Source organism: Juglans regia, chromosome 14 (genome assembly GCF_001411555.2).
Source record: "Juglans regia cultivar Chandler chromosome 14, Walnut 2.0, whole genome shotgun sequence".
Classification (NCBI taxonomy): domain Eukaryota; kingdom Viridiplantae; phylum Streptophyta; class Magnoliopsida; order Fagales; family Juglandaceae; genus Juglans; species Juglans regia.
This window is the reverse complement of record NC_049914.1, coordinates 24,062,729-24,123,676: the sequence shown is the minus strand read 5'-3', so window position 1 is coordinate 24,123,676 and position 60,948 is coordinate 24,062,729. Positions and strand designations below refer to the sequence as shown.

The following is a 60,948-nucleotide window of genomic DNA, read 5'->3' as shown; positions in this document are numbered from 1 at the left end:
TGAACAATCTTATTTAATAAATCTATTGTTTTTGAATTTCGATTCTCAATATGTTTTAATGTTTGCTTGTACAACTTTAATATTAAATAACTGCACTTCAATTCTCAATCTTTTTTAATTTGAAATTTCGAACTCTAATATTAAATGAATTAACATTCGAACGTTGACACTAAAAATTTATACATTTTCACATGAGTGGCCACAACGTTTGAATGATAAGGGCACATTAGAACGTGAATATGTATACGTTAGAATGTGAATATGTACACGTTCGAATGTAATACAATTTCTTGGCTGCCTTTAGGGACGATTTCCACAAACCGTCACAGAAAATATTTTTGGTGACGGTTTGAGAACTATCACAAATGTCAAACCATTACAAAAACTCATTTTTATTGTAGTGACAGATGGTCAGATAGATTGAAGCTTCATCTAGTCCAAGGAACATGGAAGGCTTTACCAACATGTCAGGCTCACGCACAAGTCAAAATGTTGCGGGACGTATCTAGTTTTGAAGATCCGTGCTTGACTTGGAAATATATATAGCGGTGAGATGTTTATAATGGAAATTATTAATTATGTCTTGAGAGAATAAATGTGAGAGAAAATAGACGAAGAGATGAGGAGTTCCTTCCCACTCAGATTGACACAAGTATACAAGTTTTTCGAGAGAGAGAGAATCATGCAATTGTGACGTTGGACAAAATTTAGATGAATTCTTCATTAATCTAAGTAGGAAAGTTTAAAGAGATTAATTTTGGCGGCTATTTTTAATAGATAATTGAAACAAGGAAGACTAGAGATTCACCCAAAACATAGATGAAACAATTCTGTTTTCAATTGAAAATTAGCAAAGCTTCATAATAATATCGATTAATAGTAAAATTCGAAATAATTTCTTGAAGCCTACAAACTAGACTTCAATACCTATAAAATTCAAAATTATGAAGATTTTTCTATAAATAGAAAAATCTAAATTATTGTATGAAAAATAAAAACATAAATAAGCAATAATCCTACATAAACTTTGACCAAAATTGAAATCAGAATCACTTTCAAAACTGATGGTAAATATATGATTTGTGAGAAAATAACTAATGTTGCCCTAGTCCAAGGTATATATTAAGCTATTCCTTCTATATTTGTACAGATTCATCTTCTTAAGGTAGTACTTCAACGCATTTAATGTGGAATCTAGACCTATATACCCCATATCAATTTGGGTTTGCATCATTCTCATCGAGTTAGAGAAAATTCGTTTTTGAATTCTAAACTTTCTTACCTCGATCTTTTAGATGTCCAATTAGATCAATATTTTTTTTTCCTGTTTGTTGTATCGTCTTGATAATCATGAAAAAATAAAGATAGTTACCTCATCCACTAGGTTATTTTCATCAAGATAGGTATCGTAAATTGATATAGTGTTCCGCCCTCTTGAAGAAGGTCCATCCTCAAACTCTTTTTCGTTAGAGTAGTAAATCTACTCAAATTTATGCAATAAATCAATGAAACCTGTAGCCTATAATGTATTAGAAAACTCAAACCGATCTACTCTAAAACTAAGGTCCCCATGATGCTCCTCCCTCCCTAGCACGATTGTGATATGGGTTCTCAAAAATAGAATCAGAATTGTGATCTTCCATCTCACGATCACTGCTATTTCACAGCGTTACCTCTGCAACCTATCTCTACAAATCTTCAATTATCACATCCTGAATGTTAAGAACACGGTAAGAAACTTCCTTGTTTGGAACCTGTCCACGATGACGACGACGACGACGACCGGCCAGGGAAACTGATGAGATATCACCTCAGGAAAGATGCTAGAGCTCCAATGCTAACTGACATCAGACATAATTTAGATTAATTCTGACGGCTAGTTTCAACAGATAATTGAAACAAGGAAGACAAGATATTCACCAAAAACATAGAGGAAACAACTCTGTTTTCAATTGAAAATTATCAAAGCTTCAGAATAATATTGATTAATAGTAAAATTTGAAATTATTTTATGAAGCCCACAAACCGGACTTAAATAGCTGTAAAATTTGAAAGTATGAAGATTTTTCCAAAAATGAAAAAATATAATTTATTATATGAAAAATAAACACATAAATAAACAAGAATCCTACCAGAATTACTTCTAAAATTGAGCGTAAATATATGATTTGAGGGAAAATAACTAATATTGTCTTAGTCCAAGGAAGATATTGATTTTTTCCTTCCATATTTGTACACATTCATCTTCTTAAGATAGTACTTTAACGCAATCAACATAAAATCTGGACTTAGATACCCGATATCAATTTGGTTTTGCAGTTGGCTATACATAATTAACCAAAAGTTTAAAAAATAAAAAACATGATGACCACAAAATTAAATAAATGACTAACATTATATATAATGTTAATTAACTTTCAATCACCAAGCCCCAAAGTCATTGGCTAAACTATATAGATAGATATATATATATATATATATATATATATCTATCATGATCCAACGTCTGTAAAAAACCAAAAGAAACCTCCAACCTTTGCATCCATATATACACGAGTATAATCGATTTGCATTGAATCCTTCTGTTTGCACCAGAATAGATGAAAAAAGGAAATAGTTTGAAATTTTAGCGTCCAATTAATGCAAACAAACAAACAAACAATTGTACCTAACATGAACAGATAGCCGTGATGTCAAATCTTAAAGGAATATATATATATATATATATATATATATATATATATAAGACTTGATGGCATGGACTAGTACTGTTCGTACAGATGATATATACTTTTTAATTTCGATCGATCTGATTCTCAAGCTTTGGATATTAACCATTGGCATCACTTAGGTTTGTGTGGTTGTGTATTTGTTTCTTTATTCTTTTGTTCGGATCAAGCCTTTTGGTTTTAGCACAATATATATATATATATATATATATATATAAATTTATATTTCCTCGTATGTTGGTGTTCTAAGAAGACATCTTACACAGATTTTGCATTCACTTACATGATCAAATTCTAGTAAAGGTAGGAATTTATTGAATATTTTGGTCCTGAATTATTTTAGGGCAACTACTTCAATATTAATGGTCTTGATCTAGGCCGAGTATTTAGTTTTACAAAGTGCATGCATGGTGCTTGTTGATTGACATGGGATTCTCTACCTCGAGCATATATAAGCTAGTTATGCTTTTGGGTACTAGACTATTGCCATCTCGGATGCACTACTTCACTCATGTTTTGTCTAGCATTACGACTCTTGTATTGCTCTTTTACAACGGTAATTTTATGGTTAGACTGCTCCCATTTTGCTTGGTTGGAATACAAAATTTGCTTTTGATTTCTTTTCGGCCTCTTGCTCCTAAAATGTTTTAGTTAGCAATGTTGTCTCTTGCCTCTACCATGGGTTTGATGGTAGTTTAAAGATTGACCTATAAGGGATATCCTCGTATTTATGTTTATTCTCAACTCTTCGAAGCATTTCTTGTTTGCTACATCCTTCCATGTCTGTGGACCTTTCTTCTTCTTTATTTATAGCCAAAATCTTAGATTTTCATTGAATATTGATATGAGATGAAAAATTTGTGAATAATAGTAAAATAATTTGTAAATAGTAGTAAAATGGTAAATATGAAATATTTTATGGAGTTTTGGAAAAGGATAGGAAAAAAAAATGAATAGAAATACTATAAAATTAAAATATAATTTTTAATATAATTTTTATTTTAAAATTTGAAAAAGTTAAGTTATTTTTTGTGTTTTATTAGTTAATGATTATATTAAAAAGTTAAAAATTTAAGTATTTAAAATTTGTATTTAAGTAATATTTAGAGTTAATTAAATAAAATGAGATGAATTAATATTAAATCAACATTAAACGGAGCCTTAATATTTGGTAACAAAAGGTGGGGATGTCCAAGACTTTTAAAAGAAATAACTGAAAGATTATTGTTGATGAAGTAATAAAAATTTAAAATAAGGTAAACATGGTGCAAAGTAACTCGTTCTCTGCCCAGGAATATTGGCTTTTTTTTTTTTTAATTTAAATTTTTGGGATTACATCTGTTGTAATAAGATTTTATTGGGGCCCTCATCCCATTTTTAATCTTGAATTTAAATGAATTGGTTATTATATAAAGAAAAATTAATTGTGCTTGCCAGCAGCACATCTCTGTCTTAGGGCAGGTTTGGGGCCAAAACCAAAACACAAAATTCTCATCTCATCATTACACCTTTTTCAAATCCCCATACAAAATATAATAAACAATTCAACTTTTTCAAATCCCAATACACATTTTTCAAATCCCAAAACAATAATAATACCAAAACTTAATATTTTAAACTTCAAAACAAAACACAAAATTCTCATCTCACCCCCCAAACCTACCCTAAGAGCCTTAGGTAGTGTTTTGATGTTTTGCAATTCATGACAATTCTCTCAAATTACCTAATGAAATTTTTTAGGTGGTTCTTGACTTTTTGGTCTTGTAGTGCATTTTCAACTCAGTTTGGTTATATGATTCTATTGAGATTAATTTAGTTTATCTCAACTCTTAAATTATTAAATTGATTTTAACTCAAAATCTTTTTATACGTAAAATTTATAATTTTTTTTAATTTAACACCTCTCTATATGTGAGATTTACAATTTTTTTTAAATTCTTATAAATATATCTAAACTCATTTTAACATTTAATTACATTTAAATTCATCTTAAGTAGACCTTATAAAATTTACTTTATTATATTAACTTATTACTATTTATAAAAAATTTAACTCATCTCAATTTCACTCAACATTTATACGGAGTCAAATGTCAACTTCATTACTCCTCACACGTCACTTCATTATTTTAATATTCAAAAAAGAATATATAATTTATTACAAAATGATTATTACTTTTAAATCATAAAAAAAGAAATAGAAAATTCCTTCCAATTTTTGTTTTTTCATGGGCAATAAATATCCTAATAATAAATAATAAGAGACCCACATTAAATGCTTCTATTTTTTGGTAAATACCAATTGGATTATATTTGCAATTAAAGTGTGAGTTGAAATCTATCTCTATGTGATGTACCACTCGTTTGGTATTGGCAAAAGAAAAGCAGGTATACTGACAATCAATAATGCGCCACTTTTTATTATGTTTGTCTGCTAAATACATCTCCATGTTTATGTACTTTTAACATTAATTCAGAGTGAATGCTTCGAATTAATAAATTTTAATTTAAGAGTGACAAATATAAGAAGTTCTAAGAATCTTAATGAGGGAAAAACATCATGCTTTGAACCTCTACATTAGTTGTCCCTAATTTGCAATGTCATATAAATTTGAAGCATTTTACCATCAAAATATCTAAATATAGACAATAACTGTATGCAATTCTGATTCAAATATTAGAATCTAAATCGACAGATAAATACATACAAATTGCGAACCTCACAATGTTTTTTTTTTTTTTTTGGCAAAGTTAAAATGTACACAACTTATTAAGGTCCAATAATAAGAAAAAATGTGTTGTCTTACCTACCTTTGGTCATCTTAATGGCTAAAGTTAGACTCGTGCTATCATTTGACAAATAGAAATGTTTTAACTATAAAGAAATTACATAAAAATAAACTCACAAACTGACATGACTTGATGTGATAATTTAAATTATAAAGTAAGTTAAACGTATCATATAAAATCACGTCAATTTATAGGTCTATTGTTATAGAATCAATTTATGGTTGTAGTACTTCTCTAAAATTTGAGGCAAAATATATATGAAAGTTATATGTAAGGTGATTGATAAAAGAGATTTTATAAAAGTAAAATCACAAAATGTCCTTAATTCATATAATACGCTAAATCTATTTTATAATAAAAGTAATTTTATAACTTAATATATCATATCAAGTCACATCTGAGCTTACTTTTATAAATTTTGTTGTGGTAAAAGCATTTCACTTGGTAAAAATGCTAATTAAGAGGTAATATTTTTCTCAAACTTATGTGAAGATAAAGCATTATAATCTATAGATTCAAAATAGATTTTTGTCATAACGATATAGATAAGTATGAACAGTAGTAGTAATTAAAAATTGTCTGTCTGACAGGCAAGGTTTTGGAGTTGCTTCTCACATGACATATCTAATGTATTCGACAAAACAGATGAGAATGAGATAGATTTGGCAACTCTACAATCAGGCCTACCTGGACTCCACGTTTAATTAATGCTCTTAATACATACATACATATATATATATATATATATATGTAAGTTTATAAAATGTGATCTGTGGCGCGTCTTAGGCACGCGCAATGTCTTCAGCAAATCATGGAATGGGACCTTGATTAAGGTGGTGGGGGCCTTGAGCTAAGTCCCCCATTCAAGGACGGCACGCGTTTTCTAATATGTTTATCATTTGAGTAATGGAATGTGTAAATATTATACAGTTATTTTAAAAAATTATAAAATATATTATTAAAAAATTAATTTATTTTTATGTAAATTTTATATTTATTTATTTTTTTTAAAATGACTACACGGTATTTACACACTCACGATTGTAAATATCATTTTTCTTATCATTTATGCGTGAGTAATGTTTCATATAATCGTAAAATATATAAATATCGAACAGTTATTTTATAAAAAAAATAAAATTTATTATTAAAAAATTAATTTTTTATATGAATCATTTATTTATACTTCTCAAAAAAAGAAATAATAGTTATAATTGTGAATATGTAAGCGTCGTGTAATTATTTTAAAAAAATAAATAAATATTAGATACACATGAACAAAAATTAATTTTTAATAATAAACCATACTTTTTTTTAAAATGACTGCACGACACTTCTGTACTCTACGACTGTATGTATCATTACTCTTTCAAAAAAATTACCTAACTTTTGTACATTTTCCGATTACAAATATTATTCCTTTTATTTGTTATTTATAATGATAATATTTTTTTAGAAATATAAATAAAATTTAAAGTGTTTAGACAAGGAATTAATATATGAACCAAGATAGACTATTTATAATTATAACTGGGAAGTAAAGATTCTTTAAAAGTAAATTTTAAAATTGATATCTTTTATATATTATATTTCTTTGATAATAAAAATAATTTTATAATTACGTATTATATTGAGTTATGTTTACTGTAAATTTGTTTTATAGGCTAAAATATTTATCTATATAATTAATTATATATTAAGAAAAAGATTAAGAGGTGAGCTGTAATATTAAATTACTTTTTAATATTATTTAGAAAAAATGGATGGTTTTGGTAAGAGGAATGCACGAAAGAGTGGATTGAGAAAAAAATAGATGCGACTTTAGAGGGGCCATAGATTTTTCTTTTCACAAAAACTAAACAAAGAGTCTTTTTATTTCTCTCTACTTCTATAGTTAGTGTTATTATTGGAGAGAGAGAGAGTGAGAGGTTGAGAGGAACCCACCTCAGTTTTTCGCTTTCTAGGAAACCATATAGGAGCTTGAGAGGGATAGATAAAAAAGAGAGGCTCAGAGCCAGAGAGAGAAGGGATCGCGTTGGAGAAGAAGAAGAAGAAGAGAAGATGATGACGATGATGAATATGATGATGATGATGAGAGAGAAAGGTCGGCAACGATAACAAAAGAGCAGAAAACACAGAAGAAAGGTCGTTATTGCATTCTCTCTCTCTCTCTCTCTCTCTCTGAGACTCACTTGCTGCTCAGACCCTGCTTCTTTCTGGCCCCTCACCTCCCAGAAACTGCTCAGTCGTCTCTCTCTCTCTCGATCTCAGAAGCCAAACTTTTTTTCCTCAGAAAAGCCAAAGTGACAGTAAGAGTCGTCTCACCAGCAGAAGAAGCAGCAACAGCAGCAGCAGCAGCTGCAGTAATCTCCTTAGTAGGGAGATTGGTAGAAAGCCACCCAACAAACAAGATCTCCGTCCCTCCCTCTCTCATAACTTATTTCCCAGAGAATTTCAGAGACCCCACTTACATATATAAAGCCTGCAGATATACATCCATAGATTGAGTTCCAAGATCACAAATCTCTCTCCCCATATTAATTTGTGTTCTAAAAATACACTGCTGCTAATAAAGATTGTGTTTTGTTGACAAAGGGCATCAGTTGTGGCTACTACAAGGAGGTTACCTTCGGATTCTGGAGCCTTCGCAGACTGGGCGGCTACGTCCTCTTCAGCCGCTGGCCGCGCCGCCCCGGATGAGCTCTCCCTTGGCTTCAATGCCGGACCTACCGCCGCAGGAACCAGCACCGGACCCACCTCTGGAATGTGGTCCGCTGCGCCCTCCAGGCAAATCAATTACGGCCTCGCTTCCACGGAGATGGGCATGGTGGGCCTGCGCGACCTCTTCGTCGTCGCACCTGCCTCATCTTTCCACCACAACAACCACCACCACCACCACCATCAGCATGACCCCATCATGTCCGATCCTCATTCCATCAACGGCTCCAACCCCGCCACTGCACTTGGAGTGGGCGTCGGCGTGGGCGTCATCCCTCTCCTCACTGCTACTCCTTGCCTCGCGCCATCGAACATCGGTGTCGACGATGAGAACAATATGCTGAGTAATAGGAATAGGGGTGGTGGAGGAATTCAGCTCTGGCAGAATAATCAGCATACTCAGCATGGGCATTATTTCAAGAAACCCGCGATTCTTGATCATGGTGGTTCTGGGAATCTGGTGCAAACAGTTGGTGGTGGTGGTGGTGGTGGTAGTGGTGGCGCTGGGATGGGTGGCTCTACAACGACGTCTTCCACCGGGACGACCACGTGCCAAGACTGCGGGAACCAGGCAAAGAAAGATTGCAGCCACAGAAGGTGCAGGACTTGTTGCAAGAGTCGCGGTTTTGATTGCGCCACTCATGTCAAGAGCACCTGGGTGCCAGCCGCTCGGCGGAGGGAACGCCAGCTCATGGGTGTGTCCGCTTCTGCTGCCGCTGGCTCTTCTGGCGCTACCTCTGGTGCCAAAAAACCTAGACTCATCACCTCGCAAACTACAACCAACTCCCATACTTCCACTTCCAATACAACACCCCCAAGAAGCTATGACACTAGCTCCAGTCACCAAGGTTTTAGCTTTGCTCTATCTCTCTTCCTCACAGACACTAATACGCTTTCTGGTTCATATTTTTTAGTTTAATACTGGTTTAGGGTTGTTGATATGTGAATTGTGAGTAGGGTTTCTGCTGAATTATGAACAGATGTGAGTTTTAAAGAGGCATTGCCTGGGCAAGTACGTGCACCGGCTGTTTTCAAGTGCGTGCGAGTAACGGCGGTGGAAGATGGCGAGGACCAGTATGCGTATCAGGCGGTTGTAAATATTGGTGGCCATGTTTTCAAAGGGTTTCTATATGATCAAGGGGTTGAAAGTAGAGATGGGTATCCTAATATATCTGAATTGCATTTAGGTGGTGGTGGTGATGGAGGGAGAAATGTGGTCTCCTCGTCAGCTCCAATCCTTGACCCTTCTGATGTTTATGCTGCATCCGGTGGAGGATTGCTCGGAGGTTCAAGCTTTGGTAATCCAATAAATTAATACTTTTTGTTTAATTATCGGGTACAAGACATCTGTCGATCGATGGTCTTGGAAGGAAAATGGCATTGTAGGCTAATTCTTCTTCTGTTTACTACTTATTAATATGATTTTGCTACAAATGTTTTATAGTCTTTGAATCTTCTTATTAACCCATTTTACGCTCTCAACTCTACAGATCATGGTTTTTATTTTCTTGTTTATCGCCTGCAGTATGCTTTTGTCATTACAATTACCATGTGATCAGGATCATTATATCCCAATGACGATGTGTTTCTGAAGAATTAATGGAAAGTAAAGACTTAAAAAAAAGGTTCTAACTTCTCATAATAATACTAGGTTCATAGAAATTTGTGATAATGTTATACAACTATATACTTTTTGGTCGTCGATGCCTTTTCAATTATTTTTGTTATTCTTTTTGCTCTTGGGGTTGTGTTTTTCAAAGGTGAAGTCTACAGTGTAATTAAAGGGAAAGGGTTAGTCATCCATGAAAATCGTGGTATCAACCCTACCTTTATATGTTTTCCAATTTTGTCTTGCTTGTATACCTGGTGCATGCATGTTCTTATGCTAGACATTTCCCACTCATAAAGTATATTGTGCGCTTCCTTTTCCTTACTGGTATATATTATACCAATCTTACATACTTTATGGTTGGGACTGAACGTTATATTGCAATAGTTTTCTTTCCTGTTCGGTTAGTTTGGTTCATTGTCGACAAGAAGTAAATGTGAATATCATAATTAATATCGTGCTGCTTTAGACTTTAGCATGGGAAGTTGTTGTAATGTCACCATCATTGGTTGTCAAAGAAAGAGCATTACATCATATGAATGTCGTTTTCAACTACATTAGCGCATGCTTGTTACATTTTTGCAGTGTGTGGACAAACGTGCTACTGTGAGCGTTCATGAATGCTTGATCTGCTTGCTTCTAGTTCTGCTTGTCTGGGATATGTATTCAGCTTTGAATTTCGGTAGCGGTAGGCCTTGGCTTTCATACTAAAATCCAATCCAATCCAACTGAATAGTTAGATTTTTTTATGAGTTGATGCTAAGTTTGTGCTCACTTATTATGTAGTCGCACTATAGTTTCCATTAGTGTGCATGCCTATAAAATTTTTAAAGATTTAGTGTTGTGTTGAATATTTGCTTATTTGCTTGTTTTTGTTCCCCTTAACATGAGTACGAACTATACAGTGTACTGAGTCTTTCTTCAAGTGTTTGTTTTTGCGGTTTTTTCTTTTATTTTACATGTATTCTTAATCATTTAGCTTTTAGAATAATTGTTGTTGGGGATGCATATTTGGTTCTATATTAAACTTTATTCCTTGAGATGCTGCAGGTATATATATGTGACTTAACCTTTTGGCTATGATCTAGCATGCAAATGTTGACTAATCTAGATTTGACAAAGAGGGGTCTGTATTCAGTGCTTGCTTGGATGTTCTTTTCACCTCACATGCTGTCCACATTCAATGTCTGCAAATTAATTATAATTAGTTGAATTTTAACACGGGGATCATATTAACATTCACTTGTATTTCGCTTTTTTACTGTTAGATTAGATATACTGCTTTCTACTTTTCCATCTCTGTTTAGGTGCGGGCCTATTCTTGTGTTCCTTGCTTTATAGGTGCATTTGAGAACAAGTGTTTGTGCGTCCTTTATTTTAACATATCGGATAAACACATGTAAATAATTTTTCCGAGCACCCAAAAGTAATGTATCCTTCGTGGTGAAGGATTCAAAATTCGGCACATTGTTTTTAACCAATAAGAAAGATTGCTTTGCAACAATAAAAGGATTGATGGTGATCATGATATTTTGTAGTAATCTGCAAGCATTTTTTGTCTTTCATTTGCCATTTGTTTATGAAATGTCACTACGGTGATCATTTGAGTGGATCATGGTCCCTTTAAGTTCTTGAACTTGAAGGTCTGAGCTAGAGAGAAATAAATACATAAAGTACTATTGGGGCCTACTATTCATTGCTGCCCGTAAAATTATTTTGCCGCCTCGTTTGCATTTAAAATCTACCTCAACTCATCTCATCTCATCATTACAATTTTCTCAAATTTCCACATAATATATAATAAATAATTCAACTTTTATTCTACTATTCACAAACCATCTCAATCCATCTCAGCTCATCTCTAAATCCAAACGACTTACAACTTGGTTTGGATGGTTTGCATAGTGAGTTGAGATGAGTTGAGATAAGTTGAGATGATTTGTCAATATTAGTGAGATATTTGAGTTGAGATGAGTTAGAAATGGTTTAAGTTAAAAATGTTTTATGGGACTTCGAAAAAGGAGAGAAAAAGTTGAATAAAAATATTATAAAGTTAAAATATTGTTAGAATATAATTTTTTAATACTATTTTTATTTTGAGATTTGAAAATGTTGATTTTTTTGTGTGTATTGTTTGAAAGTTTGGAAAAGTTGTAATGATTGGGTAATAATTAGATAAAAAAGTTAAAGATTTAAAATTGAAAAATATTTGTGTTTGTGGTATTTGGATATTGAGATGGGATGAGATGATGACGTCTCTCTATCCAAACCAGGCCTAGATGAGAAGTAAACGTCGAAGAATCCATTGTGTCTATCTCTCTCCAACTTGAGGCTCAAGTTTAGGCAAGAACTTGAGGGGATCTTTTTCCCATTTGAGTAAATAGATGGAGCTGTGTATTCATTTACTTTGGATCAAGGTCCTCTTAAGTTCTTACCCTAACATGAGGTTCTCGAGTGGGAAAGAAATAGACACATACCATGCATCCCACATCATTTAGCACTGCTTGCATAAATATGTTGGTCAACATTAAATGAGCAATAAATTTTGCTCACTTTATGCTTCTACTTCTCTCCTACTTGTGGTTCTTAAGTTAGGGCAAGAATTTTAGTGGATCTTTATCCATTTACTTTGGTCTCTCATTGGTTGTGTTGTTTTTTTTCTTGATTCCCCCTTTCCAAGCTGTGTAGGTATGCCGACCATTAATAGTTCTTTAATTAAAACTTGGTATTTAGTTCATGCATCTCCATGCAATCATTGGCTTGTTATAACTTCAGTATTAAATTTTTGCGAGGCTGATGAGTTGATTTACTTAACTTTCTCTGCTGAGAGGGAAAGCGAGGTTAAAGTGTTTTGCTTGATTGTTATGCCAAAATATGCCGTCCAATTGTAGAAACAGGTTCATCTAGCTAGAATTTCAATTTCCAATTTCAAGTATTAGTTGCCAATTTGTATTATTAAACATATATATAATGTCATGCTCTGAGGAATCGCCTTCCTTTTTTCCTCTCCTGATGATGCTAAAGTGACAGTATCCTGTCATTGATAATTGTTTGATACTTGATACCTTTCTCTGGGTTCTCATGCTTATTTTGTATTGCATATACAAAGCAAATTAACTGAAAAAAAAAACAGAAAGGCATTCTCTTGCTTAACTATATTAGTTCTGGCCCCCCCATCTTGAGGATTTGAAATGACAAACAGAAGTTGTGCATGGATTGGTATAGCAATCATGGCATATATAGTCGTATATATAGTTAGTTTACTGAAAGTGTATCGTTTCCTTCATTTACTTTAGAAACTTTCTGCTTTCAGTTTAAAATGAAAGATCTTCTGGTGATAGAGATGGTGTTGATGGACTTGAATGATTATTGTATTCCTGTGTGGTATGATGGTATCTTTCGGAGAGGTTATTTGGCATTTCATGTGAACATTGACAGTTTTCCTCTTTTCATATTTTGAAAATATAATGCGTAACTGGGTTATTATTTTTATCTACTTTGCTTTGGTTTCACTGTTTTGACCCCAAATGAATTTTGGGATATGCTGTCTGGTTGCTAGACGATTCTTGTGTGGATGCGCTATACAATTCTTAGTTCATGTTAATTTTCCTGGATGTATATATATTTCTGTCACCAAATCCTGAAAGCGATTTTGTTATTGGATTTATGTTTGGGTGAAAGATGAGCATAGGATGATTGCTCGATATATAGTGTCAGTGAACATGTTTCCATCAAGCCAGTGATGTTGTTTCTGTCGGTAGTGAAGAAAGTCAGTGCATGGAAGAAAGTCGATGCATGATTCTAAAAAATATATATCATGATCAGGAAATTGCTGCAGAATTCGTGGAATGATTATCTGTTGGAATGCAATTTTTTACAGACATACATACATGCATCTATACATATGTATGTGTTATACATATATACATATATATATACAAAGGAAAATGGCGGTATAAATGCGTCCTCTAAGAAAATGTTATATAAAGTAATTGGCTTCCATTGCTGTGAAGTGTTCCAGAGCCGAAAAAGGATTCTGGCCTTTTGTGGTTTCTTTACAATTTTTTCATTGGTGGTGGGGGGGAAGTGGATAGTTCTCATTCAGCCCAAAAATAACATCAATGGCAAACTGGAAGAGAATCTGAAAAGATACTATCAAATTTTTAATATTCCACCAAAGTCTTCATTTCGTGTTTAACTGCGTGGCTCAGTCTGGTTGGTTTGTGGGAATTTAAAAAAAAAAAATGGATGAACTTTTGAAAAAATCGGAAAGTGTGTTTTTGGTTCAAGAGTATTCCCGGATGAATTTACTATGTATAAATTACTATTTATTCTTATATTTCTTATCTACAATTTTTTTTTTATAGAATATAAAATGTGAGATGATAAATAGTGACTGAGGATAAAAATTGAAAAAATTTAATTGTAAGCGATTATGTGCACTAATACGTACCCTCATTGAATATGATTGGTTAGAAAATAAATTTTATTAAAAATAATATTAATTTGATATTCAAATTTGTATGTACATTATAAAACTCAAAAGAAATTTTATCTCGGATCCTATGAGCTGTGCTGTAGTTTTCTATTTTTTTTCTCCCTAAACCCAATTGGCAAATGTGAGAAGAAAAAAAAAAGTTCTATTTAATTTCGATTAGACCGCACCATAATATCCACAACACATAAAAATAATAAAAATTTACAGAAATTTATCATTTTTCAAGTCCATAGGTCCCTATTTTACAAGATGTTTTCTCCCAAGTCAGGCATCTTTGTACTTCCACTAGTCTCCAGCTAGAGAAATGTTGATTGGATTTTGATCGGCCTTTCTTTCAGGAAAGCAAAATGGAGCCAGTAGTACTGATGGTTACAGTACTACTCACCCTAGCTAGCTAGCTAGCTACCTAATCATGTATTAATCTCACATTTCCCATGACAGTTTCTTTCTATAAATGTGCGTGACACATTCCTTTCTTCACACGCACTGGCAAATGGAAAAGCGCTTTTGTACTTCGATCATGGGAGAGCCGGTGTTTCAGAATTCAGATCGATCATTATGTTTCAGATCTTGCTCTCTCTCTCTCTCTGCAACTGTGTTCATCCCTAGCCTTTCTTTCTCTGTGTCTAGTTCCAGCAGCCTATACTGCATAGACAATTATAACCTAATTTAAGCAGTGTGGATATTTCATTTCTATTTATTATTTTATTATTATTAATAATATATCACTATTTAAATACAACCTAAGTCAATTTCTGAGGAAAATGTGCAAGGAAAACTAATGTACTCTTATTTTAGGAACATATATATCAACAGTACTAGAATATTGCCTTAAAAGTGGGATGAAATATTTTATATTCGATTGGCTGCGTACGGAAAGTACTTCTAAGGTTGTTGAGTTTGCTGCCCACAACTTTGTTAAGTGGGCCTTTTATGTAGTTTTGTGGACATATATATATATTTTTATATATAAATATATTATTCTTCGATACTTTCGGCCTTTTGTCCGATTTGGAGAAGAGGGCTGTTTATTGTTTCATCTAGCTCTTATCTAAACCATATGTAACCTATGCTGTTTCCTTGATCTCCTGGAAAATTAAATGAAATGTGATACTAATAATCATGCATGACATGGTCACAACCTCAAAGATGTAAAGCTGGAATCTTGTGTTTCAAGTAGTATAGAAGAAGAAGAAGAAGAAGTACAATACAACTTACTCGTACTTGAGTGTAAACAATTAATACATAATATAGCCATGGTTATGTCAAAATGCCTTGCAAACTCCTTCACTACTTTCAGCCTTTCTGAACAAAGTGATCTAATTCATGCAGCAAAGACGTTTTGCTCAGATTTTGATCAGCCTGATCTGGAATAGCACATGACCAAGATTTACTAGTCTATAAATGAATAATCCCAATAACTTGTCAGCAAGAACCCATGAATAATTGGCAAAAGTGGCCTAGATTTCATGAAAATCTTTCTTTTTGCTGCTAATATGTACGATCTGCAGAAGGGATTATTGTAGAAGAATATATAAGACAAGAAGCAAGGAAAATGAGAACAAATAATATGAAGTTAATTATGGTAAAAATCATGTCATTTTCATTGCTTTAAAATTCTCATGTAAATAATTTACCCAAACTATCATACCTGCGCTGCAATATTAATACAGTATATGCAACTCCATAACAGTGACAGACATTTGAGTTGATCTGTTTATTTCATAACTCCCATGCATCATGTGTCCATGATCCTTTCTTCAACGTAAACTAGCTAGAGACGTTCTTCCTCCTAAAAGAAATGTCTCCAAAATTAGGAGTTCCTCGAGTTATAATTTTCTGCCAAGTAGAAACAGTAGAATCGGTAGAATGAACTGTGTCTAGGGTCGTTTTGTTTTGTTTTTGGGAGATGAGAGTTTCGAACTCCAAACCTCAATTTTAGAGATTGGGAGTTATGTCAATTCAATCATCAATTTTAGAGGTTGAGAGTTATGTCAATCAATCAGGCCACATGCCTTTTGACTTCTAGGGTCTTATATTCTATATAAAACGCTATCTATATAGTTTTCATTCACAGTGCAATTATATTAATTATAAGCACTTAATTAAGATGGCTAAGATGGCTGGAGGAGTACTTGGGAATTAAGCCTAAAACTTGTCTAGTTTTCTTTCCACATGGAAGGATTAACCATTCATCTTTCAACATATCATGAAGGTCGGACTCTCGAGTTGGTTTGCACTGATTAAGAGAGAGTACTCATGACGGGAAATTGCATTAATTAATTGGTCTTAATTCATACTAATTAAGCAAATTAAAAAAAAAAAGTGGAAAATTTGTAAAACTTTAAACTAACTTGAGAATCTGTTGAACATAACTGGAAAGTTGAGAATACTTTTATGTTGAGTACTGAGAGAACGGGGCATGATGAGAGAAAAATGGGTTAATTTAAATTAACCCATTTAAATTTTCAGATGTTGTTGTCATGTTTAATTATCAGTGTGTATTTATATCGAAATCCTATAGTTTTAACATCATATTCCTATGGTTTTGAAGATCATGATAATCATATTCCTATAGTTTGCTATATATATAAATTAGGATGGGGATTTTCATGTATTTGAAAATCCTTGAACATGCAGTTGAGAGTCATGATGTGCAGCATGCAAAGTAGATCGATCGATCGAGTACTCATGTGATTACAATGAAAATAACAATTTGAAGCTGGCACCAACCCTCGATCAAAGAAATTAAGATATATAAAATCTTCTCAAATTAGAGTAACACGAGACATGATGAATTATTAGGTAGACCGATCGAACATCGCACGTCATTAAATTTATATGAATATTAATGGCATCTTTCGATAAGATGAGAGTATCACGTATGAATACTACTTATTATATTATATTAAGGAGTAGATTGATAGTACATATATAAATGTAAAAAAAGAGAAATAAATAGGGAGATATATGATCTGAATAAACGGTATGGTTTGATCTTGCCCTTAAGACCAAGAAATAGGGCAGATAATCGAATCTGATCATGATTCCATGAAAGTGCATGCAGGAATTCCGTCGCACGTGAACGTTACATTAATATATCTTATATGTGGAGGAAGCCACTTAAAAGTACCTTATAACCATGAAGATAAATTTCTTCAAGGAATTAAGATACAAAATGATCCTGTGATTAAGTACGACGTTGAACATTTATTATATTCAAGAATATATTGCATGCATGCATATTGTTCTTTATTATGGACTATGTTCTTTCATGATGCAAACCCAAATTGATACGGGGTACGTATCAATTATTTTCCTCAAAATCATGTATTTACTCTCATTCTTGCAATATTATTAGTGAATATTTAGTTTCAAGTTTTGAATGTGATTTTGATTTTGATTTTGATTTTGACTAAATTTCTTGTAAGATTCTTATTTATTTATGTATTTATTTTTCATACAATAATTTGTTAGATTTTTCCATTCTTTTAAAAAATATCATAATTTTGAATTTTGCAGTTATTTAAGTCCAGCTTATGGGGTTCATAAAATAATTTTAAATTTTACTATTAATCAATAATTTTCAGAGTTTTCTTTGTATTTTTAGATGAATCTCTTGTATTTTCTGTGTTGATCATCATCGGTTGGAACTATATATTTGTCAGAATTATCTCAATTTTGTCTAGCGTCACTTCGTCGGTGTTTTAAAGTGAACTTTGGTACGTGTTTCATATGAACAACTACTTCAAAATTATATCCTAGATTGATAACAAAGATGTCAATGTTTTATCTGTTTTTTTTTTTGCCTTTTCTAATACCACTCTGTAATCCCTGATCTTCTTGCATCACTAATTCGCCTAGATGTGTCTAGTTCTTCGTGAATCAGCATTTTTTTTGTACAAGTAAATGATATTAAACCAAGTAATTAGACGGAGCAAGATATAAAAAATTAACAACAAAATCATGAAAAATAGTCCCATTAAGAAGTCTCTAATCTCTCCCAACGAGTATTTTCTTTATCTTCAAAAGCTACGGTCATTTCTTTCACGCCAAATATACCACATAGAATAAATATAGATAGCAGCTACTGTTTAGGAGCAACCATTTTGCACACATGATGTGATATCATCTAGACCACACATGCATTTTGCAGAGGTAAGAAAAAAAAAAAAAAAAAACAAATGGACCACATGCATCCATGTAATGTGTGCATTGTGTGCACCACTACAGTAAATGCTATATAGAAGGACTCTACCACATATATAAGACATAGAAGAATCATCAATCAATAATTAAGTAGTTGTCCTGAAAATGTCTCCAACAAGTAAGAAGAGTCATTGCCCTCCTAAGCATCACCCAATCCCTACCAGTCCTATTAAAGATCTCATCCGATAAAACATTTGCCGCCCACAATGGAGTAATAAATGATCCACAAGTTCTCCATTTCTTTTACACATGATAAAAGCACCAATCCAACATAAAACGAGTAATGTTAGATATAAATCTCCATAAACAAACTTTGCATAGTCTTTTTATAAATAAATAGATCCCACTAAAATAGAATTTTTTTTTTACAATTTTTCAATTAAAGTGAGGTCTACTTTTATACAAAGGCTTACACAAAACTTATTTATTTGAAACTTTTACAAATCATTTCTCAAAAAGAAAAACACAACCATGAGAGCACTTTCCTCCAACTTCCAACAATATACATTAGAGCATTGGTAGTGGCTTATGCATCTTTATATGCAAAATCACATCTTTTGAAGATTGATTTTGCATATAAAGAAAAACTTTCACATTGAATTATGCATCTTTGAACCAAATAATAATAAAATATTTATTATTTTATTAATATTTTTTTTTCCCTAAATCAATAGACCATCCAATTGCCAACCAAGATCACAAAAAACTGCTTATTTCCATACAAATTCAATTGTGAACCAAAATAAATTTCATACAAATTCAACCTTCTTGCCAAAATAAATTCCACACAGATTCACAACTTAATATAATATAATTCCATACAAATTTAACTGCCAACCAAAATAAATTTCATATAGATTCAAATAAATCCCATGTATCATGTGCTCAAATTCTATGTATCATCAACTTAATATAAATTTCATGTATCAAAATCAACCTAATAGAAATTCCACAAAGTTGATTTTAATACAAAATCCACAAACTCCAAAAGTGATACAAATTAGCAAGTTTTTCCATAATAGCTCCACAACAGTTTCCATGTCGTTGATAGCAACCAACAATTCAAAAAAATGATGAAATTGGTGTGCAACCAACAGTACAACAATACCCAAAATATGTCACCACATAGTCAAAACAATTACAAAATCACCATCATACAAACGTACAACTATGTACGAGATATGACCTTATTCATTTGTTTCTCAATGATTTCCATTTGAAAATTATGGAAATACTCTTGCTGCACAGAATTCATGAAATTAATATCCAATTTCATAATTTCCATATCAGTTTTTCTCTTCTTAGGAGCTACTAATTCAGATCTATCTTCTTCAATCTTAATTTCAAGATCAAGTAGTACTCAGATCTTTCATTCTTATACTTCAATTGTGATTCTCTTCTCTCCATCATACAAGTCCTTATATCATTTTTAATTAGGCTTAAGGCCTTATTAATTACATTATTTTGTCTTTCGTTACATTTCCTTTATTTCTCTCTTGCTTTTTCAACCTTCTTGCTTGGAGGTCTCTCACAACCTACATGCACATTTTTCATGTCTTCCCTTAAACGTATTGAGTTTGGAGTAATACTTGAACGTGACACGTTATCTTTTTTCCTTACGAGGTCCATGTGTGCTTGCCATTTTAGTTAGTACCTCAAAAGATTCCAACAATGATTCATGTTAAAGTTTATTTTTTGGATCTCTCGGTACAATATTTTTGCCTTATCAATCTACAAAATAGTGGAACAATTAGTTGGGCTATGTCATTGCAAATACTTAATAATTAGAACAACAAAACATTTAATTAAGCATTATACCTTGTCTAACTCGTTCGTACCACTTGGATGAATTCCTTGAACTTAAGTTATGCTACCACAAAATTTATTGAAACATTTTTGAATGATTGACCACCGATTGGTCAAAGAGGGGATAGACCATTCTTGACTACTAAGTTTTTTATTGGTAGATTAGTACTCATAAATTCTACTCCACAATTGTGTGGAGGATTGGTCAATCCCCCGTATGGAGTCCATACTAATGTTAAGACAAGCTGAAACAATGAGAGTATGATCTTCCTCTGCAGTAAATGACACACATTGTTGGGATTTTTATTTTCATTTTTCCCGTTGGGGTTGTGTTGCTTGTACATCAACATTTGCACTATCCATAGGGGGTTGTTAATATCACCCTCACCACTTTCCAACAGTGTGGTGAAGAAGGGATCCTCATCAATTAAACAGTTCATCATTCAACAAAATATTAAAGGATAAAATATTACTAAAACAACACATGAGAAAAGTATGTATGCATGAAAAGTGTAAAACAAATGGGAAAAATATTCATGGAAGAGAATAAGATGAAAAAGTGAATATCAATATATTTGCTAAGAATGAACTAACCTAAATGACAATTTATCAACTAAACCAAAAAAAAAAAAAATGAAGTAGTCAATATATCTGGCAAGCATGCTTCCTAAATACAAAATACCAAAATTATGTATAGTGTGGTCTAGTATGTACATTGTACGTAGATCAATCCAAGAAAAACCAAACCCGGTTAAATTAATATCATATAATTAAACATCTAATTCTTGGTTGAAATAAAAATAATTTATTCCTCATTGCATGTTCCCTTAACTATAGACAACAACACTACCTTCTTTCTCTTTTCCCATGACTGCAAGTTCTGTCAAATTCTCCTTCCTTGAGTTTACTACCTTCTTTCTCTCTCACTTTAGCTTGGTCCAATCTACCACCAAACACCATCATGTTTGTAGGTGACAACATCGTAAAATTTATTCAAGGGCACATGCCACATTTTACCCAATTTCTATTCTACTAATTGGCAATACTTACGTAGGTGATTTAGACAGCAAGGGACAACACATTACAACAATTCCATTAAATTGGAGTACCAACAAATCAATTTATAGTTCATTGGAGGATTGTAATTGGGGTAGTGGGGTGACAGTTTGGAGTAGTCAAGTGTAGTTTTTTGTTTTGTTCGTTTTTCTAAAATTTCCTACTAGCTTCATTGAATTTATGATAGCAGGTTACTCATGATGAAAGAAACTTGCAAAAGGTGACCTCATTTTGAATAAATATGGGATCTGAGTTTTCATGCATGATAAAGAAGGCAAAAGTTTTGGGCATGTCGATTGTTATTCCTTGCTTAGATGCTCACAATTCTGTCAAACTTCCTCACCCTCCATGATGTTTTCTCCCATCCTCTTCAAAAACTTCTAAGTTCTTCCCCTTTCTCATCACCCTACAATTAACTTTTTAAATTACCTTATTGCCTACAATGATAATAGAACAAGGGGACTTTTTCGTATACTATTTGTTGCCAAAAACCATTTAATTCAGACAATCCAATCTTTGATTCAAACACTAAACAAACACAAAGCATAAACCTAATTAAATCAGCAAAACCTAACCAAGAGACAGAAAATCGAGTACCGGGCTACGAGAAGAGGCCATCGTTGATTAGCACTGTCCACAGGACAAGGAACCGCAAAACCTGACCAAGAGATGGAAATCTGTTCACAGGCCGTCGTTGTCGATCAAAGAGAGAAGAGATACAAATTTGTTTGTGGAGAGAGAGAGAGAGAATTGTTCCTTGGTGCCTTCATTGTCGAAGAAAGAGAGAGAGCAAAGAGAGAAGAGTGTTCGAGAGAGTTTCATTGGAGACAAAGTTCAAGAAAGAGCCAATGGAACACTGCTTGGAGAGAGAGAAAAAACATTAAAAATAATAATTGGGGAGTGAACAATATTTTTTCAAAATTGAAGAAATACCGTTCATAACTATGTAAAAATTTAAAGATGCATAATCCAATTCAGATGAATTTAAAGAGATATTATATAAATATAAAAATAAATATAAAAATGCATAAACCAATGCCAATATTCTTACAACTCTTTTTTCCTCCTATATTCTTATCCCCAGTTCTTTCTCACTTCCCAAGATCTAGAAAGCAAGTTTAGCTGCCATTTGAAATTAGAGATTAAATGCAAATAGGAAAATGCATGGGCCACCGGGAGGTGTTCTTCAGATATTTTTCTGAATATAATTTTTATTTATTTATTTAGTGAAAAAAAATATTTTTTAATAATATTGTAATAATTTTTAAAAAATATTTAAATGTATAAAAAAATGTATGAAAAAAAAATACGAAAAAGACCAAATGACCTTATCAAAAAAAGAAAAATAATTTGTACAAGTGTTAAATAGATAAGTCTCACACAAGTCTTTATAAAAAAAAAATATACTCCACCTTATAAAAGTATAAAAAAAATTATTTTTTATTAGTGATACTTAATTTTTAACAAAAAATTTGTATGAAACTTATAGTGATTAAATACAAAATAATTTTTATATATAAATAAAAAATAATTTTTATTTATTTATTTAGTGATTAAAACTTGTAGCAGTAGCCCGATCCATCCATGCAAATAAGCTGCTGGGCCAGTGTCAGAAGTCTCTTTTCTTTAAGGATGATGCGCTAGGGGCTGTAGCATGTGTTTACATGTATTGTTTTTTTTAAATTATTTTTTATATAAATTATTTTAATATTTTTTTAATAATTTTAAAAAATATAATTAATTAAAAATATAATTAAAAACACTTTTTTAATCAAAAAGTAAAAAAAAAAAAAAACTATTAAAAAATACTTCCTTTCTTTAAAGACCGAGAATGCCGTAATGTGGAATTTTATATATGTGTGTATATATATATATATATATATATATATATATAAATTAATAATTACTCTTTGGAAGTTGACACGATCCACAAGAAATAAAAAGAAACAAGTTACAATTTCTCCGTCGGTATCAAAGCTCGTATTATGGTATGGAGCAAGATGACTAAAATCAGTAACACTCGGTTATGAAAAAAGCAAGAAGAGACTCAACAGCTATCCTCAAAATTTTCACGTTAAGTTTATAGTTTATAAGAGAAAAACACGGCACACTTTTTTTTTTTTTTTCTTTCTAACGAAAAGAAAACAACAGTAAATCTTTCATAAGTTTGACTTCTATTGGGAAAGTCCTGCATTAGGAAACCCTGATACCAGTAAGTTCAACTTGTGCCACTGCTTCATTAATAGCATCAATGATGTCCATATTACCCCTACTTGCGGCCTCATCCATTGGAGTCTTCTCATAGCTGAACATAACCCAGGATCATGATGATTACGAAATTATAAAAAAAAAGTGTTCATCACTCTGACTCTAACACTAGAAGTTAAGATTTTCTTTTTGTTGATAAGTACAAATATTTGATCCATTAGGCAAGATAACTGATGATCGCACCTGTTTAATACACTCACATTTGCTCCTGCCAATATCAGTTTCTTAACCACCTGAAGAGGCAAACATTTGCAGAAGTCAAGGAACAGCAAAATTGCATTTTATTTGCTTGGCACAGGGAACATGATAATTACCTCAAGATGCCCATTTAGGCAAGCCCAATGAAGAGGTGTATTCTTCTCCTCATTAAAAGCATTAAGATCCTGCTCAGACAAAAGTCCCAAGCATTCATATAGCTGTTCCATGTATAATATAACAATCTTAACCTCCAGCATGTGCAGCATTTCTAAGTAATCAGTCCTTTGTAAGATTTTAAAGAATCGGAAAGTCCTGATTTAACTGAATTTTTAAGCTCCATCATGGCATATATGAACAAAAACAGCAAGGAATGTTTGTGATTGGCAAGTTCATAGATTCCCAGTGGGTTATGAATTCACAAACTTATCCTTCATCCCATTCTTGTGAGGGTGCTAAAACTCAATTGCACAAAGGAAACCATGCAAACGTCGTTTGGTTGCCACAAGTCGTAAAAAGTGAATATAAGTAGACAACAAACACCTAATTTAACAGAAAATTCCCTACATCAATAAATAAGTACATGGATCACAAAAATCACCCTAACTCATCGTAAGGAATATTTATAAACTCCCACTCCCTTCTCTTTTTCGTTTAAAATATTTGGAGTAGCTGTCATGCATGACTAATAGAAATCAAGGTAGTTGCTTTAATAATCAGACTGCAGGCAGATAGCCGGAAGGAAACTTGTATTGATCCTTTATAGCAAAGATGTCAAATGATCTATAGAGGGAAACCATGCAGATGATAAAACTAGCACAACATGACTTAGAGTCGGGGGGATGATGGATCGATCAGATAGTTCATTCAACTGACATTCAGGATGTGGAAGTTATTTAAACGAGCTTGTACGTAACTATCCAACCAAGCAACAGATATTTTCTTTTCTGTATTTTAGGTCAGCAGCAACTCGAGAACCATAGTTAGGAACCTAGGTAATATAAGCAAAGATAAAAAGTTGTTCGCTCAACTGACATTCCGGATGTGGAAGCTATGTAAACAAGCTTGTACCTTACTAGCCATGAAAGCAACGGATGATTTTTTTTTTCTTATTTTAGGCCAAAGCTGCAACTTGAGAACCATAGTTGGGAACCTAGCTAATATAAGCAAAGATACATGATATACTCAATTGTATATTCAAATTTTCCTAGGAAAAAAGTTCTAAAAAAAATCATTTTGAGCTAAACAGTACAAGTGTACAATATGGCAGCCCAAGATTAGCTTGATCACAGAGTATTGAACAAACAACATTGCTGAAAGCTAAACAAAATGAACACATCAAAGACAAAACTTGTAATTTAATATTTATCAAATATCTGTCTCTTGAGGATTCTTTAACTTAGAAATTGATAAACAACAAATAAGTTTAGAAATTGATAAAGAACAAATAAGTTTCTAAGATGGCTTCCTCACCACTCCTCTGCCAATAAGATATTCTATGATGTTAAGATGTCCATTAGCTGCAGCCATATGAAGTGCTGCAATCAAATATCAGCAGGACTTAAGGTCAAACACAGATCAAAACATGATTAGCAGAATAAAACAATGCAATCTAAATTAGTGTGAGATAATAGTATCCTAAAAGTCAAGTTTCACCAATGGCCTTTGAGATTCTAAACAAAAACAACTGCTGACGAGCACATGAAAAAGATTGTTCCAGACACCATCTAAAATATTGAAGAATAATATACACAATATTACCACATGCCAAACAAGTGTACCACAAATCTAGCGCATCTCAAAATTTTCAGTAGATATGAAAATATGGCCTGAAAATCACTTATAACATACTAATCATGTTTAGCATCCACTTAGTTTTCACATATTAGCTAACCCTATACAATTATTAGCTAACCCTAAACAATTATTGTTGGCTTCTAATTACCAAAACATATGACACTATTTCTTCACCAACCTCCAAAACAAGAACAGCCTCCAAAACATGTTATTCCCCAAAAACTCTTGGCAAATGAAAGAACTCACTTCTTTCTAAAGAACCAATTGCAACAGGATACCAAAATCTGATATATGATGCTCACTCTCAATGTCGGTATTGTGAAAAATGAAGATTTTAGGATTGCCAAGAAGTAGAAAAAGAGAAGAATAAAAATCATCAAGCACAAGATTTAAATTATTGGGCTTTAAAAACCTAGATCCACTAGCATAGACAATCATGAAGTAATTTACTAACCAAAAGATGAAGTACAAGAGAGCACTGATAAAATACTCAAATCCAATGCCCCAATACAGGCAAATCTCACTCACACACAATAGGAAAATTTTCTACAAAAGGGAACTTTTTTTTTTTTTGGTAAGTAAACAAACTATATTGCTCAAAGAATAGGCATAGCCCAGTATATACAAGAGACAACCCTAACTAGGAGGGTGCAAGAGAGACAAGGAAATCATGAAGGGCCATGCCATTGAAATCAACAACATTGGACCAAGTACATAACGTGCTATAAAATAAAGCTATAAGTTCCTCTAGCAATCTCTCATTGTCCTCAAATGTTCGTGCATTACGTTCCTACCATAGACACCACATGATACACATTGAGATCATCTTCCAGACTGTTGTAATCTGATGTACACTTCCAATAATTGGCCAGTTGGCCAAAGCTGCCACCATGGTCTCCGGCATAACCCAACCCAACTCTACTCTACCTAGCACCCCATCCCATAAAGCCCGTGCTATCTCACAGTGTAATAAGAGGTGATCTACCGACTCGCCCCCTCCCCTACACATACAACACCAATCTGCCATAATAACTCTCCACTTCCTCAAATTATCAGTTGTGAGAATCTTGCCCAAATGTTGTCCACACAAAGAAGGCTACTTTGGGAGGCATCTTGTGTCTCCATAGCCTTCTCAAAGGGAACCGAATGTTGGGGTCTTGGGTGAGAGCCTTATAAAATGAGCGAACTGAAAAGGCACCTTTCCTGGCGGGTACCCACCACAACCCATCTTCTAATGTCCCAACATAAGAGAGACAAAAATCTAATCTTAGTCTCCTTTTTTCTCTCTTGCGGTTTTGTGGACGAAACTAGGAAAGGGAGACTTTCTTCATTGTCTCCGTCTCTCTGTCTCTCTTTGAAGATGCATCAAATCAGCAAAAAATTGTCATTTCCAAACTTGAAAAGTAGAGCATGTTTACAATATAAATATGCCACATCATATATGAAAGTTGGCTAGGATTAGGAAGAACAATGCAGCAAGGAGTGAAATGCATTAAATGCTTTGACACTAAGGAGAAACATCTTTCTCGTGTTGGACTTGCACAATGTCTTATCACACAAGACTAGGATAAGTGAAGCTATTGTGTGGCTACGGTGCATAGTATCCCATAAATCCTCACTTAAATTCAAGAATCAGTTACCACTTGGGTGATTGCCAGCAGAGAAGAAGGGGAAAAAGGGACATTAGGTTCTTGTCCCAGTCATTCATATGTATGGCTAATAGACACCACCACTCTTCTATTTCCAAATTCCATCAACCCTGTTGTAGGCTGCAGAAGCAACATACTCCACTACTGTCATATCATTGTTGACTTGTGCTTCCAAAGCCAACTGCCCATGACTTGAAAGGTTGATAACCTTACCGCTCAGGAAGGAAACTTTGCTGCACTTCGAGGAATTATAACCACAAAGAGAAATCCTTGTACTCAAGATTGCTTTCTCAGATCTTGTCATGTTTCCTGAACCAAAGCTAAACCCCAAAAAATGTTTAAGAAGTGCCCCCCGGTATTCCAAGTTGGTGATGTCAACCAAACTAAACATTACATGAATCTTATCCAGTAGACTTCATACTAGTACTTTGGCAATCATGAAGACTTAGTTCCTGACCCTAGCGACTTGTAAAGTCTTTAAACTTTCTAGACATGCCTGAAAGAGGAGAGATTCATAACTATCAATAAGGGATTCCAGGGCATTTGATCATTACCTATTTCCTGAAGCAGAGTTTAGTAGTGAAGCTAAAATCTGATAACTGGCCATGTAAAGTTAATTTTCGAGGTAGTAGCACAATGATCAAAGATTGAATCTAAAATCTCAATTGCCAACAATTTACCTCGAAATTCGAGGGGAACTTTAAGCATTGAAACAAGTTCCTCGGCTCACTGAAAGACCATTGAAGTTTAAAACTTCAAAGCATCAAGCCTCGAAACCAGCCCAAGAAAACAATCCTTCAGTGTAACTTAAAAGATGATCAAAATTCGTTCTTGCAAAACTGTATCCCTCCCTAATCCCGATAAATACTTGGTTTCTAAATGAGATTTAGATTGACAGCTCAATCAGCTTAGCTTTAACATCATTTCGTTTTACACAAAATTATTAAAAATAAAATAAGAAAATGGATAATGCTTTCTAAAAGAATATATATAAACGGCACAAATTTAAGACAGTTCCATAGTATAAATAATGAGACAATTAAACGGTCAAATTTTCATATGCAGCAGATACAACCAGAGAGAGGCAAGCTTTATACTAAAGTTGTAACCTGTTCGGCCGAGCGAGTCCCTGGAATCAAGGGGAACACCAACAGACGCTAAACTAACGAGGTCGTCGAGATCATCATATCTAGCAGCCTGTGAAACAGACAAAACGCAAAAAGAAATTGCACGAAGAAGTAGAAAGGAAAGGAAAGGAAAGATAAAAGTGATGGGAAGTGATGTGTACTTCAAGCAAGGCGTCTACATGTTCTGGCGTCGTCTCTGTAGGTGTCTGCTCTGCTGAATTAGCCTCCACTCCCATCTTTCGCTGTTCGTCGCGCGCACACAATTGCCTTAGGCCCAGATATATGGAGCTTTAGATTGTAATTACAATTTGGCCCAAATCAAATACCTAATTCACAAGAAAATTATAAAAAATTGATTTTATGAAAAAGAAATGATTCATCTACAAAGTTTTTTAAAAGAAAAATGTTATAAATTGACGAAATGTTGTGGTATATGAAATTGTAAAACTTTTATTTTACAATAAAATAAATATAATATATCACATCTAATCGTGAATTTTATTTTTATTATGTCTCCTTACCATATGCCTAAATGTTCTCTTACGTGACGAGTGCGCGTAAAATTTTTTTGATAAGTAAAAATATTATATATATCAAAAGGAGAAATCAAGTACACTGAATGTATACAAGAAAATACCTTGTTCAAAATGATCCAACAAGTCCCTAATGATCCAAAAAATCCATAAAAAAATCAACCCAAAATACATTAGACCCGACCTCAATCCTTGTTTCTCGTAGAACTAAAATTCTACCCGAATACCAACCCCAGACGAGTGCGCGTAAAATATATATGAAAATTGTATTTTCCTCATCTTATGTGGTTTCAAGTTGTTTATCTCTTATTGTTTCCTATTCTTATATGTTATCTGTTACATCTAAAGGTTATATGTGGTTTTTAATTACATTATATGATCCTTTGACAAAATAATATGATATTTTAGTTGTAGTTTATCATCCATATTTTTTCATTTTAGAACTTTTACAATTTTATAAAAGAAAAAAAAATCAAAAGATCGGATTGATTGATCTCTTCTATTGTTCAACCACGACTATTTAATTAGTTTTTTTTTTTTTTTAAAGCTACGGACATTGTTAGAAAAACACTTTCAAATAAATTGGAGGATAGCTTTCTTGCACATTATCTCAGTCTAAATTGAGAATGAAAGCTCTTTGGGATTTTTTTGGGGGAGATGTCGAGGAGAGGGAGTGGACCCATTTGATCAAAGTTCTAGGAGAGGAGGGGTTGGTTAATGAGGCATTGGCTGCATTTTATAGGATGAAGCAGTTTCATTGTAAACCAGATGTTTATGCCTATAATACGATTATTTATTCTCTTTGTAGGGTAGGGAAGTTCAAGAAGGCAAGGTTTCTGTTGGAACAGATGGAATTGCCGGGGTTGTGTTCCCAACCAAGTTACTTATGGTTCTTTTGTTAGATATTATAGTGCAGTCAATGAGATTGACAAGGCTGTTGAGATTTTGAGGAAGATGCAAGAAATGAATCATGGAATACCCACTTCCAATTTGTATACCCCAATAATACATGCTCTGTGTGAAGCAGGAAGGGTTCATGAGGCCTGGGATTTTCTTGCTGAGTTGGTTGATGGAGGCTCGATACCTAGAGAGTATACTTACAAACTAGTATGTCAAGCGTTGAGCTTTTTGGAAGAGGCCAACTTGCTTGATGATGAATTTCATAAGAGAATAAAAGACGGTGTAGTTAAGAGATATAGGCGAGTAAGAGCATTCTCAATGGATTAGTCAAAGTTAAAGGACATTTTTTTATGAATATAAGAGAAATTTGACTTTTGGCTATTCCATTCACATAAATCTCCACATTGAAATAATTATTTTTTCATTATATAACAATAAAATAACGATTGGCAATAAGTAGAAATATTCTATTTTCAGAATCTATCAAACTAGTACCTGCATGTGTAACTTACAATTGCAGATTTACAAAAGGAAAACACAACAAATATAACTTTTCAAACTTTAGGCATACACCTTGTCTCTTTTTCATTTAACCTATTTGGGACAATCCTAAAAAAGAAAACACAATTCAGGATGTATTGATGCATAAAAAATTAGACAATCAGTTCCAGCTCACTTCAACACTTTGAGAAACAGACAGAGTGATGGCTGCACAGTACATGCAGGAATTGATTTGTATACAACATAGGTTAACTAAATGCATTGAACTCATTCTCAGTTCCACCTTGTCAATTTAGGAGGAGTCAAGCAATTGTTAAGGGTCGTCTAGCTTATCTTCATGACATGCTCAGTTCCATATCAATAAATGCATTCATTTAGTAGGTTAAATAACATTGACAGAATGGGGTGTTGGAGAAATGTTTGGTAACACCAATGATAGAATTGACAAGTTCTTATTTTCATATATGAATGGTTGGAAGAATCTGTTTTTTTTCTAACCCAGAGGTAGCATACTATGCAATGCAATAGGTAGCAATACAATGCAATGCAATAGCAATCAAACAAGAAAAGTGTAAGATGTGAACCGATTTGCAAATAACTCTTCCGAACATAAAACACCTTAAATATATATGATCCAATATCAACCTCCATAAATATACACACATATACATATACATATGGTATTGTCTGATGCATTTGAATTCTCCCATTCATGTGATCATTTTGTTCTCATAATATATATATACACACACACATACATATAAAAGGCGTTCAAATGACATATCGATCATGTTTTGAACAAATGACATCTGACCTTTTTTCCAAGGCATTCAAATGAGCAGTGCGTATATTGTGTTTTCCACCCCTGATTGGTTCAGTTGAAAAGGTCATCAGATTCTAATCGAGCTTTGGGACCAACTGCATTCTCAATCATAAACAGAAACAGAAACCCCTCAAACTAATGTTCTACCTTTTGTCGTTTGCTTACATGCAACCCCTCAATCATAAACAGAGACAGAAAATGCATCCCCTCAACAGCTAAACCCATCCACAATCAAGATTAGGGTTTGGAGAAGAGGAATGCGTGGGACGACGAGGTGCATTTAAAAGTTAGGGATCATCAAGAGAATCGAATCCTATACGAAGAAAGAGATTACCGGAGCTCTTGGAGAGCAAATCGACGAGAGAAATAGGGGTTTTGGTTGTTTTCGACGAGAGTAGGAGCGCGGTGGGTGCGGTGCTGTTGTTGTCGACTAGACGTGGTGTTATGAACCTATGACGGTATCGTTTGGGTTGATGAAATAAGACGCTGCGTTTTTATGTGTGTTTGAAGCTGGGAAGAATAAAAAGGCTGGGTGTTTATTTTAGTTGAAGCTGTGCGTTTTGGCATTAAGTTGTGCGTCTTGGGTTTGGTCTGTCATTTTAGTACTGTTGCATTCTTTGTCATTTTACCTTATTTCTCTTTTTCTGTTATCGGAGATGCTGTCAGTATTACCGAAACATTTGTTATTTTATTTGGGAGAAATTGGGGAACTCGAATACTTCAAGGCATAGTCATTATCTTCATCTTTCTTATTCTTGATTCTTCTTTTAGTGTTTATATTACTATTATATTCTTTGGATTCATAACAAGTGGGGTGGTGGTGCAGTGGTGGGTCACTCTGGTCGAAGACGAAATACTCGGGTTTTGGCGGGAATGGCATCTGGTTTTTTGAGAGGAAAGAGAGAAATACGTTAATAGAAAGAAAGAGAGAGAGAATTAATTGATATAAAATATATTTGATGTATAAAGAGTTACTTTCAAATTTAGAAATTATTTTGAAAGTGACATTTTATGCTGTAATAGCTAAATATTTAATAGATTTAAATTTTTAGCTAATCATTGAGGATGCTCTAATGAAGGGAAAACCAATCATGACCCGTAGAGGAGAAACTTGTTTGTGGTCAGCCATATGAATATTTTTGTATAATAAGAAGAATTTTGGAGGGCATATATTGGCATTCTGCAGGTGAGAATTACTCTATTATTATTACATCATTGCCTTTTTTTTGTCTAATATTTGTTGTTATGGATTACTACTTTCAATTTTTTCAAACTGCAATTTAATTGTTTACTAGGCTTACTATTGTGTTCACTGATACCTATCATATTTTTGACATTTCGTTCCAAAACAGTGATCATGTCCATTCCCCCAATGCTTTCAAGTTAATAAATTTTCATTAGTTGAGGAATGAAAATGAAAGAGAGCACTCATGTCATTGTTCCCACATATTTTATAATGATTCTTGTTGCATTTGAATTACAAAATGGTTTAATAGCTTTTCTTGAATGCATGTTTATGACAAATTTAGATGGTAGAACTCTATTTTCATTCTACAGTGGAGTCATTCGGTTTTTCTTATACTGGTACATAGAGTCATAGAGTGTGCAAGAGCCGTGCAGTCGCTTTGAAAATAGTGAGATTCACTATTAAAAAATTATTTTTTTTCATGCGAGTTCCGTATTTATTCACTTTTTTCAAAATGATTGTGCGACGCTTGCACACTCCCGACTGTAATTATCAATTCACATTTACCATACCTTGAAACATTTTGATTTCAAGGGAGAAGGATTCAACTCATCTGATCATGAAGTTTAGATCTATTAGCAAGTTGCAGTGAATGAGCTTATTTCTTCTGTACTAAAAGACATCAAGAATACTTACTGGAGTTTAGCTGCAGCTTTGATACTTTTAAAAACTAGCCAATCTTTGTATGATTATTTGGGGCATCAAATCCATAAATGTTGATGATTTCTTCTAGTCACTATCATTCCCCATATAACAGACCCTTGGACTTTGTTTGAAGTCTTATTTTTGTAGACTATATAGGAACCCTTCTTACATTTGGAGGAGGTTCATAGCTGCAAAACCCTTGTGCTTGAAGCGGGCCTGATGTGGAAGATAGGGAATAGTGAATACACAAAAAAATGGACTGACAAATGGATATCTCAGCCCACCTCTTTCAAGATAGAAAGTGCTATCAAACTCTTGATGGAGATGCAAATGTTGTTGCCTCTCAGATCCAGATACAAGAACATGGAAAGTCCAGTTGATTAAGGAAATATTCTCAAGTCAGGAAATTGATCTAAACCAGAATTCTCGTTAGTCCTTGTGGCAGTCCTGATAGACTGCTCTGGAGATGCATAACAAATGGCCTTTCCTCAGTTAGAAGTGCTTATCACCTTTAAGGGGAAATCCAACAAAGAAAGCAAGGACAGAAGCCATAATGTGAAGGAATGCCGAAATAAATTATGGAAGACAACAATTCTTAATGCATAGAAGCTATTTCTATGGGAAGCATGTCATAAAGCACTGCCAACAAACTCCAAATTATTCAAAAGGAAGGTGATTGATAATCCCCATTGCCCCATCTGTCTGAGTGAAATAGAGACCATAGAACATGTGTTGTGGGAATGTGTTGCTGGTCGTGATGTATGGAGCCACTGCTCAATAAAAGCTTCATAAAGCCAGGCTGATAAATCAAAATTTCAAGTAGATTGTCATGAGCTTACTCAAATTTTTGATCAATGAGGAAGTGGCTGAAAGAGAGCAACATACAGATAAGGCTGCAAGCACAATTGCTATTATAAGTATATGGGAAGCTCCTGTAAAATACCCAAAAATACATGCTAGAAACTAGAATCTAAAATGGCAATACATAATACGAAAATGGTGAAAATATACCTGCGGAAGCCATGTTTGGAGAATGCAAACAGACCGATCTTCTCCTTCTTGCTCGTCACAAATTATCAGGTATCAATGGGGCAAGCCAATGGACATACGGAGAGGAGGAGGGACCTACCTCTTATAAATGAAAACTTATGGAGTCCACCCATTAAGGACTCAAATTCAAATGGGTCTATAAAAATTCTATAATAAAGACCCTTGAGTTTCCAGGCCTACATACGTAATTATACCACAATATAAATAGGATATAATCCTATATTACTAAGTTGTAATAAATCCCAAATGATCACTCAACTTAATGGGTTAAAACAAAATACCATTGTGAGCTATATATATATGTCTAACCCGTTTTATAAAATATGCAATCAAATGAAGCCCATATTTAAAAATATTATAACATTCTCCCACTTGGGTAAACATTGATTGCTATAAAATAAAACTTGTTTGAAAAATGACTCTCGGGTTAGACTAAATAGGTGGCCACACAAATACATAACCCAAATGATAGCACCTTAGAAAACACGATCCGGTCCAACAAGAATATCAACATCGAACATGGAAATCATTACACCACTTAAACGATGTAAGACCACTCTACAGCTACAAATGCTAATATCCTTATCGACATGGATCTCCATCCTCCGACCAATGTGGTAGTATGTAGTATGAACTTAGCACCAATGTGATCAAAAGTTGTGCTAATTCATATCAGTCCTCATAATGCTTCAAAATGAAGCCACATGTCTCTAAAAGAGACTCATCTTATGCCTTTTGTCTATATATCTCGAGATCATAATGATATTATAATAAAATACATAAGCCAAATGCATGCTTAAAAACTTAGTGTATGAATAGGGGATATTTATTTATTTATTTTATTGGAAATGGGTTGCACCCTAAAACAAATGGGTTGCCTACGTACCCTGTAAAGGGATCAAGCCAAAACGTAGTTCTTTTTACATAAGTAACTCCCACTAACCAAAAACATCAAAAGTTTCCACAATACCCATATTAGTAACATGTATTTTAAAAACTTTAGCAGCGAGTCCCTTAGTCAAAGGATCTGCAATCATCACCTCTGTATTAATATGCTCTATCTTTGTCTGCCATTCTTTAACTCTATCTCTGACCACCAAATACTTTATGTCAATGTACTTGGATCCACTAGAAATTTTATTTTTCTTTGAAAAAAATACCGCTGCACTATTATCACAATAAATAGTAATTGGCCTCGAGATGGAATCAACAACTTTCAGTTCAGAAATAAAGTTCCTTAACCAAACAGCTTGGATAGTAGCTCTATAACACGCCACAAATTTAGCTTACATAGTAGAAGATGCCACCAGAGTTTGCTTAACACTCTTCCAAGAAATAGCACCCCCAGCTAGTATAAAAATATAACCTGAGGTCGATTTCAAATCATCTTGACATCCAGCGAAATCAAAATCTGAGTAGCCTACCACCTCAAGGTGATTTGAACGCTGGAAGGTGAGCATGTAACCTTCAGTTTTCTTCAAGTATCTCATAACTTTCTTAGCTGCTTTCCAATGCTCTTGCCCTGGATTCGACTGAAACCTGCTAAGAAAACTAATTGCATAGGCAATATCTGGTCTAGTGCAAACTTGAGCATACATCAAACTCCCCACAACACTAGCATATGGTATGTTCTTTACAGATTCCCTTTTAAGTTCATTCTTGGGACATTGAGTTTTGTTAAACTTATCTCCTTTTATGACGGCTACATCACCAGGTGCACAGTTATGCATTTCAAATCTTTGCAGTACATGCCGTATATAAGGTTTATGAGAAAGTCCCAACAAACTACGAGCTCTATCACGACATATTTCAATGCCAAGCACAAAAGAAGCTTCTCCTAGATCTTTCATCTCAAAATTAGTAGATAACATTTTCTTTGTTTCATGAAGTAATCCCAAGTCACTGCTGGCAAGCAAAATATCATCTACATACATAATAAGAAAAATAAAGTTTCTCCCACTAGTCTTGCAATATATACACTGGTCAACTGCATTTTCAACAAAACCAAGTGAAGTTACAACCTCATCAAACTTCAAATACCACTGTTGAGATGCTTGCTTCAGGCCATATAAGGATTTATTTAACTTACACACCAAGTTTTATTTTCCCTTCTCAACAAAACCTTCAGGTTGTCTCATATAAACTTCTTCATAAAGATCTCCATTAAAAAATAATGTCTTTACATCCATCTGATGAAGCTCCAAATCATAGTGTGCCACGAGTGCCAGGATAATTCTAAAAGAATCTTTAGACGAAACTGGTGAATCATTATAGTCAATGCCTTCCCGCTAAGTGAACCCTTTTGCAACTAATTTTGCCTTCTTTCGTTCAACATTCCCTTTCGAGTCTAATTTACTTTTGAAAATCCATTTGTTGTCAATGGCTTTAGCATCTGGAGGAAGTTCAACAAGTTCCCAGACTCTATTCTTTTCCATAGAATTCATTTCATCTTCCATAACACTTAACCACTTATCTGACTCAGGACATGTCAAGGCTTGCTTAAAAGTAACAGGATAAACTACATGCTCAATATTAAAATCACTTTCTAACAAATAGACAATGTAATCATTAGGCAATGCAGACCTTCTTTCTCTTTGAGATCTTTTGACTTGTGGCTCAGAAACTGACTCTACCATTGTTGGAATTTCTTCTTGTTGTTCAGGTTCTTCACTAACAATCTCAATTGGCGGAGAAACAACTCTTTCCTGTACAACATGAACTGGAACAACAACTAGATTAGGATCATGAAATAGGTCCTTCAATACAGAACTCCCCTTAACACCAACATCATTCTCCAAAAATTTTGCAGTAATGGACTTAACAATTCTAGTACCACGATTAGGACAATACAACTTATATCATTTTGATATATCTGGGTACCCAATAAAATAACCAGGAGTAGATTTTGGGTTTAGTTTCTTTTCAAGAGGATTATAAATTCTAACCTCAGCTGGACATTCCCAAACTCTGAAATGAGCCAAACTTGGCTTACGACCTGTCCACAATTCAAAAGAAGTTTTTGAAACAGCTTTACTGGGAACCCTGTTTAAAATATACATCAGTTTTCAAAACTTCACCCCATTGATATTCTGGCAAATTTGTTCTGCTCATCATACTCCTAACCATGTCATTTAGAGTATGATTTCGTCTTTCAGAGACACCATTCTGCTCAGGTGTTCCTGGTATGGTGTATTGAGGCACTATTACACACCCTTGTAAAAATTTTACAAAATCGCCTATGTTTTGACCAGACTCATCAAACTTCACATAATACTCGCCGCCTCGGTCAGATCTTACAACTTTAATTCTTTTCCCACATTGATTTTCTACTTCCATTTTGAATATCTTAAATTTCTCAAGAACTAAAGATTTATCATTAATCAGGTAAACATATCCATAACGTGAGAAATCATCAATAAAAGTTATGAAGTACTTATTCTCACATATGGTAGAAGATAAATGTCCACTAATGTCAGTATGTATTAAGTCCAAAATACCGTCACTCCTAGTAGAACCCTTTCTTGTGGATTTAGTCAGCTTTCCTTTTATACAGTCCACGCATGTGTTAAAATCTGAAAAATTAAGAGAGGGAAGTATCTCAACTTTTACCAATCTCTTCATTCTTTCCTTTGAAATATGTCCTAATTTCTTATGCCACAACATAAAAGATGATTCACGGATTAAAGACATTTTCTTCACTACATTGGTAACACAAGAGACTTCACCAAAAGAAGCCAAATACATTCTATATAAACCATAACACAAAAGACCATTTCCAACCAAACGAGAATCATAGAACAATTCAACTTTTTCATTGCCAAACTTAAAAGAAAAACTAGATTCATCAAGTTTTGATATAGAAATCAAATTCCGTCTCATTGACAGTACAAAAACCGTGTTCTACAAAACAAGAGAAAGACCAGACTCCAAAGATAACTTTACTACTCCTATAAACTCGACTTTCACTTGAACTCCATTCCCAATGCATAAGCTCACTTCATTCTCACTTAGCCTCTGTTTGCATATGAACCCCTGCAAGGAATTCACAATATGAATACTTGCACATGAATCTATCTACCAAGAATTTAAAGGCACATCTACTAACGAAGACTCAAAACAAACTAAGGCCAATGAGATACCTGTCGAATTTTTCTTCTTCTTCTCCAACCAAGTTTTAAACTTAAAACAATCATTTTGCCAATGACCATTCTTCTTACAAAACTTACATCTTCATAGTTTCTTTAGGGCCACCAGAAGTCTGACCTTCAAACCTTTTACTGTGCTGATTTCGGTGTGACTTATTTACCGAAATGCAAACCTGGGACCCGCTTTTAGACCCGGCTGGAGGTTGAAGATGAATTCACCTCCAGCCATAACGTTGCCCACGCGCAGCAGGTGGCGTGTGTAGCCCCTTGAACAGTGTTTTTCCTCATTTGCTTTTTCCAATATTTATGTACTCTCCCTATTAAATCTTTAGATATTTTTTGAAAATTTTTTGTAATATCATAAGAACTGTTTTATATTTTTTAATATTATTTACACATTTTTCGATGGGCTACAATGTACTGTATATTATGATAATTTTTGTGGTGAATAGTCAGTATCTTATATGATCTGTACATATATGTACTCTCTCTTAACATGTTTTAGATGCATGTTAATTTTGTGACTTGTTATAAGTATTTTGTATATATATGCTTTCCAAGTTCATATTTAATTTTAGACATATCTGTTGTCTTATATGCTTGATCTATTAACACTGTTTTAGTCTCACAATCACATTTAAACTCTAACTTTGATTGTATCAAGTTGATTATTATTATCATTTTGTGATTTTAATTCATGGGCATTCAGATTATCCTTATTTTTCTATTAAATAAAATTTTTGAAATATTAGTGGGTGGTAGCTGCCAAAGTGGCACACTCATTGATATTTAAAAAAAAAAAAGAAGATATTTTTGTTTTCTAATTTATTGCACATAATATCTTGCCCAATGGTGTTATTGTGTGTGACATTTTAGAAAATGGTGTGAACTGGTTAATGAGATTGCATTAGTCCAGAAATTTCCTTCTACCTAAAGGTGATGGTATTTTGAAACTGATGTGATTTTATTAATTAGTTTTGTGATATGTTTTAAGAATTTTTATAGCATGTTGTTTAGTCAGCCCAAATGTGACTTTACAATGATGCACCAAGGCTCTTACCGTAATGAAACTCATATGGTTCCGAGCTTAATTATGGATTGTCTAATTAATAGCTCATATTAATTATAAAAATTTGATATCATCCATTGACTGCATGCATTATGTTTGGATGATAATAAATAAAATGTACTATTTCATGTTTTCCATAGTTTTGAGTGCCTCCTCTATTTCAAGTCAATTATCTGCTATTGAGATTTTGACTAGGAATAATTATGTGAGATGGAAACGAGACGTAGAAATTACTTTTGGTCTTTTGGGATTGGATTTTGCCCTGGAGGAGCAACCTTCAAAACCTACTGATAAGAGCACTGCTGAATATGTGGCTGATTTCAAAAGTGGGATATGGCAAATAGACTTTGTTTAAAGATCATCAAACGTTCTATTTCAGATTCCATTATGGGAGCTATTCCGGATAATGATAATGCTAAGCAATTTTTGAGTGCCATAGGACAAATGTTTATTGAATCCGATAAAACTGAAACTGGAGATCTCATGGATAGACTGATGAGTATGAAATATGATGGTTCTAGTGGAGTTAGGATGAAATATGATGGTTCTAGTGGAGTTAGGGAGTACACTATGAAAATGATACATATATCCTCTAAGCTAGAAGCCCCCAAAATTTCCATTGCTGAGCCTTTTTTGGTTTATCATGTTCTTAACAGTCTTTATAGCCAGTTTAATTAGCTAAAGGTAGCTTACAATGCTCAGCGAGATAAATGAGATTTAAATTATTTGATAGTAGTATGTGCCCAAGATGAGTGTAGGATGCGTCGTGAGACTGTTGAAACTGTGCAATTAGTTTTTCAACCACAACAGAATAATGGGTCTTTTCATAATCATAAGTCTAAGTTCCATAAGGTAAATAAGTCACACCGAAATTAGCACAGTAAAAGGTTTGAAGGTCAGACTTCTGGTGGTCCTAAAGAAACTATGAAGAAAAATTATCAATGTAAGTTTTGTAAGAAGAATGGTCATTGGCAAAATGATTGTTTTAAGTTTAAAGCTTGGTTGGAGAAAAAGAATAAGAACTCGACAGATACCTCATTGGCCTTAGTTTGTTTTGACTCTTCGTTAGTAAATGTGCCTTTAAATTCTTGATAGATAGACTCAGGTGTAAGTATTCATATTGCGAATTCCTTGCAGGGGTTCGTAAGCAAACGGAGGCCAAGTGAGAATGAAGTGAGCGTATGCGTTGGGAATGGAGTTCAAGTGAAGGTCGAGTTTATAGGAGTAGTAAAGTTATCTTTGGAGTCTGGTTTTTCTCTTGTTTTGGAGAACACAATTTTTGTACCGTCAATGAGACGGAATTTGATTTCTATATCAAAACTTGATAAATCTAGTTTTTCTTTTAAGTTTGGCAATGGAAAAGTTGAATTGTTTCGATTTTGAATTTTTACAAAATTAGGGTTCATACCCATTTCAAAATTTGATTAATCTTCACTAAATATAGATACCCATTATTTTAAAACATCATATATGTATTTTTCGGGCACTATATATTGTTTTCTCCATATTAATTTTGTTTTTTGACCCAAGAATCGGAAGAAAATAAAAGCCCTAACAGATTGAAGATTTACAATAAATAAATCCAACGAATTTGATTTTGAGCGATCGATTTGCATAGAGAAAAGAAAATCGAAAACAGAACAACAAAACTGTATCATCGCATTCTTACGAAAGATAACATAAAAACAACATCATCGTATTCTTACGAGAGATTCTAATCCTAGTATGGTGTCTCTGATACCAATTGTAAAATACACAAAAATACATGCTAGAAACCAGAATTTAAAATGGCAATACAGAATATGAAAATGGTGAAAATATACTTGCGGAAGCTATGTTTGGAGAATGCAGACAGATCGATCTTCTCCTCTTTGCTCCTCACAAATTATCAGCTATCAATGGGGCAAGCCAATGGACATATGGAGAAGAGAAGGGACCTTGCCTCTTGTAAATGAAAACTTATGGAGTCCACCCATTAAGGACTCAAATTCAAATGGGTCTATAAAAATTTCAGAATAAAAACTATTGAATTTCCAGGCCTACATACGTAATTATATCACAATATAAATAAGATATAATCCTATATTTCTAAGGTGTAATAAATCCCAAATGATTACACAACCTAATAGATTAAAACAAAATACTATTATGAACTATATATATCTCCTTATACTTAAAAGCGCCTATCGCCTAATGAACAGTGACATCAACAGTAATGAACAGTAACATCAACAGTGACATCAACGGCAAAATCACAAAACCGCAAATCACGAGAGGCAACCGAAGCAAATCCACCATAAAATCATCACAAAAAATCACAAAACCAAAAAACCACAGAGGAAACCGAAGCAAATCCACCATAAAATATCACAAAAATACACGGTAAAATCACAAAATCATCATAAAATCTTCACAAAAATACCACAAATTAACAAAATCACCACAAAATCACAACAAAAATACCATAAAATAAAAAAAATCACCACAAATTACGGTGGTGGAGGTGGCCTAAGGGGAAGTGGGCGTCCGTGAGGGAAGGTGGGCGTCCGTGAGGGAAGGTGAGCATCCCTGGTGGTTCGGCTGGGCATGAGGACGGCTACGAGAGGTGGTCGGTGGCGAAAGGAGGTCCCGGTGGTGGTGCGGTGGCCAGAGGAGGTGGAGCTCCGCCGTGGGTGTGGAGAACCCGTGCAAGAGAGAGGTAGATTTCGTGGGAGCAAATGGCACGGAGATGGAGACCGAGCTCGCTGGAGGGGGATGGCCGGTGGGAGAGGAGGCTACCGTGGAGGTAGTGGCGCCGGAGGATGGCGTACGGCGGCGCATCAGCATCAAACCCATTCGGGGCTGTGCACAGCCGAGAGAGAGGAAGAGAGAGCGTGAGAGAGGGAGACCGGTGTGGGGGGACTCGCCGGAGTGAGGTGATGCCAGTGGAAGAGGCGGTGAGGCTCACCGACGCACGGCGGCGTCGGGCTGGGCAGAGGAAGATTCGGCTGGGAGGAGGGGCAGCGTACCGCGTACGCGTGAGCCGAGGGAGGAGAGAGAGAGGGGAGGGAAAAGTGAGGGAGAGAAGAAAAAGATATAGGGATTTATCCAGTCCTTTCGTTTTGGGATCTTCAAAATGATTTAACAATAAAAGATAAAAATACTGATTTAAATATACATAAATATTAATTTAATTAAAAATATTGAAATAAATTAAATAAACAATAAAATTTTATTAAATATTTTTAAGAAATTAATCTCAATTCTTCATTTTAAATTCTTAGATTTGATCTAACAATAGAAATTTAAACATTGATTTAAATTAATTTAAAATTTAAATAATTAATATATAAATATTATATTATACATAAACTATCAAATTTAATTTATTAAATATTAATCTTCCATCATTAAATAAATGATAAAATTTTACTAAATATTTTTAAGAAATTAAAATTATATAAATAATTAGAGTTTTAACATAATTTAAATATGATAATATTCTTAATTAACTAAATTAGGCAAACGTGCGTGGGGAAAATGTTAGTTTTTAGGTTTTAAATTACAACCCTTCATCTTTAATCTTCAGATTTAATCTAACGATAGAAGTTTAAATATTGATTTAAACTAACATAAAACAAATAACTAAAATATAAATATTCTACCATACACTTAAAATTAACTTTAATTTATAAAATATTAATTTTTCATCATTAAGTAAAAGATAAAGTTTTACTGAACATTTTTAAGAGAATAATATTATATCATACACTTAAAATCAACTTTAATTTATAAAATATTATTTTTTCATCATTAAATAAATGATGAAGTTTTACTGAATATTTTTAATAGAAAAAAACTATATAATTATTTTAAATTTTTAATATAATTTAAATTTCATAATAAATGATGAATATGAATAAATAATAATTTTACCCATATACATTAGATTATTTTAATATTAGAAATTATTATTTATTTATTTTTAATTAGGCAGACATGGTAAACGTGCTTTGCACGTTAGCCACCGCTAGTATATATATATATATATATATATATATATATATATATATATATATATATATATATATATATCTAATCTATTTTATATATAATATATCTAATCTATTTTATATATATATATATATATCTAATCTATTTTATAAAATATGCAATTAAATAAAATTCATATTTAAAAATATTCTAACAGCTCCTCCAGAGGATGTTTACAAGATCAAATTGGTACGCTGGAATGTTTATCTTTTTATCTTCTCGTTTTCATTATCTAATCCCTTTAAAATTTTAAATTCAAGACTTATCTTTTTATTTCTTCACTACTTCTATTCTAAGTAGAAGTCTATCTGCACACCTCAATCTCATATTAGGGGCTTATTTAATAGCATTCACATCCTCTATTTTTGTACCTCTCTCCCCTCTTCTTCTCTCCTCTGCACCCAGCCCCGTCCAACAACCTCTTCCAACCTCACCTCAATCGTTTGTTTGCCAAGAAAAGAAAAGAAAAGGAAAAAGCTATTCCTCCCGAGAGTCTGGAGAATGGATCCCGGTTTTTTTTTTTTTTTTTCTCTATCAAGTATTTTGTGATTTTTTTTAAATGATCAAGAAATTAAAAAAATGTGAAAAAAAAAAAACTGCATGTCTCGGCAAGTATGTTGACGACGGACTCAAAAAGAAAATAGGAGAAGCTAGTGAATTCTGAATGGCGTGGTTTTTTTTTTTCCTTAAACTACGGGAAACCCAATATGTAACTACGTGAAATATATGTTTCTTGCATTTTCTCGGGAACCGAACAGCGCGAAAGTCCTTTTTTTTAAAAATTTTAAAATATTTTCTTGGACTAATTTAGAAACTACTTGGGACTGAAAATAATTGAGTTTTTAGTTTCTCCTTTGTTTTCCTGTATCGTCTCGGGTATACGCAATAGTTTTATCTTTTTTTTTTTTGTAATTTTAGTGATTCTTGCGCATATTCATTTGGGTTTTGGAAATTATAGGGTAAACTGCAGATTAAAGAAGAGATTCTGGGTATTATGATGGAATCTGTGCGCTATGTTTGGATAAGATAATGCTTCAGGAGACGGCTCTTGTAAAACGTTGGGAGCATGCTTACTGGTTTGTCTCGTCAATCTGTTTATCTGGCTGCCTTTATTATTCTGGAAATTGTCTCATTGCCGATGCTAATTTTTTGCATGCCTTTGAAATTATGGTTATAGTTGTTATCCTTCATGTATGAGATGTCCGATAGTTTCTACAATGGAATGTGACCTGCGTTTACTCTAAATATAGTATTGATTTGTTTGAGCTGTCAAGTCTCACAAGTGCTGATACCATCTAAATTGAACAACTATAGGCTCCGAAATTATAAGGTCAATCATCACTCATTGAAGTAGCAAATCTATTTGATTATTGATTGGTACAACTTAAAAACTTAATGAATTGGGAATGCGGGATTATGAGTTTTGACAGCTTAATTTTCTAGCATATTTTTTTCTGGACTATTATGAATTACTAATTCATGTCGAAAAAATCTATTTGCATGCCTTTTTTTAACACCCCCAACGTACTACTGAAGCAAGTTTCCTCACAATAATGAAAAATGATCGATGTTTTAACAATTTCATTACTATAACAGGTCCCACAATAATTGACATAAGGCTTGTAAGTAAGAAATAATTACTGATGCATCTTGAATGACAGCATCAACGATTACATGTTTGAGGAGAGTGTCTGCCTACTTCTTAGAGCCAATTGGTTTAAACCTTTGATTGTGGAGGATTAGGAAAACATTTATGATGATACTGAAGATTATTATCCATATGAGGAGGAAGAAGATGATCTAGATGAAGTTTGCTTCAGTAGTTTAACAAGTCTTTGTATTGGTAATCGAAGCTGGGGAGATAATGGATATGTCAGATTAAGACGTTAAGAAGCGATACCAATCTATCAATCAAATTTCCAGGACTCTAGTGTAGGTTCATCCCTAAAGCCTAAGGAGGCTGTGAAAAGTGCAACTGGGCGATGGACAATTAGTTCACTCAAACACGAAGCAGTTGATAAAGATGTTGAAGAAAGCAGCAGCAACATTTGGTGAGATTGGGCCGGACGTGAGACATTTCTGTAAGTAGTTGGGCCTCCAACTTGATGTCTCTTGTATCATGTTCGACCCAACCTTAGCAGATGCTGCTAGTGCTTTCTTGCAGTAGCTTTATCATCTGCTTCATGTTCGAGTGCCCTCTTTGCCCGTTGCCCGATTGCACTTTTCGTAGCCTCCTTAAGTTCTTGGGATGAACCAGCACCAGAGTCCTGGAAATTTGGTTGATAGACTGGCCTAGCTTCTTAACGTCCTAATCTGACATATCCATTATCTCCTCAATTTCGATTACCAATACAAGACTTGTTGAACTACTGAAGTAAACTTCATCTAGATCATCTTCTTCCTCTTCATATGGATAATAATCTTCAGTATCATCATAAATGTTTTCCTAATCCTCCACAATCAAAGGTTTAAACCAATTGGCTCTAAGAAGTAGGCAGACACTCTCCTCAAACATGTAATCGTTGATGCTGTCATTCAAGATGCATCAGTAATTATTTCTTACTTACAAGCCTTATGTCAATTATTGTGGAACCTGTTATAGTAATGAAATTGTTAAAACATCGATCATTTTTCATTATTAAGGGTGGACTCACTTCGGTAGTGCGTTAGGGGTGTTAAAAAAAAGGCATGCAAATAGATTTTTTCTACATGAATTAGTAATTCATAATAGTCTAGAAAAAAATATGCTAGAAAATTAAGCTGCCAAAATTCATAATCTCACATTTCCAATTTATTAGATTTCTAAGTTATAACAATCAATAATCAATTAGATTTGCGTATTCAATGAGTGAAGGATTAATGTTCATGATTATCCTTGTATAATAATAATAAAACAATTTGCAAGGTGTCATCCTAAAAACTCAAATGGATGTTTACAACGTGGGCATGTTGGTTTGTCACCATAAGTGGCTCATAGAAGGATGCATGTCATGCTACAAATAATACATAATCAATAGAAGAATACTATAAATAGGACTAATGGTGTAAATTTAAATCCAAAAATCGGTCTGGTTCGGACCGGTTGAACTGGTTTTGAACCAGTCTGGTCTGAGACCTGTTCTTGTAATGTAAAAATCGGTTGGAACCAATCCGGTTCCGATTTTACGATTTCCCAGACCGGACCGGTTGATAAAATATATATATATAAATATTTTATATGTAAGTTTTATAAAAAATTAATATTATACAAAATATTTTATATATATAAGTTTTATATATAATATATAATTATATGTGAAATTTTTATATATAATATATATAATTATATATCATATATGAAATAATCTCATATTATAATTTATAAATTTTAACATAAAATGTTAATCTTAAATGTGGACATTTATAATTTATTTGATCATATGCTATTAATATAATTTTATATAAAATAATGTTATTATAAAATAAAAGTTTAATCATAAAAATGAAAATCTAATTGATTATATATTATATAGCTATACTAATATATAGTTTATAACTAATACTAATATATAACTATAATAATAGTTTAATATTAATACTATTATATAGTCTAATAATTTATATAGTTATACTAAATCACTATAAGTTTATAACTAATACTAATATATAGTTTATAACTAATATTAATATATAACTATAGTTACTATACTAATAGTTTAATATTAATACTATTATATAGTCTAATATATTATATAGCTATACTAATATATAAGTCTATAACTATTTAACTGATACTAATAGACTAATAGTTTATTATAGACTATAGTTATACTTATACTAATATAATTATACTAAATCATTATAACTAATACTAATATATAATTATATTAATAGTCTAATATTAATAGTTAATACTATTATATAGTCTAATATATTAGACTGTAGTATATTAAATCAATTTTCCAAACTATCAAAAAAAGTTTTAATTACCATTTAAAAAAAACACATTGAAAATATTAACTCAATAGGAATCGACGTCGTTTCTCTTATAACTAAACCCTAATTCCTGAAGTTTTATTCTCCCACTCATCTCGTTCTGCGACATTCTCTCTCTCATCCGCTCACGATTCACTCTCTCGTTTGCATCTCTGCCTCGCGGCCTCGCCCCTTCTCACTCTCTCGTCTCTCGTCTCTCAACTCCCAACTCTCAACTCTCAACTCTCTAGTCTCTCACTCTCACTTCTCTCAACTCTCTCGTCCGCTCACTCTCTCGTTTGCGTCTCTGCCTTGCGGCCTCGTCCCTTCTCACTCCCTCGTCGCTCAACTCTCTCATCCCTCACTTTCTCTTCTCTCAAGTCTCAACTCTCTCGGCCTCACTCTGTCTCTCTGCCGAGTCTGCCAAGTGCCCTCTCAAAGGTAATTTTTTTGTTTTTGTTTTTGAAATTACATACTAGGCTTTTTGTGATTGGGTTTTGTGATATTAGGATTTTTGTAATTGGATTTTGTGATATTATGATTTTTGTGATTGAGTTTTGTGATATTATGGTTTTTGAATCCGAAATTTAGGATTTTTTGTGATTGTGTTTATTATTCTGTTTGTGATATTAGGGTTTTGTGATTGAGATTGTGAAATTACTTTGAAATTATGATAGATGATATTTATGATATTAATGTTTTTTGAATCCAAAATTTACTTTGATTGGGTTTTGTGATTGAGTTTGTGAAATTGTATTTTATGATCGGGTTTGTGAAATTACATTGATAAGGTTTTGTAATTTTTCTACTTGAATAACATTTGTCATGTTTAATGTTTATCAATCAGGGTTGAGGATTTGAATAAATCGTGAAGGCTCAACAATTAAACTAGTTTTTTTTTTCTTATAAACAGATTTTTAATGATAAATTGTCTAAATTTCATTTTAAAAAAACTGAAAAACAGGGCTGGGCCGAACTGGAAACAAGTAAAACCGGAAGTACTGATTTAGGAGGGTAACCGGTGCGTAATCGGTTTTGGAAAATGCAAAACCGGTACATACAGATTCGGTCCTAGATTTTTTTCAAAACCGGATTGAACCGGATCGGTTACACCCCTAAATAGGACAATGGAATCCCACTATTTAATGAAAAAGGAACAATTATGCTTGTCATATTTTGTTTGTCTCTAAAACCACAAAGATAGCGGAATGGAAGCACAAAAAGAAAGATGACAGAGAAGGTAGAAGTAAATTGGACCAGATAACTAGAAATAACAAATGCAGGAAATGAAAGAAATAATAGATAAGAGTATGCACAATTAAGAGCAGACAGTAGGACCGACCATATGCATGTATGCGAAATACAGAAAATAAATAGATGCAAAAATAATAATTTGCATTGAAATATAAGCTTAGTAAAATTATAAGCTTGAAATTACAAGTTTAAACTTACAGAAGAACAGGTGGAGAAATGTATGTGGAAGAAGAGAATGAATGTGAATTCTGAAAGAAGGAGATGAATTAAGCCTGCCTTCCTTGAATCAGAGGTGCCCCTTTTATAGATGAATGAGTCATTTTGAAGGGAATCTGGCTATCTCAGGTTTTGAATCAAAATCTTGAAAATTCTTTTCAAGAAGATCAATATCCTTAGTAACAGATGAATCACTATCAGATGATTTTTCTATAGTTTCAACAAGAACAACTTCTTTTTCATTACAGGTCAGAGCACTAGTAGAAGGTTGTTCTTTTTGAAGATCAACAAGCATTTGATCAATTTTATGAAGGGTCTTGGCCTGTGGGTTTTTTAAATCAATTTTAGGCTTACTCTGTGGTAAAATAATCAAAAGTTTTTCAATGATTTTGAAATTTTTCTTTAGCTGATCTTTAGGGAAAACCAAAGGATTTTCAATAGTTGTTGAAATAGGGACCGAAGCAAAAATAGGTTTTTCTGCTTTTTCTTTAATCCTATCCAACTGTTGTCCGATAGTATGAAGAGCAAAATTTACAAAATTATTTTAGTGAATAATCTTTCTTGTTTCTTTCAAAATCTTGTCTTCTTTTGGATCTTTGGACACAGTTTCAGGGATCTGAAAAGGAGCAGCAATTACTTCAGATCTTTTGTGCGAAACAAGGATTGCCTCCAAAGGACAGTGACTGGATTGAATCACCATTTTGCCTTATTCCTTGACGAAATCATTTTTAACAACATTTGAACTATTATTTGAAACATAATAGTTTTTAACAAAATCGAAGAAAAGTATGTGCCTTTGTAGGTCATTCATATTTTCTTTCCATTTTCTTTTAATACGTAATTTTTCAGAAGCAGAAAGAGTAGCATGATAGGTCTTTCGCTTATTATGGTTTTCTTTTGAACTGTATTCGTTAACAAAAGCAACTCAATCAAACTCAAAAGGCCTATTTATCACCGTAAGGCTGTGATGAATAGGTGTAATAGGAGCAGCCATATCTGAAGCTGTGGGAGATAAAGATGAAGTATCTTCTTCTTTATCAGCTTTTTCCTTTACGGACTTATCCTTAAATGTTTCGGCATCCTTGGTAGAATAATAAGCAGAAGTAACTTGAGAAAATGTTAAAATTCTTTTCAGTTTTAAATCAGGATTAATTGGTTGGGCCATTTTAACTGAATCTTTCAGAAATTGTTTGAGATTTAGATCTCTGACTGGATTGTCAGAAACAGAACCAACAAAAGAAGATTTAGATCCGGCAAAAGAATTTCTTCTTAAGCTGGGAGCTTGATCAAAACTAATTTTAACAGTTCCATCTAAATATTGTTGGATGTAGTCCAAAGCACAATCATCTGAAACACTTTTAATAAGAGGAACTTCATGTTCTAAAGTCCATTCATTGAGAAGAGAAATATCTTTCCAATAAACCATCTTTGGAACTTGAATGTTCGAATCTGAGGTAGAACTCTGGATCAAGAGAGTCTTTCTCGTAGTTGGTTTTGAAATAACTTTTGGATTTAAATTCATTTTTAAAAGATGATAAGTAAATTCGATAAAAAAGAGCAAGCATGTCATAGCCAGAGGTTAAAATATTCAAAGTTAAATATTTGACAATGTTATTATCATCCAAAGCAAGAGTTAAATCTGGAAAACAATGGAAATGAACTGGTCGTTCAAACAAAGAGGACTGAATCATTCAAAGAATACTAATTTCAAACTTGTTGAATCTAGCATCTTGTAAATAAAGTAGAACAGATGCGTCGATGTCTTTCCTTGTTAAAAGTTTGACAACAACTTGAATAGAACCAATATGCAAGTATTTGTATATTTTTTTCAAAAAATCCTGAATCAAGACTTTAGTAAAAGAAGTTTGTTCAACTGTTCTAATAGCATAGGTTTGTTCAACTGTTCTAATATTAAAAGAAGTTTTAAAAGTAGATTGAACCCAAGAGGTTTGATAATAGAGTTTGAATCAATTTTTGGGATATTCCATTGGTTGAAATCACTAGGAGAAGTTTCTTCAAAAGCACAACAATCTTCTTCATTGACAATTTCACGTGGTACCAATGACCTGGAACTAGTAGTTGAATTAGATCTAAACATTCTACTCATCTTATTTCTAATCAACATTCACATTCAGTGTCTAAAGCTAACATCCTTATCCTGATTCGACAACCTAACTGCCTTCAAAGCTTTTCGATAAATGAGTCTTACCAAGATACTAGACAGACAATAAAGAGATAGACAAGACAAAATAAGAATTTAGGGATTGGGTTGAAAAATAACAAAATAAATGAAATGAAGAGAAGTAATTTGATCTATCAAGAGCCAAGTGGTTGGCTCTTATACCACAAAAATAACGAAATGGAAGCACAAAAAGAGAGATGACAGAGAAGGTGGAATTTTCAGGAATTCAATGAAAATCAGGGACAATATATATATATATAAAGCCAATCAATGGAACTTGAAATCTTTCAATTCTCCAAACTCAAGATATCCAATTAGCTACACCTAAAGATAAATTTGGAAAAAGTCGGAGTAATCATATAATGGGCATCTCTTGTCGCTACCTGCCATCCAATAAAGGCTACTTTTTCATTTTATTTTTATTTATAAAGGCTATTTTTCCTATTTAGCTATAACTTTTTAAATATAGTCTATAGCCTATAGCCTATAGCCTATAGCCCCCCACATCTGCTTATCTTTTCATTCAATATCTATAGTCTATACCACTGAAGTGTTCTTTTTGGAAAGACTAATGGGCCCTCACCCAAACGGGCCGAGCCCATACCCGGTGACCTTTGAAGTAAAGGGCGAAAGCCTAAAGTTATGACTTGAGAAGGCATTAGATAGGGCCCCCAGGCCTGTCCCGAAATATTTGCGGAAAACCCCACGCATTAAATAATCCTGTCCCTGATAAGACACCAAGAGAGAGGCCACACCTCACCACCTGTCGTGAGAGATACGACCCGAGGTACTGGCGGAGCAGTAGAATTAAACAAGATAACATGACACTCCGTACAGGAAACAAACACTCTAGGCTCGGTGGAGAAGCAGAGGCTCAAACCTCAAAGGGGAGAGAATACAAGGCTGGAACGCGGGTAAAACTACATGCTCTAGCTCCAAACTACATGCAGGTAAAACACATTGATGAAGCCGTTCACGCCATAAACACACTCACAATCTCAAAATCTGGAAATGTAAACATCAGCTACTTTACTTTTTTTATTTTACAACTGTTTAATAAACTCATGGAATTTTGCCCTTTCATTGATAAATAAATTAAGCATTGCTTTGCTGAGCTTTGTTTCCCGGAAAAAAATCCTCATGAAAAAATAGATTTAAATGCAAAAATAGTCATAAGAAACTGTGCTTCGTGGTGTGATACGTACAACTTTATTCCTAGCCAAATAATTATGATAAGGAATAAAGTTGTTGAATTCTGATGACTTTCAAAGTCATGTTCATGTTTGATGAGTGCATGGGTGGCCGTGAAGAGCAACAATACATTTTCAGGTCCAATCTTGCTTGAAATAAATGAGGCCAATGAGAAGGGACTTTGTCTGCCTACCATCATATGTGGGTCTAGAAACTGATTAAAGCATGTAGAAATGCCCTTCTTCTGCTTATTACAATGAGTGGAAACCAATTTCTTTTGGAGATCAGTGAAAAGGAAATGTTTAAATTGCATGATGGAAATCATTTATGTAGAGGAAAGTTTAGGTAGATGTGATTATTGAAGTAAGACTTGTCAAATGGTGAGCCATGGGTACCTCCTGGAGCATAATTGAATTTTAGGTTTCTCATCTTTTCTTTGTCACTTGCTTCCAATTCAATGCAAACTTTTTTCTTTCCTCCATAGTGGTTGGGAGCTGTAGAGGCATTTTTTCTTGCATGAGAGAGATAAAGAAATTTATAAGCTTAATTTATTTCATAAAATCAGTTCTACAAGATATGATTGCTTATTATTTATAAACATATCTAAGACTTTGTCTACAGATAATGTGAGATATTTATTCCTCAACACTCTCCCTCACGTGCAGATCAGTATTTTTCCTGGTCATTGTCATAAGATAAGTAGTGTGGGCCCTCATTCGTCCTGTAAGAGGCTCAGATACTATGAAAAAATTTATAAACTTAACTGATCTCATAAAATCGTTTCTATAAGACATAATTATTCATTTTTTATAAATATATTTAAAACCTTATCCACACTCAATATAAAATATTTATTCCTCTCAACAAGAGAGAGAGAGAGATGATGTTTTCTTAAAGCATTGGAGAGCATCTCTGAGGGAGTAAGGGGTAGGGAGAGTGATAATGAAAGGGTCAAGTGGGACCTCCAATGCCATCAGTGGCGGAAATTAGTCACTAGAAGTGGAAGCTGCAATGTCAAGCAAAAATCCCTATCCCTCACCCACCCCTCAAAAGCAAAGAAGCAATCACTAAGTGGCAAAAAGACGACAATAACATCATCATCAACTATACCACCAGCATCATCATCATCATCATCTCCTTTGATTTTCTTCATTCTCCTCCTCCAATGCTCCACCAACTACCCTTAACAGCCACTAAAGCAAGCTTCTTCCTTCCACCATAAGTCTCGCTTTCTCTTTGGTCTTTCTTTCATTTCTGTGCTTTTTGGTTGAATTTCGTAGGTTGATCTTCACAAACTTTTTCAAGAACTCATGAGTTCAGAGGATACTGAAGCACGGATTCCAATGTCATGTTCTTCATCACTCTGGTACTAAAGAACTCTCTGTTCTTGTTCTGTTTTGTTTAAACTCTGTGTCTCTATTAACCTCACCTCCAAAACTTCCTCTGTTTCCACTCCTTTTGCTTGAACTCACGTACTGTAACTTTGCTCACCCACAAAATATAGAAATAAATTTCATCAATGTGTTTGCATTGATAACCCAGTTTCCCACACAAACTCTGTTTCCATCCTGTTTTCCCTTTCTGCTAGCGAAGCACCAATCTTCCCATTGGAGATTATATTGAGATGGATTCGTTCAATCAAACCACTGGGTTCCGTTATAACCCTAGTTCCAACACAATGAGTCATCATGGAGATGATGATTCCGAGTTTTCGGGTATTCTTGACGTATATGTTCATCATGCCAGGAACATTCACAACATATGTATCTACGATAACCAAGATGTCTATGCAAAGTTTTCTCTTACCTATAACCCAGATGAGACTCTCACCACTCGAATCATCCATGGAGGTGGCAAAAATCCGAAGTTCAACGAGAACCTGAGGATGAAAATCTCCCAAGTTGATGCAGTTCTAAAATGTGAGATTTGGATGCTCAGCAGGGCTAGAAACTACATGGAAGATCAACTGCTGGGGTTTGTCTTGGTCCCAATTTCACAAGTAGTTGGCAAAGGAAAGGTTACACAAGACTATAGCCTCTCTTCCACTGATCTCTTTCACTCCCCCGCTGGAACTATCCAATTGAGTCTTTCTTTTAACACTACTCTGCCTGTGAATCCCTCTTCATTACCCGAATCGGTTACCAAGTCATCGATATCTTCGGAGGTTGTATTGCTTGACCGGAAAATGTCAGATGTGATCTTAGACCCAATTGAATATTCTAGGATCGAATTCCCAGACATTAATGTTGTTAAAGAGAATCAACAGATGGTATCTGAGTACTTTGACTTGTCAGGGAATGGTTGTAGTTCGAGGTCCAATTCTAGGGGACTCGTTTCATTTCTCCACCTTGGCTCTTCTCCTCATTCTATTGATGATTATGATATGACTGTGAATTCGTCTGAGGAAAATCGTGGTGGATCAAATTCTCCCAATGGAAGCATACAAAATTCTGGGTTCTTAAGTTCAACTACAACAAGCTTAAGCGATGATAGAAACTCGGCTGATTCAACCGAGAAAAAGAGTCGTTTATGTGGTGAATCACCAAGTTCTGTCAATGTCTTAATCCCTACTGAGGCTAATCAGAATTCCGGTGCTTGTCCAGATACTCCAACCTCGAAAAAGGGGACTGAAATCAGAGATGAAAAAGAGTCAAATTTCATAAGCAGCAAAGAGGAGGAGAAGAAAAAAGATAGGAATATGGGCGGTTCGACCAAATTTGGTCAAGTATTTTCAGGTCCACTCGGGAATATCAACATTGAGGCTGAGCAGTCTGCAATGCAACAGCAAATAGTGGACATGTACATGAGAAGCATGCAGCAATTTACCGAATCTTTGGCAAAGATGAAGCTTCCAATGGATCTCGATAAACCGGAAAGTGAAGATGGTGGGGATGTCATTCAAAACAGTAGCAACAAATTAGAAATTGACAAGAAGAAGGATGGATCGCGTGTGTTTTATGGTAGCCGGGCTTTCTTCTGATTTCTAATTAATGCTACTGCTGCGTACCTGATGGGGGGAGTTTGTAGTACGTAGCAGGATAAAGAGTTCATTAATTTTATGGTAACTTTGGTTTCCTCTCGGCTTTCTTGTGTTGTATTTATGACAGATATCGGTTTCTTCAGTCCCCTAACCTCTTCCCCAACTTGATGAGCATTTTTCCTTGGAATCTTAATTAGTTGCATCTAAACATGACTTATGACATGTTACCGAGTCATGAGCTTGTGGAAATGGAATTGTCATTGTGATCATCTGCTTTGAAAGTTGTTTGTGTGGTTATAATTCCTAGTTTTCTAAAGCACTTGGCAAAACTGCTGTTAGTGGTGCCTTAAACAACTTGTAACTCCCAAGGGATGGTGAAAGCATCATATTTTAGTCATGCCTATTGATCTGTTCCCGTGTTAGGCAGATGAACATACTAACTAAGCCTACGAATTTTGAGTTATGTGTTCACGACTCATGATGAGGCTTGTGACTATCATTCGATATGGGATCAGGGACTTTAGTGCTTATAAGTTTATCCCAACATGGGCTCACACCACTCAAATTCTAGTCATCGTACACTTGACCTCGAATGGCAGTCATCATGCTCTGCATGGAATGGAAAGGAAAGGAAAGGAAAGGAAAGGAAGATCGGAAAGAGTGCTTGCTTTTCTGCAAAGAGTGCTTGCTTTTCTGCAAGTTGAAGATCAGGTGGGTACGGTAGTTGGTGGGACTGATCGAAGGAAAGGAGAATGAAGAAAATAGAGGAGATGATGATGACGATGATAACGATGTTGGTTGATGGTTTTTCTATTCCACTTTTTTCTTTTTGGTGGGGAGTGGGCGAGGGATAGAGATTTTTGGGTGTTACTTTGCTTGACATTGCAGCTTCCACTTCAAGTGTCTAATTTGTTCCACTGACGCTCTTCAAGGTCCCACTTTGGTCCCATCAACATTATTATCACTCTCCCCACTCCTCTTAATTCCCCTCATAGATGCTCTCCAAAGCCAGCTTCAAGGCAAAGACCAGTCTCTCTCGAGCTTCAAGGCAATAATTATGATGGGAGTAACGCTACATACATTTGTTAAGGTTACAAGTATTGTATAATCATTTAAAAAAAAAAAAGTGAGATCAATCATTAAAAAAATAATTTATTTTCATATGAATTTCATATTTATTCATTTTTTTTAAAATGATTGTACGATATATGTGCACTCATGACTGTAAGTATCATTTAATCTCTTATGAAAGTGCCTCAACTCATGTTTTCCAAAACACCTTACGTGAGAGAAACCCTAACTTAATTAAACCTCTTGCGATACTTATAAAAAAGGCGATTGAGCAACGACGGATTCAAAAATATGACTTTAAATAGAGGATGAACTTATACGATAACATGTACGTATATTTATTTATGGAAAATGCTAGTATGCTGTCTGACTTTGCCTGCTCATTTTGATCGATCATGTATTTAAAATTTTTTAAAATTTTTTTTACTTAATGATTAAGAAAGTGATTTTTAGTATATTGGTATTTTTTTAAAAAAAAAATATTTAAATATATTAAAAATATATAAAAACGAAAAATGAAAAAACGAAAAAAAATGAGAAGAGAGATTTGTGCTAGCGGGCAAAGCTGAGCGGCACGCTAGCACTGCCCTATATTTATTATACATTTTGTTGTTTATAAAGGTGGAATAGCTAGATGATCAGGTGCCTATTGCTCCATAGAGTTTGGTATCTTATGATGCATTGGTCAAGTAAATCCCATCGGATTAATTCATTGCAAAATTGCACCATTGTAGATCTTGTCCTTTGGTTATAATCATTGATCATGATAGGTCATAAGTAAGGGTAGAGAATTTCATGCAAGCTGGAAAAGTCGCATGTAATTTGCATGCATGAATGAACCCACCACCAGTTTTGAGAGGTCAGCCTGCATGGTTTGTAATTGTGTTGCTTGCTTGAGGTTGTTACCACTTTAACACAACATCATGTGTTTAATTTTGCCATGCATAATTGTCAAATAGGAACATGATTTGAATAGATCTATGCCCTAGCTAGATGGAGACATCATGCACATTTATAATCATCATGATTTATTTTGTATTTTAGGTCCCCCATATTTTCTGTCATTAATGGATATATGGGGGTCTTGACTAATATGTATGGGAAGATAATGTAGTGGTACAAAAGAAACTAAATAGAATTATAACGTACGTACGAGTTTATTAAGAATTATTGTATACTTAAGTTAAAAAAAGAAATTCATTTTTTGACCGAGAACATTACAAAAAAAAGAGCCATTTATCATGACGAATTATTTACGATGAAAATGATTATTTGTGGTGAGAATATACTCATTTTAACATGAAATAACTGATAGCAAGTAATTAATTTACTTGTAGTGAAATCAATTAGAAGGTGATCTGCCAAGAGCCCGTTGGCCTGATGGCTTAAGGAGTTGATGTCGTGTTTCGTGGGCCTGGACAATTCCACTCGGTCAATGCTTGAACGGTCACCTGCACGGTCAACAAAGGGGGACCTTGAGGTCCGTTGATACTCCAATGCTTAAGTTAGTATAGTGCTGAGGTTGAAGATGAATTATATTGACGATAATTGTGTTAGATTACCTACTTGTGTGCTGCTGGTGGTGTTTATTTATACTTGTCGACGTTGTCTCCACGGTAGTGGAGCGTTGCACAGCAGAAGATCATATATTCATGTTGTCCACTCACTGAGCTATCATTTTGCCTTCAGTTTGTCGAGCTATGAAGTGCTCAGTGTTAATGACTGTTGTTCGAGCTTTGGGTTGCATTGAATACGGCGTATATTATGTCTTGGGCCATTTCCATCTCATTAATGTTGGGTATGAATGCCGAAAATTTTCTCGCCTGGCATTGAATGCTATACTCCTTCCTTCTTAAGTCTTGCCTGTATTTCCTAATGTAAGTAAGATCCGACCCGGATCTTATACCTGAGCCCAGACCTAGGTGCTACCGTTTGACTTGGGCTATTTTATGCACCCAGACCTTAATTTGGACCTTGTGTCCAGCCCAGACCCCAGGGTCTGGGTATTATTCTGGGCCTTACCTTTAGCCCAATTCCAAGGGATTTTCCCCCTTCACAGTACCCCACAAATTTTCAGCACACTTATGGGTTGGAAATTAAAAGAAGAAGAGTTTTTTTTTTTTAAATCCATATGAAGATTTTCTAACCTGGGCAAATGTGTGAAAGGTGAACGGGTTTGCATGCACTTATCCGTTCTTCTCCCATATCTAAGGGGATGCGAGCCGATCTTTGTTATTAATGAATAATCATTTGCTTTACCTCTATTAACTGAAGCTGCTCCCCGTGTGAACCCCAACGTTGTTCCAGATTGGCCCGTTTCTCGCACGCGAGTAAGTGTCGTTCTGTTTCTCAGTGGTGGGTGAATCCCTTTGTGCTTCATGCCGTCGTTTCAGACACCCAGCCGTTCCGTCGCATCATTTTATTCATCCCCCCCATTTCTTTTTTTTATTCTTTTTTTTTTCTCCCTGTCGTTTCCATTTCGCTCCCTTCCTTCATTTCTCTGAAAAATAATACCCTGAACTTCTGTCCGCTTTCATCATGACCAAACAAGACAAAAAAAATTCCCGCTTCAGATATTTTGCCGGGAAAGGTTGGAAGTCGGCCATGACTAGCAATGAACTTCGTACATTCTACAGAGATTATCCTATCCCTCCAGAAATAGCTCTTGAAATCCCTAGTCCTCACACCCGGATGGTGGACGAGGGTGGACTGGTGGCAAAGGTGGCCTTTTATCCCCACATGTTCTCCAGTGGACTGCGTTTGCCCTTTTGCCGCCCAGTGCGTAATATTTTGGATTTACTGCAACTAGCCCCGGCGCAACTCAACCCCAATGCCTGGCGCTTCATTATGGCTAGTTGTGTGGCCTTTCAAATCTTCCTGGGCGATTCAGATGACTATCCCAATCTCACTGCTCGAGTGTTTTTGTCGGCATATCGCATCAATCGGCTGCCTGGAAACGTTTGTAGTTTCCAATCCCAATCCACCGGGAAATGTTTCACAATTCTGGAAAGGCGCTACTCTTTAATAAAGGATTGGCATCGTTGATTCTTTTTTGTAAGAGACTTTGACTGGGAGTTCCTAGAAGAAGAGCGTGAATGCAAGGAGTTTCCTGTCCGATCTGTCTGGGGCAGGGTTCCGACTACAAAATCTCTCTCCATAAAGTTATTGGAGAGAGAAGATTTTAGGGTTGCTTCCATAATATCATGGGTAGCGACTAACCCAACCCTTACCGAGTCTGATTCGTTGTTGAGCGATGAGAACATTCATCATTATATTGTTCTTCCCCACCATGCATATATGCTAGGTTGAGACTTCTTAAAAATCTCCCATTTTCCTCCAGGGGAGAAGCGCTGCATAGCTTCTCCTTCTGAAGGTAATCATGTGAAGAGGTCTCGCACAGATGAAGGTGCCTCCGTGCCCATTCAACCTGCGTCTTCACGAGACGTTCCTTCTAAGCCCCTGCATCCCCCCCCCCCCCCACGAGTGTTCCTCGTAAAGAGAAGAGGGGTTCCTACCGAGCAGACCCAAAGTCTAGTTCACACCAAGCTGCCAAAGAGAGTAGTTCCCACCGAGCTGCCAAAGAGAGCAATTCCCACCGAGCTGCTCCGGCGATTAACCCCCCGAGAGGTAATTTCTTGTGGTTTCTAAGGTCCTTCCTCATTTTCATTGCGTTCATTTAAACCAAAGATAACAGAATCTCACCGTTTTTTTAGGCCCTGCTAAAGGAGACGAGGTTGACCTTGCCATCGCCTTTCTTTTTGCTTCGACTTTTGACCAACCGGCTTCTCAAGGTCCCGATCCAGCAATGGGAGCCTTCCCTTCTTTTGAGGAGGTTCTTAATCAGGGGTAAGTTCTACCACACAAGTTGCCAACTCCTTTCGACAAAAGACTTGTTGAGGTTGAAGCTTCCTTTGGGGAATGTTTGAACAACTCCCTCATTCTACCTCCAGAATTCTTAGGTTTGACTCCCCTTAGCTTTCCTTCGGTCTCCATTTCAACTGTTGATGCCACTGCTCTAGTTACGCCTTTGGGGTTGGACTTGGAGGTTACTCCTCTTGGAGACAAGGTGCTAACTCCTTCCGAGACTGTGAAACCTCGTTCCAAGGAGACTGCAGAACTAATTTCTTCAGATATTCTGGTTCCCTTATCAGTAATGGAACCGACTCCCGAGCCGGTTCCCACAGTTATCCCAGAAGTTACCTCCTCTCCTCCAATCTTTAAGGTATTGGCTTCTTGCACCTTTGCTTGAATCTTCTTCTCTTTTTATTTATTTATTTTTTTTTATGATTGTATCTGATGCCGAGCTGTTTACTTGTTTCAGGAGTGCCCAATACCTCAAGCCAAAAAGACTCATTTGTTACATGAAGATGTTGTTAGGATGGAGGTCAATTCTTCCTCCACTTCCCCTTCATCTGGGAGCGGTTCTTCCCATTTTGGTGCTACTCAGGGTGAGAGTTTGACTCATAATGAGGAACGACCAAGCTCTCCGTCTGTTGTTCCCCAGGTTTTCCAAGTCGAAGTTCCTCTCCAACGTGAGGGGGAACCTGGCCTGCCTTCCACACCTACTGAAGTTATTCTACCTTTGTTATGTGTAGAACCCTCATCTTCTTTTGGGAGAGGAAATTTGCAGGAGCCTGAGCCAAGTTTCAAGGAGGCTCGGGCGAAATCCTTTGAAGCGCAGGCCCAGAAGTTCAGGCCCCTATTCG

The 60,948-nt window shown here is 34.4% G+C and overlaps 4 protein-coding genes and 2 pseudogenes across 5 annotated transcripts; 3 read left to right on the top strand and 3 right to left on the bottom strand.

The window, feature by feature from the left end:
• Window positions 1-7,431: 7,431 nt before the first annotated feature.
• Window positions 7,432-9,682, top strand: LOC108994634 (protein LATERAL ROOT PRIMORDIUM 1). Its single transcript, XM_035685438.1, has 3 exons — window positions 7,432-7,663; window positions 8,122-9,084; window positions 9,217-9,682. Exons 2-3 carry the CDS (start codon window positions 8,283-8,285, stop codon window positions 9,549-9,551), a joined length of 1,137 nt encoding a protein of 378 aa, XP_035541331.1. The 5' UTR covers window positions 7,432-7,663; window positions 8,122-8,282; the 3' UTR covers window positions 9,552-9,682.
• A 13,789-nt stretch (window positions 9,683-23,471) lies between these two features.
• On the bottom strand, window positions 23,472-28,741 carry LOC108994636 (ankyrin repeat-containing protein P16F5.05c). 2 transcript variants are annotated; one of them, XM_018969921.2, is made up of 6 exons: window positions 28,612-28,741; window positions 28,433-28,520; window positions 25,351-25,415; window positions 23,997-24,098; window positions 23,866-23,915; window positions 23,472-23,719 (listed from the first exon to the last, which is right to left on the bottom strand). In XM_018969921.2, exons 1-6 carry the CDS (start codon window positions 28,684-28,686, stop codon window positions 23,608-23,610), a joined length of 492 nt encoding a protein of 163 aa, XP_018825466.1. In that variant the 5' UTR covers window positions 28,687-28,741; the 3' UTR covers window positions 23,472-23,607. The 2 variants fall into 2 exon arrangements, with proteins under 2 accessions (XP_018825466.1, XP_018825467.1); XM_018969922.2 differs by having other exon boundaries at window positions 23,997-24,065.
• An 868-nt stretch (window positions 28,742-29,609) lies between these two features.
• Window positions 29,610-32,340, top strand: LOC108994606 (annotated as a pseudogene).
• A 3,094-nt stretch (window positions 32,341-35,434) lies between these two features.
• Window positions 35,435-36,082, bottom strand: LOC118344581 (secreted RxLR effector protein 161-like). Its single transcript, XM_035685613.1, has one exon. The coding sequence runs from the start codon at window positions 36,080-36,082 to the stop codon at window positions 35,435-35,437; it is 648 nt and encodes a 215-aa protein (XP_035541506.1).
• A 9,429-nt stretch (window positions 36,083-45,511) lies between these two features.
• On the bottom strand, window positions 45,512-46,386 carry LOC118344580 (annotated as a pseudogene).
• A 6,848-nt stretch (window positions 46,387-53,234) lies between these two features.
• Window positions 53,235-55,334, top strand: LOC108994656. Its single transcript, XM_018969954.2, has one exon. It carries the CDS (start codon window positions 53,816-53,818, stop codon window positions 55,169-55,171), a length of 1,356 nt encoding a protein of 451 aa, XP_018825499.1. The 5' UTR covers window positions 53,235-53,815; the 3' UTR covers window positions 55,172-55,334.
• Window positions 55,335-60,948: the final 5,614 nt, after the last annotated feature.

Coding starts and splice junctions, on each gene's coding strand:
- LOC108994634 (XM_035685438.1), top strand. CDS start 8,283: ATGTGGTCCGCTGCGCCCTCCAGGCAAATCAATTACGGCCTCGCTTCC. Junction 9,085..9,216: donor CACTAGCTCCAGTCACCAAG/GTTTTAGCTTTG, acceptor AATTATGAACAG/ATGTGAGTTTTAAAGAGGCA.
- LOC108994636 (XM_018969921.2), bottom strand. CDS start 28,686: ATGGGAGTGGAGGCTAATTCAGCAGAGCAGACACCTACAGAGACGACG. Junction 28,521..28,611: donor ATGTAGACGCCTTGCTTGAA/GTACACATCACT, acceptor TCTGTTTCACAG/GCTGCTAGATATGATGATCT. Junction 24,099..25,350: donor ATCTTATTGGCAGAGGAGTG/GTGAGGAAGCCA, acceptor TACATGGAACAG/CTATATGAATGCTTGGGACT.
- LOC108994656 (XM_018969954.2), top strand. CDS start 53,816: ATGGATTCGTTCAATCAAACCACTGGGTTCCGTTATAACCCTAGTTCC.
- LOC118344581 (XM_035685613.1), bottom strand. CDS start 36,082: ATGTATGTAGATGATATTTTGCTTGCCAGCAGTGACTTGGGATTACTT.